General features: G+C 36.8%; 2 protein-coding genes across 13 annotated transcripts; one reads left to right on the forward strand and one right to left on the reverse strand.

The window, feature by feature from the left end:
* The first annotated feature begins 14294 nt into the window (after positions 1–14294).
* On the forward strand, positions 14295–46024 carry LOC112764865 (BEACH domain-containing protein B). Of its 12 annotated transcripts, none has more exons than XM_072223647.1 (42): positions 14295–14523; positions 14708–14787; positions 15001–15318; positions 16881–16944; positions 18091–18310; positions 19000–19176; positions 19607–19927; positions 20838–21060; positions 21559–21627; positions 22330–22791; positions 22955–23270; positions 23941–24405; positions 24538–24696; positions 24823–24972; positions 25369–25524; positions 25729–25770; positions 25906–26250; positions 27127–27300; positions 27493–27653; positions 27758–28076; positions 28536–28974; positions 29077–29407; positions 29553–29741; positions 34030–34285; positions 34501–34692; positions 34775–34990; positions 35119–35295; positions 36147–36259; positions 36385–36846; positions 36959–37172; positions 37668–37889; positions 38011–38484; positions 38576–38887; positions 38990–39436; positions 39518–39564; positions 39685–39778; positions 40538–40744; positions 41781–41906; positions 42009–42380; positions 42500–42731; positions 43027–43794; positions 45527–46024. In XM_072223647.1, the coding sequence occupies exons 3-41, from the start codon at positions 15200–15202 to the stop codon at positions 43716–43718; spliced, it is 9756 nt and encodes a 3251-aa protein (XP_072079748.1). In that variant the 5' UTR covers positions 14295–14523; positions 14708–14787; positions 15001–15199; the 3' UTR covers positions 43719–43794; positions 45527–46024. The 12 variants fall into 12 exon arrangements, with proteins under 12 accessions (XP_072079748.1, XP_072079751.1, XP_072079752.1 ...); XM_072223650.1 differs by having other exon boundaries at positions 29080–29407; XM_072223649.1 differs by having other exon boundaries at positions 14344–14523; positions 14998–15318.
* A 10235-nt stretch (positions 46025–56259) lies between these two features.
* LOC112763978 (uncharacterized) lies at positions 56260–57914 on the reverse strand. The gene is made up of 4 exons (XM_025809506.1): positions 57690–57914; positions 57167–57364; positions 56759–56860; positions 56260–56664 (listed from the first exon to the last, which is right to left on the reverse strand). The coding sequence occupies exons 1-4, from the start codon at positions 57912–57914 to the stop codon at positions 56260–56262; spliced, it is 930 nt and encodes a 309-aa protein (XP_025665291.1).
* Positions 57915–72089: the final 14175 nt, after the last annotated feature.

Genomic DNA, 72089 nt, shown 5'->3' on the forward strand with positions numbered 1-72089 from the left:
TTAATGATTTCATTTCGTGGATAAAAAAAGAAACCAGATTAGCTTCACTTCTTACGAAAATGTCCTCAACCTTAAAAAAACTCGATATTTATTTAAATTAAAAAGTCCATGTTAATATTAGAAATTGATAGTTTTTAGCAAATTTACTTTATTTTGAATAGATATTTTGACACTATAAAAATATGAAAATGTTAGAAGGTAAAATCTTTAGTAGAAAAAAATAAAAATGAATTAATATTACTTCAAATATAAAAAAAAAATACTAAACACATAATATTTTTCTTAAAGTATACTGCATTGCATTGTTAAAAAAAAGGACCTTCCTCAACTTCAACCAATGTATCTAAATTTTATTTTATTTTCCCCTAATGTATTTGTTCATACCCTGGCCCAACAATAAAGGTCCAGGACCCAAGCGAAAGGCCTAGCCCAAAGGGTTGGTCCTCACCCAGTACCAGCCTTCACCCCCAGAAGTCGGTACCGGGCACGACCTGCTCCAAGGAAGTCGGGAACGAGGGTTAGCTGGCAGATAAGCACTCACTTGAATGAGTAACTGTCCCTAGAATCTCTCTAACCACTTCCACGAGCTATATCTTAACTTCCCTAAGATAAAGGGACGGTTAACACCCTAGAAAGGTGGCACTACTTCAGCGGTGGTTATTGGTTCACCACTATAAATACCCTGACACCCCTCAGGTATCACTAAGTCCAATACATTCTAAACTTGCTTACACCCTTGCTAACTTAGGCATCGGAGTGTCTTTGCAGGTACCACCCCCCATTCTTTTACACGTACAAGTCGGACGGAGGAACACCGAGTTTCAGGCAAACGCGATAGTCTCCTCCCTCACACGTTTGGGCCTACCAACGTCATCCGGCCCACCAATCTCTGGTTACCCAACGTAACATTGGCGCCGTTGCCGGGGAACCGAGAGATTAACCAGTGATGGCGGAAAGATCCCCTGAAGAAGGCCATGTGGAGACAGATTCTGATCAAGAGAATTTGAACATTGGAAACAATGAAGCAGATCAGAACCTCCACCAGGAAGCCAATGATCAAAATAAGGAAGGCACCTCCGGAATCAAAAATCCGAAGACGAACTCCTCGGAGGGGCGCGAATCAGAAAAGGAAGGACCCCCTCCCGCTAGCGAGCTTATGGGACTAATCCATAGCCGCCTCGAGCAGCTAGAACAGGAGCGGGAATGACAAAAGGAAGCCGAAAAGAACCTAAAAGAGGAGATGGAGCGACGAAAAGAGTTAGAAAGAAAACTCTTAAAGTTAGAATCCTCCCTCAAAGGTCGGAATTCCTACGGCGATAGAGAAGATTCTCCCTTAGGAGAGAAAGATCCGTTTAGTGAGGACATAATGAGGGCAAAAGTTTCGAGAAACTTTAGAAGCCCCGATATGGACCTCTACGATGGAACCACCGATCCAAAGCATCATCTGAGCAACTTTAAAAGTCGGATGTATCTGACCGACGCTTCTGACGCTACGCGATGCAAAGCTTTTCCGACAACCTTGTCAAAAGCAGCGATGAAGTGGTTCGATAGCCTCCCTCCGAGGTCAATTACCAGTTTTGAAGACCTCTCAAGGAAGTTCTTGATGAGGTTCTCCATCCAGAAGGACAAAGTAAAGCACGCACCAAGTCTCCTGGGAATAAAACAGGAGGTCGGAGAGTCCTTACGGGCCTATATGGAAAGGTTCAACAAAGCATGTTTGGAGATTCAAGACCTGCCCACCGAAGCAGTCATCATGGGGCTAGTCAATGGTCTTAGAGAAGGTCCCTTCTCACAGTCCATATCAAAAAGACACCCCGCCTCTTTAAATGATGTACAAGAAAGAGCCGAAAAGTACATCAATATGGAAGAAAACGCTAGGCTAAGAGACCCAAGTTTGCGACTCGGGCACCCTCCCTCAACGAAAGAGAGGGAGAGGGAAGCGAAGAAGAAGGAAGAGCTCGGCCTTGATAGGCCAAGAAAATATCACTCTTATACTCCATTGAAAGTCCCTGTAGTGGATGTATACAGAGAAATTTGCAATACCGAAAGGCTGCCTCCCCCCAGACCCATTAAGAATAAAAAAGGGGGGAGCCGCGGGGATTACTGTGAGTACCATAAGATATATGGGCACTCTACAAACGACTGTTACGACCTTAAAAATGTGATAGAAAAGCTGGCCAGAGAAGGTCGGCTTGACAGATATCTCATAGAAAGGTCAGACAGTCATGGAAAAAGAAAGCGAGATGATATGGACAAAAGAGACCCACCACCACAAACTCCGGAAAGACATATCCATATGATCTCAGGAGGGTTTGCGGGAGGGGGACTCACGAAATCCTCTCGTAAGAGACACCTCAAGAGAGTGTACCAGGTTGAAGAGGGGTCCTCCGACCTCCCAACCATTTCATTCACAAAGGAAGATGGGCGAGGAATAATCCCTGGGCACGACGACCCAGTGGTAATCACCATGATCCTGGCAAATGCCCATCTACACAGAACACTAGTAGACCAAGGAAGCTCGGCGGACATCCTATTCAAGCCCGCCTTCGACAAGCTAGGTTTAGATGAGAAAGAGTTGAGAGCCTACCCCGACACCTTGTACGGATTAGGTGACACGCCAATAAAGCCACTAGGATTTTTGCCCCTCCACACCACCTTTGGAAAGGGGGAGAAATCAAAGACTCTGAGTATAGACTTCATAGTCATCGACGTAGGGTCGGCCTATAACGCTTTAATCGGCAGGACTACCCTTAATCGACTCGGAGCGGTGGTATCGACACCCCACCTTTGCATGAAATTCCCGACCCCAGCAGGGATAGCAACGGTGAGGGGAGATCAGAAGCTGGCAAGAAAGTGCTACAATGAAAGCCTAAACCTGAGAGGAAAAGGCAAAGAAGTTCACACAATAGAGCTCGGTGGAGCAAGGATTAAAGAAGAACTGCGACCCCAGCCCGGAGGAAAAACCGAGGAGATTCAGGTCGGCGAAGAGGAAGGGAAAAATACTCACATAGGAGCCAACCTAAGGGAAACCCTAAGGCAAGGGTTGACTAAACTCCTAAGAGATAACTCCGATCTCTTCGCCTGGAAGGCCTCCGACATGCCTGGGATAGATCCCAAACTCATGTCTCACAAGCTCTCGGTCTACTCAGGGTCCCGACCTGTGCAACAAAGAAGACGCAAGCTCGGCCCAGAACGAGCCCTAGTAGTAGAAGAGCAAGTGCAGGCGCTCCTAGAAGCCGGCTTCATTAGAGAAGTTAAATACCCAACATGGCTAGCCAATGTAGTGCTAGTCAAAAAACAAAATGGCAAATGGAGAATGTGCGTCGACTATACCGACTTAAATAAGGCATGTCCCAAGGACCCTTATCCACTACCAAGCATTGATGCCCTAGTAGACTCTAGCTCGGGTTATCAATACTTGTCGTTTATGGACGCCTACTCGGGATATAACCAAATCCCGATGTATGAACCAGACCAGGAAAAAACATCATTCATCACGCCCAGAGCTAACTTTTGCTACGTGGTCATGCCATTTGGATTGAAAAATGCAGGGGCCACATATCAGAGGCTGATGAACAAGGTGTTTTCCCCTCACTTAGGAAACTTAATGGAAGTATACGTCGATGATATGTTGGTAAAGACCAAGAAGGAAGTCGACCTCTTGTCTGACCTCTCACAAGTCTTTGACACCATAAGATTGCACGGGATGAGACTAAATCCCGCAAAGTGCGCCTTCGCAGTGGAGGCAGGAAAATTTCTAGGATTCATGCTAACACAAAGAGGGATTGAAGCCAATCCCGACAAGTGTAGAGCTATCCTAGAGATGAAAAGCCCGACTTGTTTGAGAGAGGTCCAACAGCTGAATGGCCGACTAGCAGCTCTCTCCAGATTTTTGGCAGGATCAGCACTAAGATCCCTTCCGCTGTTCTCTCTACTGAGAAAGGGGCATCAGTTTGAGTGGACTCCCGAATGCGAGGAGGCGTTCCAGGAGTTCAAAAAGTTTTTGAGCCAGCCTCCTATCTTGACCCGACCTATAGCCGGAAAAGACCTCATCCTATACCTCTCCGTGGCAGACAGGGCTGTCTCAGCAGCCTTGATAAGAGAAGAGGAGGTCAGGCAACACCCAATCTACTTCATCAGTAAAGTTCTACAAGGCCCTGAGCTAAGGTACCACAAATTAGAAAAGTTCGCCTACTCCTTAGTAATAGCCTCTCGAAGGCTACGACCTTACTTTCAGGCTCACACAATAAGAGTCCGCACGAACCAACCCATGAAGCAGATCCTCCAAAAAACGGATATTGCAGGAAGAATGGTACAATGGGCAATAGAGCTCTCCGAGTTCGACTTAAAGTATGAAACACGGACGGCGATTAAAGCCCAGTGCCTCGCCGACTTCGTTGCTGAATATGCAGGGGATCAAGAGGACAAACCGACTACCTGGGAACTCTATGTGGATGGATCCTCCAATAAAGCAGGAAGCGGCGCAGGCATAATATTGGTAGACGAAAGGGGAACCCAGATAGAAGTTTCCCTCAAGTTCGAATTCCCAGCTTCAAATAATCAGGCCGAATACGAAGCCTTGATCGCAGGATTGAAGCTGGCTGAAGAAGTCGGTGCTACGAAAGTGATGATATACAGCGACTCCCAAGTGGTGACCTCCCAAATAAGTGGGGAATATCAGGCAAAAGACCCAACTATGAAAAGGTACTTGGAGAAAGCTTCGGAGCTCCTGGGGCGCTTTGCAGAAACCGAGGTGAAGCACATAACTCGGGATCTAAACAGCAGAGCAGACGCCCTATCCAAGCTAGCAAGTACCAAGCCAGGAGGAAATAACAAAAGCCTGATTCAAGAGACTCTCCAGGAACCTTCAGTGGTAAAAATGGAAGACACACTAGAAGTCCTTGAAGTGGTCGGATTGAACCTCGGATGGATGAACCCCTTAGTCGAATACCTAAAATTCGACATCCTCCCTAAGGAGGAAAAAGAAGCCCGAAAAATCCGAAGGGAAGCACAACACTATACCTTGGTGAAAAATGTTCTCTATAGAAGGGGGATATCAACACCATTGCTAAAGTGTGTGCCGACCTCAAAAACCACCGAGGTGTTGGAAGAGGTACATAGTGGAATCTGCGGGAATCATCTCGGAGCCAGGTCATTGGCCAGGAAAGTGATCCGAGCAGGATTCTACTGGTCAACCTTACAGAAAGATGCCACAGAATTTGCGAAAAAGTGCCAGCCATGTCAAATGCATGCAAATTTCCACGTGGCTCCCCCAGAAGAGCTCATTAGTATCACTTCTCCATGGCCCTTTGCAAAATGGGGAATGGATTTGTTAGGTCCTTTTCCCCAGGCGCCAGGACAAGTCAAATACCTAATAGTGGGAATAGATTACTTCACAAAGTAGATAGAAGCAGAACCACTGGCCACCATCACTGCACAAAGAAGTCGGAGGTTCCTCTACAAAAATATCATCACAAGGTATGGGATACCATACTCCATCACCACAGACAATGGAACCCAGTTCACGGACTCCACCTTTAGAAGCCTGGTAGCCAGCATGAAAATAAAACACCAGTTCACCTCGGTGGAACACCCACAAGCCAATGGGCAAGCTGAAGCAGCCAACAAAGTCATACTGGCCGGACTGAAGAAAAGATTACAAGATGCGAAAGGAGCTTGGGCTGAAGAGCTCCAGCAAGTACTATGGGCTTACAGAACAACCCCCCAATCCGCCACTGGAGAAACACCCTTCCGACTAGTCTATGGCGTAGAAGCCATGATCCCAATAGAGGTCAATGAGCAAAGCCCGAGAGTGATTTTCCACGATGAGATCAGGAATATACAGGGGCACAAAGAAGAACTCGACTTGCTCCCTGAAGTCCGAGAAGAAGCTCAGATAAGAGAAGCAGCGTTGAAACAAAGGATGACTACAAGGTACAACAAAAAAGTCATTCGAAGGAGTTTCACCCCTGACGACTTAGTCTTAATCAGAAACGACATTGGAATCAACAAATCGGGGGAGGGAAAACTCGCTGCTAATTGGAAAGGACCATACAAAGTCAAGGAGGTCTTAGGAAAAGGCTATTATAAGGTGACCGACTTAGGCGGAACCGAGTTACCAAGGTCATGGCATGCTTGTAATATGAAAAGGTACTACAGCTAAAAGCGAACTCTACTCCCTGATGTACTCTTTTCCCAGCTTCATGATTTTTTCCCAGAATCAAAGGGTTTTTTCTGGAGAAGGGTTTTTAACGAGGCATCATAGTAGGGGCTAAGGGAAATAAATTATCAAAAGCCCTTAGTAGCAATAAGGTACCCCCTCAATTAATAAAGATCTTTTTCATTTTAAATATCTCTTTTAAATTCCCTTTTTATTTTCCTTCTACGAAACGCACCGATTTAAGCTCGACAAAACGTGAAAATCCCATGAACCGACCTAGATGGTCGTCAGGATAAAACGACGAGGTACAAGTCGGTGTAAAGAGGCTATAGAAGTCGATCATGATAAACTCGGAAGCAATCCGACTCATAAGTCGGAAAACGAAGCCGAGTAAAGTTAAAATGAATCGCAAAAGTAGCCTAAGTCACGAAAAGCTCAATAAAACAAAATTGAGTACTAGGAATAACAAAAAGAGATAAGGAAAAACTACGAAAAAATGGTAAGGCTGCCTTGAGAATCAAGGAAATTCAGAAAGGCAGGCAAGCCCCTAAGAAAAGGTTTTCCCTAGAAAAGATCAAAGAGTCAAAAGAACCGCGAACAGAAAAAGCATGCGCACATAAGGTAACTCAAAACCCTTATCCAAAAAGGGTACTTATTTTTTAACCTACAAAACCCTTATTAAAGGGTATTATAAAGTGTTTCGTTTACGGCCTTAAAAGGCCAAAAAATTGTTCAAAACACCAAACAAATAAATAAAGAGTTTAAAAAAGAGGGGCCCACAGGCCGGGCCCCAATAGCCAAAATCACTTTTCAAAGAGGATCACCACCAGCAGAGTCAGGGGGAACGCCAGGAGCAGGGGTTGAAGAGGAAGTCGGGAGGATGGTAGAGGAACTCGGAGCGTCCTTAGAGCGAGGAGGGGACTCTACGATCCTCTGCCCCCGAGTCTTTAAATCAGACTCAGACTCCACTATGGGGACAGGAGGATCCACGATGGCACCATCAACAACAATCTTATCAGGGTCCAAAGGAGAAAGGTCCAGGTCAGGAGCAATAACTCCGACCTGTTCCTTGAAGATCCTCCAGGCCTCATCAGCACCATCCGCAATAGAGTCCTCCAACTCGGTGTAGGCCTTCCGAGCATTCAGCAAGTCGTTCTTTACAGACACAAGATCAGCAAACAAACTGTTGTAGCTGGCTTGCGCTGCCTTCCTCAAATCCATCTCCATGTTGCATCGGGCCTGCAATTCCTTCCCTTTCTCTCTAAGACCGTCCCTTTCCTCCGTCAGTTTGGCGACTTTCCCCTCCAACTCCCTCTCATGCTCCTGATATATACGAAGCCTACCCTCCAGCTCCTCGACCCTCGAGGTCGTCCCTAAAGAGCTGATGGGAGTCTTCTCAAATATATCCAAGAGTTTGCCACAAACCCCTGCCGTCTTGAGACTCTCCTCAACCACAGTAGTGAGGTAGTGCCGAACAGAAACATCATCCATACTCATGCGAGCATGAGGATAGATGTTCTTTCGGACGAACGCAAGAGCGTCCGCCTCACCAGAAGCGCCAGACTCTAAGGTCTTGCGCTTCTTTGGCTCTGGTTCAGGAGTAGGTCGGACGGGAGGGGGCGGCAGAGAGGAAGCAGAGGAAGAAATTACAATAGGTCGAGAGGAAGTCCCGACGTTCCGAGGAGGAGGAGGGGGAGAGACAACCGTCCTAACACCTCCAGACCTGGCTCGAGACTTTGCCTTGGCTTCCTGAACCCTCTGGTAAGACTCTTGAGCATTTTTCTTTGCCATCTCTACAAAAAACAAATTGGTAGCCAAAATCAGACAAAGTCGGTAAAAGAAATTGCAAGTCGGAAACAAGCAAGAAACGCAAAAAGCTACCTAATTGTGACTGGACAAAGGACGGCGACCCCTGGAGAAATTTTTTAGTATCCAAGTATGGGGCCCTCCCCCACGCTTCTCGGAGGAACCCCACAATGGCTGCTTCTACCTCAGTTAAATCATCCAGACCATATTTCTCGCAAGGGGAGGCCTCCAGCCAATATAAAGGAAATCGGGGAGAAGAATGATCATCCAGGAAAAAGGGGTGGTGACCCTCTACAGCTTGCACTTTGAAAAAGTAGTTCTTGAAGTCATGAAAGGACTCGTCAAAAAGGGTAAAAAGTCTCCGACCTTGTATGGCTCGGAACGACACCCACTGTTGTTTATTGTTTAGCCCACTGAAGGGTTTTGTCATATGGAAAAGATGGAAGAAAATCTTTAAAGAAGTCGGGAACTCTAAAGCCTGGCTAACAAATTGATAAATTTTCAAAAAACCCCAAGAGTTGGGGTGAAGCTGGGTGGGAGCGACTCGACAGTGACGCAAAACAGATATCTCAAAATTTAAAAAAGGAAAATCACCAACACGGTCTCTAAAGGGAGGAGGATGCGAAACTAAAGTCTACAAAATAAATTTTTCTACAAAGACATATTAAAGAACTAACCTTTATCCGGAAATAAGGGTTGGAAGCAAAAAAACCTCTGAAGACGCAAGAACGCAGCACGAACGAAGGCAAGAAAAAATTTGAAAGATCGCAGAAACGAAACAACGAAAGAGAGGGAAAATATTTATAAGAACGTTAGGGGCATAACGGTAAAATCGGGGCAATCATTAATGAGGATGCACCGTTACCAAGGCTATTAAATCCCTACGCACACCCCTAACGGACACGACGCTTGATTAGACGTAACTGTCAGAACCAAAAGGTCACGAAAAATCACGTCGGTCCTTAACCATCACGTCGGTCCTCTTGCAAATCGGCTACGACCCCGAGTTGAATACTCGAACCCAAATCCTAAAAAGAAATTGGGCTCGAGTAGGGGCACTGTTCATACCCTGGCCCAACAATAAAGGTCCAGGACCCAAGCGAAAGGCCTAGCCCAAAGGGTTGGTCCTCACCCAGTACCAGCCTTCACCCCCAGAAGTCGGTACCGGGCACGACCTGCTCCAAGGAAGTCGGGAACGAGGGTTAGCTGGCAGATAAGCACTCACTTGAATGAGTAACTGTCCCTAGAATCTCTCTAACCACTTCCACGAGCCATATCTTAACTTCCCTAAGATAAAGGGACGGTTAACACCCTAGAAAGGTGGCACTACTTCAGCGGTGGTTATTGGTTCACCACTATAAATACCCTGACACCCCTCAGGTATCACTAAGTCCAATACATTCTAAACTTGCTTACACCCTTGCTAACTTAGGCATCGGAGTGTCTTTGCAGGTACCACCCCCCATTCTTTTACACGTACAAGTCGGACGGAGGAACACCGAGTTTCAGGCAAACGCGATAGTCTCCTCCCTCACACGTTTGGGCCTACCAACGTCATCCGGCCCACCAATCTCTGGTTACCCAACGTAACAGTATTAATATTATAATATACAATATTTTTTTGGTCCACAAGTAAATCCTTCTTTTTTCCCATATATAATTATATATGTATATTAAAAATATTATTTATATACTAAAATTAGCTTCTAATATATTTGTATATAAATATATGTGTGGTTTAATATATTTTTAACACATATTTTATACTGATGGCTGACTTTAGTAGTATACACGTAATATTGTTTCCCACAATATCTCCTAGTCTGACAAGTCAAAGACTAATCCGTCGTGGTACTGAGCTCTATTTAAAGTTTGTCGTTGGCTAATGGATTGCTGTATAAACGAGGCAAGATTCGATACTTGTTTAAGCGAACTAGTGAGCTAACAATTAGACTAACCTAACTTGGTTAATATATATATTGGTTAACAGAATGGACCTAAACCCATATATACGTATACGCCACTACCACACTATATCGATTTTTGTTTTTGGTACAACAACTATAACGATTTTACCACCCTAAACATTTCTTTTTTGGTCTGGCACCCAAAACATCAATCGACTTTTATTTTTAGATATAAATAACCTTATTTTTCTCAACCAAAAATAACATTCAGGTCAGCCCTTCAAACTTCAATCTACATAGGCCTACAACTCCAAGCCCGTATAAAAAAAAAAAATCCACCATAACTCCAACAAGTCCACAACAACCAAACAACCCGAAAGCAGTAACAGCTCTTCAAGTTATCCATGGCAGTTTAATGGGCGACGTGCTTATTGTACACCACCTCCTACCATAGGCACCAGCCAATCCCTCATTAGTCATTACTCATTAGCATATAGTAAAATGATTATTATATTTATCCATCATTATATTTATTGTTAAACAGCTATCATTTTATTTATAATATTTTCAAAATTAAAAACATATTCTCAAAAATATTTATATTAAAACAAGTATTTGTAATAAAACAATTCCCTACAAATTTAAAAAATAAAACAAACTTTTATAATTATCAGGTACAATAATATTAAAAATATAATTTTTTAAAATATATTTTTCAATCTTTAAACAAACGTCCTTTTATATATATATATTAAAATTGTAAACATAGTGTTTATTTATACCTTGATCCAATATTTAGTCAGACTTAAAATAAATAAAGTCTAATCAATACTTTATAGATAATGTACAAATTTACGCTATTAGAGGTGGCAAACGGGCCTAAACCCGTCGGGCCGGTCTGCGTAATCCACCAAAAAAAGTAAGTTGAGCTGGAAAATCGGGACCGCCAAATAGCAAAAATCCGCCTAACCCGCACCGCTTAAACTACGGATTTTGGCGGGGCGGGGCGGTCTTCCCCGCTGGACTTAGTATTTTTTGGCAAGGAATATTTTTACAATTTTTTTTGTCAAAACCCAACTTCCCCAACCCAACTTACAAGAGAATGAAGATGAAAATTGAGTGTTTTTTATTATGTTTATTATTTTATTTTAGAGACAATATTTATAATTATATTTTGGATTATGTTTATTTTCCTTTAGAAATAATATTTATAATTATGTTTATTAGATATTTATAATTACAAAGACTTTAATGTTTATGAATATAAAAATTATAATAGTTAAAAGTAAAAAACAGAAGAAATTTTTTTATGCCTTTATATATATTATTTAATAGTTAAAAGTAAAAAAAAAAAGAAGATATTTGGTGGGCTTAGCCCGCTGGCCCGCCAGCCCACCGTTAAGCGGGGCGGGCTGGGATTCTGGGACCGCCTCACTAGGCAGGGCGGGCTTCCCCGCTTGCCACCCCTATACGCTACCATCTATCCGACCTCGTAGAGGTTTGATACGATTGCTTACCTAAATAAGTAACTAACTCCTACAATCTTTCCAACTCATCTAAAAAAGAGATCTCAACAACCTCTCTAAAAGGGAGTAACTACCCTGACATCCTCATGTATTCTTCGAACTCTAATCTACTAAAAACCTGCCTAAAATCCTTGCTAACTTAAGCATCGGAGTCCTTGCAGGTACCACCCCCCGCCTTTGCTTACAAAGAACTCGGACAACTTCACCTCATCGAAGAAGACTTTGAACCAATCCCTCATAGGAGTCTAGACTTCATTTTCAGGCTCAAATCCATCTGTTTCAGGTAACCTTCAGAACATTGGCACCGTTGTTAGGGACATGGTAATCAATACTGCACAATGGCGGATGACATAGCAGAAGACGAACACACAACTTCTAACTCAGAAGCCCATAAAGAAGAGCAACACAACGACGATCGCGCACTTGTCATACCTCTCTGACCCAACAAGGGGAAGGGTGTTGCTGGAGATATACATCTTTTAAATCAAGGAGGATGAAGAATAAGCTCAGAAGTCCATCAATCGGGAGGATTGGGAGAAAGCGATCCTACTGAGCTCATGGGATTGGTTCATGGACATCAAAGTCGATTAGAGCAGCTTAAGAATGAGCTAGAATGATAACGTGAATCGGAATGAGCTTTATGAAGGGAGGTTTGACGATGAAAAAAATTGGAAGAAAAACTCGAAAAGCTAGAATCCGACCTCAAGGATAGGAGAGGCTGAGTTGATTGAGAAGAAACGCCTTTAGGAGGCGAAGATCCATTCATATAAGAAATCATACCTTGGCCGAAACAATATGCACAAAACACCACTTTGAGTCCAAACAAGCTTCCAAAAAGCCAAACCAACTCCAACAAGCACCAAAGCTCAAATTAACATCATATAACATACAAACATCAAGTTTAGGGTTCACAAAAACAACTAAACACAAGGGTTTAGTGAAATCTTACCTTATTCAACGAGATTAGGGGTAAAATCCAATAATTACTCGCTACTAGAGATCACCTAAACAAGCAAAACAACAAAATCTACTAAAAAACCAAACCCCAAAAATGCATAAAGTTAGGGCAGGAAACTAGGGATTGAGACACGATTTCTTACCAAGTTTGCTTAGATAGAAACGAAGAAATTGTCGAGAGCTTCGTGTGGCCGCAAACGGCTTGTCAATCAAAGTTTCGTAGCTCAAGTTATCGCTCCCGGAAGGTGGAGGTGAATAGTGACAATGGGGTTTCACCCCCCCCACCATCACCTATCCGAGTTCTCTCTCTCTCTTCTCAACAAAATGAGTTTAAAACTCATTAAACACACATATATGTTGGACCTTGGGTCCGGTTTGGGTCCGGTCCAATCCGTTAGCAGTTTTAGTCTGTTTGGCCCACTTTGGGCCAAAACCTTTAAGATTAGTGCCCGGTTTTCAATTCTAAATTATTTTTGTCTTTTTAAAATAATAAATTAACTTTTAAAATCTTATTTTTCTCAAAACACGGTATTGGACAGTCTAGAGCCGGTACTGCCAGCTTAAGCGCCAGTACACATTTTGCAGAAAAATCTATTGAAATCAAATTTCACCTTTAAATTTTTAAATTAAAACTTCTAAATTATGATTTAACTCTGGGCACTTAAAAAATTATTATTTTATTAAAACGGTTTTGCCGGTTCTTACATAAAGCAACTCCAATCCTTTACCTCATTCTTATCCCTCTTTTCACAGTTTACACGACTTCTGAGTTCTAATTACCCTGTTTATTTATTCTCTTTACTTTTTATGCAATTAAAAATAACATACCAACATCTCCTACTCTTTCATCTACCTGACTAAGACCTGCAAGATAACCATAGCTTGCTTCAAGCCACAATCCTCGTGGGATCGACCTTGACTCGCTCAGGTATTACTTGGACGACCCAGTGCACTTGCTGGTACTGCTGTACGAGAGTGTGGGGTTCGTACACACCAAGTTTTTGGCGCCATTGCCAAGGAGTACCCAGATCCAGCAAGAGAACCTTCACTAACCAGGTGCTGAAAATTAGAAGCTCATCGTCGGATCTTTTGGCAGCTGCACAACAGGTCCATCAAGCCCTAAAATAATTTATTCCCCAGCAATCAGAAGCATGCCTCAAGCCCCAATAGAATAAGAAAAAAGGGAAAGCTGACCTGGAAAACAAGGGAAGTCAATGGTTCATATTTCATAGCATGGTGGACGAAGTGAAGCCACAGGGACAACGCGACGCGAACGGAGGTACAGACAACGCGACGCGAACGGAGGTTCAAACGATGCGACGCGAACGGAGGTACTGACGACGCGACGCGAACGGAGGTCGAAGGTGCAGGAACTGGCAGACGCAGACAAGCCAACGACGAGAAGAGAGAACGGCGTTGACGACGACAATACACAACACACGCACAGGACTTTTGAAGGCGACGACACAGTGACGGAGACGAAGCAGAGGAGCCGATGATCGTGGCAGCAACCGTGCGGTGGCGGTGGTTGGTGGTTCTTTTGGGACTGTGAGATTGAGAGAGTAAGGCTGAGTGAGGTTGAGACTCAAGAGTTGAGAGGGAGATTAAGAGAGGGAGACGGTGAGGCTTGAGAGATTAGGGATTTAGGATTTTTTTTATATATAAATAAGCAAAATGAACCGGCCGATTATTTAAAACCGTCGGTTGATCAGTATTATGAAAACCGTCTAGTCCAAACTGGTTATTACTGGTTCTTTTCCTTCTTCGGTCAGACACTTCAACCGGATCGACTATCTGACCGATTTACTGATTTTTTGGTCGAACCAACCAGTCCGGTCCGATTCTTACAACTATGGTTTTGACGGAAACCAACCCCACCACTAGGGGAAAAAAATGAAATTAAACCATTTTCCAAGGTTCGCTTTTCAACACTTTCCTAGTTTCCTCTCTTATACGGATCCTTCATTTCGTCCGAGTTCTGATTCTTGGAATAATATTGAAAACAAAATAAATAATAAATAAAGATAAACAATTCTCCTAATTCCATTACCGACGCTATTAAAGAAGCTCATAGAATTATCTTAAAAATATATTAAAAAAGAAAAGAAAAATCGCTATCTCCGATCTCCATCGCAAACCCTAGAACTTCATCATCTCGTCTTTTCAGGTACACTTCAAATCGATTATTGATCTTGATCATTATCAATTAAGTGATTTTTTGTTGTTCGAAAATAGCACAATTTTGGATTATTGAAATTAAAATGTGTCGAATTCGGATACAGATGTATCTGCTATTTTGAATTTACTAGCTCTTCAGAGTTTTTTTTTTTTTTTTCTTTTGAACTTTCGAGAATCTCGAGGGATATTGATGTTAGAGCTGTTTAATGAGTGAAGGAAGAGCTTCTTTCAGCTGAGAAAGGGATGTATTGAAGTGAGTATGAGAATATTGCTTGGTCATTTACTCATTTTCTCAAGTTAGTTCGTAGTTAATATTACATGTTGTGTTTAGTTTGTTTCTCCTTAGAACACAAGTTGAAGGAAGGATCATGGCATGGTGACTACGACCAAGTAGATTTTTTATATTTGACATGATTGGCCCCTGTATTAATTTCCTGAAGCTTTACTTTTCTTACCTTGTCAGCAGGTTTGGGTGGCGGTTTTATCATTTTTAATCAGTGGTGGGCCTGGTGGCGTTGGTGGTTTTTAAGCATCTGTGTATTTTTTGTTATCTTGCAACTCAACTTGATTATTTGAGCTAGAAACTTAGTCACTCGGGAATGGTCGTTGAAACTTGTAATTGCATCACGAAGTCTTGATGCCAAGTGGGATCTCCGTGAGGGAGGATGAACATCGTTAAGGGTGTTGCTGACCTTATCCGAAGAACTTCGTCAGGCCAAATTGGTGAACCTTCAGGTTACCAGGCTCAAAAATTTTCTCCTCCTGGACCAAAGATTCGCTTCAGGTAACAACACTATATAACTAAATAATAATTAGTTAACAATCTGAAACATTTCTATATGAATATAGAAATTATGCTGATGTACAATGCATGCCATTCATCTGTAGATGCAACAAACTCAAGTTTGGTAGCTTTCCATAAGTTATGTCTATCGTTGTGCTTGAAGTATTTAACTAATGGTCTAGGTTGCTTTCTTTCAGAATTAGCTAGAAGTGTTGGAAATGGAGTTTTATGTATCTTTGAATGGAGTGATCTGTTCATAGAGGCTGAATTGTGTTAGAAACTGTCTGGCGGTTAGTAATAATATAATATCATATTAGTAATATGGAGTGTGACGAGCAGCCATGGGTGTCCAAGTGGTGAGGACATGACGCAGGTTTCGATAGAAAACAAAGTAGAAGTTACAAAAGGAACTAGGATAAGCTGCTCAAATCCATTTGGATTCAAACAATAGCTACTCCTTAGAATGACCCTGAACAGAGCGCTAGTGATACTAACAGCATAAACCTATCTCAAAGCATGTTTATGGGTGAAACAAGACCCTGAAAGATGTGTGCACTCTGCTTGAACTGTATGAACTATGAACCAAATAATAAGTAACATGTTGCCAAGCAATTTTCTCCTAGTTATTCTTGCAGTCTTGGCAAACTATGCTGAACTTTCGAACAATGTTCTAGAAGTAGCAATACAAAATCAAGAATTATCTTTTGCAAGATATTCAGCTGTTGATATAGGCAAATGAATGACTTTACATAACTTAGCAATCACAACAACAACAGATGAGAAGAGAAGAGATTTACAAAAGTGGATATAGATATAGCACATATAGCTAACCTAAAGGGATAGACCGTGTAACGATACTGGGGAGTCCCTTTGAATGTTAAACCCTCAAGAGAAAACCTTAAATAGAACATCAACTGTGCACTTAATGGATGCTAAATAGGTAATTCTTTTCCAAACAAAATCAATAGTGGAAAAGGAATCTTCAAAGATACTAGAATTCGCTTCCAATCAAGGACATCAAAGCATTAGAAAAAAATGAGGGTTTCCATATAATTTTCGCTTCTTTACACAAGCCAAAACCGTTTATTAGAATTGAGTGGCCTAACCCATCCCCGAAAGCTAGCTTAAGGGCTAAGGGTTGCCTAGCACTTATAAATGCTATCATTGCTATATTCTCAAACAATGTAAGACTTCTAATACCTCTGAACTTAGTGAAGTTGAGACTAATGTAAGTTCATGTACAATTCCAAATGGATCTCCAAAGATACCCAAAATACTGAACCAAAGCGAATTCAACACAGGGCAACATAGAACGAGATGGACCTCCATTCAGAATCTAAACCGCAGATTCTACACATAGTCGGCGACAAAGTAAGGAGTAGCCTACACATCAAGAGCTTGTCACTAGCATTAATCTAATTAGGATCTGCAAACAAAAGTTTTTTCCATAATCCGTAGTTGCGACCTTAATTAGCATGCATATATGTTAGCATGCGTATATCTTAGTAATCCATCCATTTTGCTTTCATTTGAGTTCTATTTAATTTTATACTTTTTCCCAGTGATGTTGGTGATGAGGCAATTGTAAATACTCTATGGGAGCGATATGAGAAAGTTGATGATAAGGTATGCTTGGAGTTATGCTAATTAGTTTTATAATTATTGTACATTAAATTTCTGAAGCTTGACAACCTTTTCATGAGCTATATATATATATATATATATATATATATATATATATATATTTGCATTTAAGTCATGTATGGTATCCAGGTTATTCTTTTAAATTTTCTATGATTTCTTGGTCTTGTACAGATGATAGATTCTCATATGTCGATTCTCTTCATCTCAAAAATGTTTTTTGTCTGTGCATTCTCTGTCTTCTTTTGTAATCTTGTTGTCTCACCACTTCTAATAATTTTGTTTGCGTGAACACCCAAATTAATCGCTATCAATTTTTAGTTTTGACAAATTAGTCCCTAACAGAAAGGAATTGACAATTTAGTTCTTGATCTTTTTAAATATTAGGCAAGTTAGTCACTAACAAAATATAAAGACAAGTTAGTCCGTTATCTTTTCAATTTCTAGACAGTTTAATCTTTCTATCATATTTATTTCTACAGAAAATTAGAGATTCATTAAGATGATAAGAAGGATGATACAAATTGGGGATAAGGGTTCCCCTATACAAAAGAAAAACAAAACAAAACAAAACATTTATCTATAAAGCATAGGTTTCAATCTCTCAACATCTCTGAGAGGGAAAGTCCCCTACAAAGAATATGAGCTTTACACCAAATAGATGCTAAACATCGAATCTTATTCTGTAAAATATGCTTGTCAGAAATCTGCCACTGAAAGTTCGTGCATTACACCACGGATGCAATTATCAGGTTAGGCCGTCTACATTACACCCTTTGTGTGTGGCCCTTTTTTGGACCCTGCATGAGATGGCAGAGATGCTTGCGCACTGGACTGTCCTTTTTTATTATGGACTAATATGTACGATATTTTAAAATATTATGGACTAATTTGTCAATTTTATTTCTTTGAGGACCAATTTGCTGAATTCCAAATTTATTAAGGATTAATCTCTGAGGCTTACTCATTTTATTTTGTAATCCCTTTGAATAAAGGAAGATGAGGCATATGTGCTTTCTCAGTTGTGGGTTGCTGTATTTCTTGATAATGATGGTTTCTATCTTACTCTATACAACAGTAGTTATTTATTTAGCAACTTCCCCGTATAACATAATTTTCTTAATGTTTTAGGTGGAGAAAAAGAGGTTGCTTCACGTTTTCATCAAGCAATTTGTAGTTGCCTACAAGGACTGGCAACCTGTAAATTCCGGTATATTGGTAGAGTCTGCATCTGTTGAGAACTTACAATCTGCTGATGATGTGGTTGTTGGCTGCTCAGCTGGACATCCCGTTGAAGTTATTCGAGTATTAATTGATGAGATTACTCAGCTAAGCTCATTGGTCACTGAGTGTAAGTTGCAAATCATTGTGTCATCATCGTTGTCGTCATCATCCTCTTCTTCTTCTTTTCCTTCTCCATCACCTTCTCCTTCCTCCTTTTTAAGTCTATATCTGCTAGAAATATGGCCAAAGTGAAGTGCTTTCTGAATAACTTGGATAATGCTCGTCCTCAGGCTTGCTTTAGGTGGAGTTGAGGAGATCCACTCTATACACTGTAATATTAGAGCTTATTCTACAGATTATTTTTTTGCCACTTATACATGTCTAGTCCTGTTTATGCTACAATCTAGATGTCTAGTTGTGGGCACAGGGTGTGGGTATTAAGTCAGCTTGGGAATCATTCCCCATTAAGTTAGCTTGGATTGAGTCAGACCCTGAGAATTCTACTACTAACATCGATTAAGACGTAGTCTGGCTGGGTTTAAACTTTAGTGCATTTTATAATCAATAATAAGCATTAGGCCTTTATTGTCTGTATGTAAAGTAAATGGAAATGAGAAAACAGGCTTTATAGTTATTTCCCATTCTCCTATTGGGAACAACTATTTAATTTTAATTTGCCAAGTCAAAATTGAGTCCCATTTCATTTACTTGATTTCATGATGATGTTGAATTCTTAAAAATTGTAATTTTGGTTACTGATTTTGTAACTGCTAACAGTAATTTACAATAATTTTAGTTCTCTCTTGTTCTTTTCAGTGAGCACCAGCGTGGTGCAATCCCCAGAAGAGTTATCTGGGGCCACTACCAAGTCATTTATTACATCTGAAGGATATTTTATTTTGGATGCACTAAAAATTATAACCCGTTCATTATATAATTGTCGTGTCTTTGGATACTATGGTGGGGTTCAGAAACTTACAGCACTAATGAAAGGTATGATCCATCTCACATGTCTAAGGGTTTTTCTTATAATTTATGGTTTTGGTAACTCTTTTCTATGATATTATGTCAAAATATTTCTATATTTCCACTTGTGATTTTTGGGTTTTGCATATTGTTTCTTTATAGTCCATGATGTTGTCTGTTTGTATTTTGTATTTTATTTTGCACTTTGGATGTTGTATTGCCATGCATTTTTGAGCTGGCATGGTTCCGAAAATTAGATTTACTTCCATTAGAAGTCTATATATGAACTCAATTTCTGGAATTTAATAGGATTCACTTTCTAAAATCTATCTTACTTCCCACTCTACACACTTGCATTTCAAAAGTTAACTTTCTTTGTTACAATGGATCGTTATATGCATTTTAAAAACAATTGAAGTTGATTTTTACTCTGGTTTCATTTTGTTAATTGTTACAGGGGCAGTCGTACAACTTAAAACCATAAGTGGTGCCCTTTCTGCTGATGAAAGTTTGTCCGTCTTTGTGGCAGATAAAATCAAGCTTCTCCAACAAATTCTGACATATGTTGTGTCAATCATTTATATTTTCATTGATTTAGGATATAATATAGACAAACAAGACGAGTTGTTCTGCCATCCTGTAGGCATTACTTTTCATGCTGATGCTCCAATCAGCTCTTCAAACAGTTCAAGGGATTTATCTACTGAAGCAAGGCTACATTGGCGACAGAAAGCAGTTGTTTCTGTGATGGAGGCTGGTGGTCTAAATTGGTTAGTAGGTAAGGTAGGAATCTATTGTTTTGTTACTTGGAAAAAATATGTGCTCCAAATAATTATACATGAATGAAGGGTACAAATAAATTCTTTAAAGTTGGTTAAATACATTTATAGGGCACTGGATTTTTCACACACATTAGAAGGTCTATTTCAATTTTTTCTATTTTACTTTTACATAGATTCATAACAGGCTGTGACTGGCAACTATTATCCGAAGGTCATTGTTTGTTGTTATAGGTTTTAGGAATGTTGATTGTATAGTTTTGTAAGTGGTGTCCTATAATAATTTTTTTTGTCCCAAAGTTTGAATTTATATATAAGGACCTATTAAAGATTTATATAGTTACGGAGTTAACTTATAACAAAGTATTTGGAAATTTGGTGAAATTGTAGGACTCAATGGTTAAGGGTAATTTAACTTGATGTTAATGGCTCCCCCCTCCACCTAGGGAAAAAACCTTAGGCTCGTTTGGTTGCTAGTTTGTGGAAAAAAAAGTGGGATTAAGGAATTAAAATCTTGTTGCCTGAAACAGAAAGAGAGGGGGGGGGGGGGGGGGGAGTAAAAACGAAAATATAAATTTTAACGGATTCGGTCCCTGATTCTGCTGTAATATCAGAAATCAGAGATGAGGATTAGGCAGGGCACGTGTGCCTTTGTGCACATGTGTCCTCTTATTGTGTAAGCATACAAAAAGTCTAGGTGGAGTCTTCTCGAGTAAAAATAGAAGTTAGACAGACCTATTTGCTATTTATTCCAACTTGAAGTTTGAGAAAGTCAATTTGATATTTAATTGCTCCGTGTTGATTGTATTTGATGGGATGTTCACAGACCTCTCCTAGATATCTAGACTTATTTTATATCTTCTTTTTATGATTGTCCATATTGTATTCATCAGACTTGATTTGTCACAGAGCTATTACGTGTCATCAGAAGATTCAGCTTGAAAGAGCTGTGGATGGATGATTCACTTCAGTACTTGAGCTTGAAAATCCTTTCCTTGGCCTTGGCTTTAAATCCCCGGGGTCAAAATCATTTTAAAAGTATTGGAGGGCTGGAAGTGCTTTTTGATGGTCTTGGATTTCCATCGAATTATGCTAGAGTTTACAGTAAATTTGTTTTGGCTGACGGATTGAGGTAATGTAACTTCAGTGGGTTTGTTTATTTATTTTTTGGTTTAGTAGTTTTTTTTTTGGGGGGAGTGGACAGTGAGAGGGTAATGTATCTTCACAAGAAGAAATAAAAGGAAAACACATTGGTTCTACGAGATTGGGCCAAGTAAAACTGCATGTCAATCTCTTTGCTTGTCTACCAAAGAAACCACATCTATAAAGGTCATTTGCAGAACTTTTTCCTGAAAGAAGCTAGGAAGGTAACCCCACTCCAATTACTGTCAAAAGATGAGGAAGTTTCCTTCAAAAAATCTAGGATTATGTGGGATGTCCAAAGTGTGCTTGGTGTTGGATTTGATGAGTGGTTCTTTCCCCATAACCCTCTTTTTCCTTAGGTACTCACACATTCCTTTCCAGCCAAATATGCCAGTTGCCAGAACATGATCTGCACAGTTCTTTTGCACATCTTGTAGGTTGAGTCTTTATGGATTATTAAGTGATGATGGGTGTCATGGTTTTGCAGGGATGATAAACCACTGCAGAGAACTTTCCAGCTTCATATTCTTGCTCTGGAAGTTTTGAGGGAAGCTGTGTATCCTTAGTTCGCATATGTTAATTTCTGAGGCTCTACTAATTTGCAAGCACAGTTGTTTTGATGAGTCCTTTTATGTAAATATCCCTATACTACTTAAAATCTACAATCTAAGTAGCAGAGAAATTGCATCCACACCATTACATATGAAAGTTCCAAGAAGTTACATGCATATTAATCTGAGCTGTATTTCTCTGTTTAATATTCATTCATGGTTTTCTTAGGTCCAGTTTGGGTAAACAACTTAATTAAGTTACTTTTGAAGAAATAGCTTAAACAATAAATGCTTATATTAAAAGTAACTTATAAATAAGTTATTTTGTGTTTGGTTTTTTAGTTCTAAAAGTACTTATTTTAAGAGAAAAGTGATAAAAAGCTTTTTATTATGAGAGAAGTCATTTTTTTTAACTTTTCCTTAAGCACCAAAATAACTTTTTAGAAAGTTGCAATTTTGTTTTGAAAATTGTACCAGACATTAATACTACACCTTTACATAAGTTAAAAGTTAAAAAAAGTCACTTATGAACCTATCCAAACGGGCCCTTAGTTTTTATTCTGTGGCAGATAGGATGATTATCCGTCGTGCATGTGTTCAAATTTATGGGGTAGTTGTTGCCCTATTTTTTCCTTAAAGAAGACTGCCTGGTGCTTGATTCTCTTGCTCAAATTTTATGTGACCTTGAGACCTTGACATTTAAACAGCTATGGAAATACAAACAACTTGCAATTTCTTTGTGAAATTGGTAGGGTGCATAAATTTGCAAATAGCTTTTGTTCACCAGCTTTTGTGCTTCAAGATTTGGGGCAAGAGAAGGGTCATCCTCTGCATCAGGCTGTTGGTTTGCTTGATCTTGACACTAAAAAGGAAGAGAATGGTGTTAAACCCAATCCAGCTGCGTCATCAGCTAGCCATCCAACCCATGTTTCCTTTTTTGAGTTTTGGAATGATTATGTTATTAGGTTGAGCAGGGGTCTTTGTTCATTTCTTCTAGTACCTGAAGGCTCAAAATCTCTTACAGTCCAAGTATGTTCTAGTCGGTTGTCATTGCCTATTTCTTCAGCCTATTGTGAACTGTCAATCAAATGGGTCATAAGAGTTCTATTTGCAATATTTCCTTGCATCAAAGCTTGCTTAAGTCAGAATGGGTCGCCAAGTTATTCAAGGTTGATTTCACTAATTGGCCGTGAATTTCTTTGTACATCTGCTTAAAGTTCCAGTCTGTAAAAGCAGTATTTTGGGAACTATTTCTGTTATTATGGTCGTGGAATTGGTGCTTTCATGTATTGAACTAATTATGTGGTATTGTTTTTCTCATATTTACTGCAGGGTTTTTGTCACTATTCTACAGAACACAGTTCTTAATGCATTCAGAGACATTCTCTCTTCTTCTCCTCTCTTACTTGAAATTTTCCGTGAAGAGGGAATATGGAATCTTGTCTTTTCAGAAAATTTCTTTTACTTCGAATCAGTTTCTGATGAATCTGCTAGACAGATACTTGATAACGATGAGGATTCTGAAATACTGTCTGCTCCAAGTAGTGTAAGCAACATGGCAGAAGTTAGTGGTGTCAATAATCTACAGTTAGAAATAATTTCATTTGTGGAGTTTGCTGCCACTTCAAGTGGAAATGCACACAACATGGTGGGTTCTCTCATTTGCCCCTCCTAGATTCTTTCTGTTAATAATTACTTCCATCATTTGAAAATGAGGTTTGGTAGAAGCTTCAAATCACCTTTTCTTAGATTCACCTTTGTAATATATGCTTGTGTCCAGAGCTTTTGTGACATGAACTGGATTACTGGAAGTTTCATGTGGTTTATATAGATCAGTAGATTGGAAATGACACCATTTTATCAAGAGGTGTAGTGATTTGTGAAAGATATACAATGGCAATGTAGTCTCAGCTGCATTGTTGAAACTAATTGTTATATTTAATCACCTGTACCAGATATTTGCATTAACTTAAAACTAGCAGTGTTGTTATTTGATAATGCCCATTTTTATTTTGCTAAACTATGCTGGCCTTTTTCTTTCTTTTGTGGGAGAGGGATTCCAAAAGTGAAATCAGTTATTTCGATACCACTATTCTAACTAAACTCTAACTCTGTTATCTTGTGTGCCTTTCTTGATGATTTCTATCTATTGATTATCTTAATTTGAGTAAAGATGTATAGTCTTATGGTGCTTGCATTTTTGTTCTTTGTGATGTGTAATTCTTTCTCTCTTTCTCATTGTTTCAATCTAACTCTTCTGTATCAGAAATTGTATGTGGGAATTTTCTAATGCATTTCTACATTTGGTTCAATGACAGGCTGAAATGTCTGCTATGCTGGATGCACTTGAACATTCTGCTTATAATCCTGAAATTGCTAGTGTTCTTTTGAGGAGTTTGGTTCGCATTTTGCAGCTCTCTCCAGAAAAAACAATTGCTTCCTTTAATACATTGAATGCAATTTCCCGGGTTCTAAAGGTTGCTTGTGTTCAAGGACAAGAGTCTAGAAGATCTGGTATCATGAACCCCTCCAATGAGAATAGTAGCATGGAATTATTATCACTGGTGCATGACCAATACAAATCCAATTTGTCTGAGAGTGTAAAAAGTTGGTTTAATTGTATGAAATTATGCCTGGAGTTCTTTTCCAAGTTCTCAGAAGCTGTTGAAGACACTAGGAGTTTGATCTTGCATAATTTTTCATGCGTTGATTGCTTGTTTGATTTGTTTTGGGTAGAAGGTTTGAGACAGGATGTGCTTAGACACATACTTGATCTAATGAAGGTATTGTGTTTTATGTATCCATATATCGTGATTTTTTGTGTGTTAGGATGCAACTTTGGAATCATAGTGCATGCCATAACTATTATGTAAATTTTTTGTATTATATTATGTTTAACACTGCCCTTTTTACAGATTGTACCACACTCTGAGGAAGATAAAAAAGCAATGTTACAGTTATGCTCTAAGTATTTAGAAGTGTTCACTCAAATAAAAGAACGAGAAAAAAGTTTTGTTGATCTGTCTATTGATTTGTTGGGTGGGATGAGAGATTTGCTACAGGCTAACCAAGCAGTATGTTCCAGCATTAATTTTTGTCCCAACTATATTTTGCTTACGACTTCACATGCATCTGGCAATTTAACTGATTTTCTTTTTTGTTTGTTTGTTTCGGGGTGGGTGGGATTTGTATTGTTTCAGTACTATCAAGCTCTATTTCGTGACGGGGAATGCTTCTTGCATGTTGTATCGCTGCTTAACAGCAACCTTGATGAGCCAAATAGGGAGAAATTAGTTTTGAATGTCCTCCAAACACTCACTTGTCTGCTTGCAAGTAATGATGCTTCAAAGGTACTGATTTTCTTTTTTTCTTTCTGTTTTCTTTTTAATGTGTTTCGTTTCCCTTAGTTATTGGCATCAATGTCTTTCTCTTTATTGTTTTATTTGACACAAGCACAAGTGGCATCAAATTGCTGTTTCTTAATCCAAAAGTGAATTCTTTTGTTTTCCTTTACTGTAATGTGATCATATTTGCTGTTTTAATTGCTTAATCTTTTTCAAACTAAAATAAAATATTCTTTGTTCAAATTGAATGAATGATGAATAATGAAAATTTGGTTTCCAATGTTTGCACTCATTGCCAATTTGATTTTATATATTTATTTTCCTTTTCACCTCACCCTTCACTTGAATTATATCATTGTATCTCCCTTAGAAATTCACTTCGTATTTTTTAATTGCTTCCAGGCTGCATTTAGAGCACTTGCCGGAAAGGGTTACCAGACAATGCAGAGTCTTCTGTTAGATTTTTGCCATTGGCATTCAAGTGAAAGCTTTCTAGATGAATTGCTTGATATGCTTTTTGACGGAAAATTTGACATCAATACTAGTCCAAAGATTAAGGTGATATGCTATAGCATGGCTTCCAAAAACTGTTCGGTGAATGTGCATTGTTTTGTTTTTGATTCCTATTCCTAGAGCATGGCTTCCAAAAGTGGCATTTGTTGCACAAAATGCAGCATGTTATGTATTTAGAACTATTGTAATTTATTGAAATTTTATGATAGTATTTTACTTATTGTTCTGTTTTTGCATTTTTGATTTCAGAATGAAGATGTAATAATATTATATCTATCTGTACTGCAAAAGGTTTGGAATTCATTTTCCGTTGCCTTCTCTTCGTCAATTGTTAATTTTCTTGATTACTTTTTGAGTATTTGATTAATCTCATTTTGAGAAAATAATACCATCTGTTTTATTTCTTGCTGTCTTGTGATTGGGCAGAGCAGTGAGTCTTTGCAGCATTACGGACTAGACATGTTTCAGCAACTGCTAAGAGATTCCATCTCCAACAGAGCTTCTTGTGTCAGAGCAGGAATGCTTAATTTTCTTCTTAATTGGTTTTCTCAAGAGGATAATGATAGTGTAATCTTTAAGATTTCTCATTTAATTGAAGCCATTGGTGGGCATAGCATATCCGGCAAGGACATCCGCAAAATCTTTGCTCTACTGCGAAGTGAGAAAGTTGGGAAGAGGAGACAATACTGCTCTGTTTTGTTGACAAGTCTCTTGTCAATGCTACATGAGAAGGGGCCAACTGCATTCTTTGATCTTGATGGAAGTGATTCCGTAAGTACTCAAGCTATTCTCTTTTGTGAAGGTTATGACAAATACAAATAGAACCAGGGATATGAAATCTGAATGAGCTTCTGAGAGTAATCTCACTTAAATATGGGTGAATTTGGTAAGCTTACTAGAGAGATATTTGTGCTTTTCAAAAGCAAAAGTATGTCATTTTGTGTTTGGTAAATTAAAAAATATTATGTGCTTGTACTTTTAGCTTTTAAAGGCTATGAATATTTTTGAAAGCATCTATGATTATGAAGATAGTTTTCACAATTACCTTGTGCTTTTCAATATTAAAAAAAAATCTATTATAATTTTATATATTAATAACTGTCTTCTTTTGTTCTTATTTCTTATTACGTTAATATCTATTAAAATCATTTTAATTATTTAAAAGCTATTTCACCAAACTCTTGTATTGCTTATGGAAAGCCATTTATATTTTGTTTTACAGAACATAACTGTTATAACTTTTGCTAATATTTGAAAAGCCAAGAAACATAGACAACTTTTGAAAGGTACAGACTTGACCAAACTCACCCTATATCATTCACATTTTTGTTGTAGCTTTGAATTACTTTGACTTACTGTTGTTTGTGAATCTTACTAGAAGACGTGTACTCAAAATAATTATACAGAAGGTTCTTTTTGAGCTTCAATTTTGATTCTGACATTTACGGAATTAAGACGTACTGTTTTTGTTGGCTGTTAATTGATGCTGTATGCTATTTGTGAAGTATTTGCTTTTTTCAAATGGATGTTCAACTGCATGCGTTTTTCTTTTGCAGAATTACTTTTGTATGCGCTAATGTAAAATGTAATTTTGTATCATTCTTATTGCTATGGGACCTTTATCTCATTGTTTTCAAATCCTTGTAGGGTATCATTCTTAAAACACCTCTGCAGTGGCCTATGTATAAGGGTTTTTCTTTTTCCTGCTGGCTCAGGATTGAGAACTTCCCTAAAAATGGAACAATGGGTCTTTTCAGTTTTCTTACAGAAAGTGGAAAAGGAACCTTGGCTGTGCTTGCAAGGGAGAAGCTAACTTATGAGGTAGGAAAACAAATCTTGAGATAAGCTTCTTCATTTTCTAAGATTGGGTTCTGATTATGCATTTATTTGTGTTGGTTTAGTTGGTCTGACCTTCCATTCATTCTATTTTGGGTTTTGCTAACATTATTTTAACATTGATCTTTTTTTTTCTTCTTTATCTGTCTCCCCCACCCCTCTTTTTCTATGTTGCAGTCAATTAACCTAAAGAAACAGCGTGTGGACTTGAATGTTAATCTAGTTAGGAGTAGATGGCATTTTCTTTGCATAACTCATAGCATTGGAAGAGCGTTTTCAGGGGGTAGTTTGTTGAGATGTTATATCGATGGTGATCTTGTCTCATCTGAAAGATGCAGGTTTATGCCATGTTAATTGTTCTATAATCAATTAAAAATTTATACTGTTTGACGAATTGACCTTTGTGTCACTATGACTTGAGTTACATGCTTTGTTTATTCAGGTATGCTAAAGTGAGTGAATCATTAACAAGTTGTACGGTTGGTTCAAAAATTAAGATGCCTCACTATGAAGACAATGCACTCATCTTTGAATCAATCCGAGATTCGGGCCCTTTTTTTGGCCAAATTGGCCCCGTTTATTTGTTTAATGACGCCCTTTCTGCTGAACAAGTTCAGAGTATCTACTCTCTGGGACCCAGTTATATGTATTCATTCCTTGATAATGAAGCTTTACCACTTTGTGGTGATAAGTTACCCAGTGGGATTCTTGATGTAAAAGATGGTCTTGCATCAAAAATCATCTTTGGACTCAATGCTCAGGTCCTTAATTTTTTTTTTTAATTTTTTTCCTTCTATACATTGCCTGTTGATAGAGTTTGAGAAAGGGAGAGGAGAGAAGAGTTAGAAGAGAGAAGAAGGAGTTGAGAGTGAATATTTATTATGTTATTTCATTACTGAGTCTGAGCTCAGTTCACTGCTTGTATACATAGCTGAGTAGCTTATTCAGTAAGCTAGTACAAAGGGGTAGAAGAAACTTCTCATACTTAAGTTAGTTGTAAGATCTATACAAGCTGGCACCTACTCTAACTGTATAACAGATTCTGCTTCTTCTAGACTCATAGCTCACCTTTCAAGTCACCCGATTATCTGTACATGTATATGATTTTGTTCTCTTTGTATTTATTTTATTTATTTATTTATTTATTGAATCGAAAGAGTATGTTTAAGCCATATTTGTTCTAAAGTTTAGACTCCGAATGGCTTTATTAATTTTTTCAGGCAAGTGTTGGCAAAATGCTGTTTAATGTTTCACCAATAATGAGTCAGGCATTGGAGAAGAATTCCTTTGAGGCGGCTGTAATTGGTGGAACTCAGTTATGTTCACGACGCTTGCTGCAGCAAATAATATATTGTGTCGGTGGCGTATCTGTGCTTTTCCCGCTTATCGCCCAGACACAGTGTAGTAAATTTGAAATTGAAAAGGTGGGAGAATATGAAAAGACATTAGTAGCACAGACAATGAGGGAGTATATGATGACTGAGGTTATTGAGCTGATTGCTTCTCTTATAGATGAGAACTTAGCAAATCAACAACAGATGTATCTTGTGTCTGGATTTTCTGTCCTGGGATTCTTGTTACAATCAGTTCCTCCACGAGAACTTAATATGGAGACTCTTTCTGCATTGAAGCATCTTTTTAATGTTGTTTCTAACTCTGGTATGTTATCTTTTTAAACTTATGTTACATCCAACTTTGGTAATATTTTCTGTCGGCACACAACTTTGGTCTATGCTCCTTTCTGATTCTTCTCATGATTAGCAGGGTTGCTTGTGAAGGAGGCTATTTCTAGCATATTTCTTAATCCTCTTATCTGGGTCTACGCAATTTACAAGGTGCAACGAGAACTATACATGTTTCTGATTCAACAATTTGATAGCGATCCTCGATTACTGAGGAGTTTGTGCCGGCTTCCACGTGTTCTCGACATAATTCACCAATTCTATTGTGATAATGTCAAGCCTCGATTCCTTCCTGGAAGTAACCCTGATCAACATCCTGTTAGCAAAGGAAATACTGAGCAGAGACCTGGTGTAGAAGAAATACATAAGATCCGTCTTCTTTTGTTAAGTCTTGGTGAAATGAGTCTCAGGTATAGTTTCTTTTGATTGATTAATTTTCATATTCATACCTTATAATTTGCTCTCATCTTTCTCCTCTATAATAATTCACCATAGTATTAATTCCACTTATTCCTTGATTTATAATTATAAATTTCATTTTCTTGATATATGCAGGCAGAACATTACTGCAGGCGACATAAAAGCTCTTATAGCTTTTTTTGAGACAAGTCAAGATATGACTTGTATTGAAGATGTCTTGCACATGGTTATTCGTGCTGTTTCCCAGAAACCATTGCTTGCTTCTTTTCTCGAGCAGGTTAATATCATTGGTGGTAGTCAGGTTTTTGTCAATCTTCTCCAGCGGTATGTCACACTTACAATTTTTTCCATGAAATTCCTAATAGATTGTGAATTTTCATGAATCAAATTACATTATACATCACTGTCAGTGTTAAAAAGGTAGTAAATTGTTCTAGGATAAATTTTCAGAAAAAATGTTTTTGGTTTGTATTAGAGAAAGAGTCAAATTTCCCCCAATTCTAAAGGTAAGTTTTGCCCACGTTATTATAGTGGTTACTTCTTTCTTTTTTTTTTCCTTTTCTTTGTCTTATCTCCTAACTTTCTCACTTCCTATCTCTCTCTATCACACACACACATTGTAATCTACCTCACTTTTCTCTCTTGTGCCTTGAGCTTTCTCTCTCTTCCATTGATGCACACCAATAGTATAATTATCGTTATATGTCATGACTCTGATGATTTTTCTTCCACTGTGTGTATTTGTGTTTTATCACACTGCCACTAGACGGGCTATGTTATATGGAACAGAGTGTTGGGCAGCGAAAGGTGAGCATGAACATAAGTTAAGTGTGGCAAAGATGAGGATGTTGAGATGGATAAGCGATCACACCTGGTGGGATAAGGCTTTGTAGTTGTTATTGTTGTTGTTTGTTGTTGAATGAATATGTTTTTGACGGAAGCAAGTAATTGGGATTTTAATCTAGGTCATGGATTTATTATGATTTTTGATGGAGTGGAAATTGCTTTGGCTGATGTGGCTTGAGCGCATTCCACATCAGAACTGTAGGGTTTTTCTTGGGGATTTAATACCAAACAGAGCAAGCTAGGAATAATGCAAGGATAATTGCCTGTTGTAGTAGCAGGAACAAACTTAGGTCTTGAAATACCTATTGTACCCCTGGGATAGCTTGCTGCACAAGTTACTGCCTTTGTATATAAGCACAAAAATGTGCGTCACTTCATTTAGATCAATATTTTTGGTCTGTGTTGGAGGGTAGAGTCTGGCTTTTCTTTGTGCACTTTGGTCTTCTGTCCTTTCTAATGATTAGAAAAAGAAAAAAAATAAATAAAAGGTAAAGAGGTTGATCAAAAATTGTTTTACTACTATAACAACAACAAAGCGTTGTTTCACTAGGTGAGGTCGGCTACATAAATCAAACGACGTCATTGAGTTCTATTATGTATCATATCTACAGAGAGACCATTTATATATAGATCTTGTTTGACCACCTTATGGATGGTCTTCCTTAGGTTTTTTTCTATTTTTTACTCCTTATCCATCTTTCATGTCATCCAAACCACTTGAGACGTAATTCTACAATTTTTTTTACAATAGGTACTATTCCAGCTCTATCTTATTCAATTGTATATGACCACTCATTCATCTCAACATTTTTATTTCTGCCACATTCAACTTATGTCCGTGCTCTCCTTTGGCCATTCAACACTCTGTACTATAAAGCATAGCCGGTTTGATAGCAGTGCGATAGAGTTTACCTTTAAGTTTTAAAGGTACTTTTTTGTCACATAAAACCAGACGCACTCCGTTATTTTAACCAACCTGTTTGAATCCTACGATTTACATCCTGTTCAATATCTCCAATCTTTATCTCTGTATTAGGATTTTTCCTTCGGCGGCCGAATTTACATTCCATATATTCCATCTTGCTACGGCTTATGCGCATATCATACACTTCTATAACTTCTCTTCATAAATCCAACTTCTTATTTAGTTCTTCCTTTGACTTTCCCATAAGGACGACATCATCGGCAAAAAGAATGCACTATGACACATGCTCTTGGATATACTCTGGGAGTACTTCCAAGACTAATGTGAAAATGTATGGACTTAAGAATGATCATTGGTGTAATTCTATACCAATAGGTAATTTTTTTGTCACACCACCTTGAGTCTTCACACTAGTTGTAGCCCTATTATACATGTCTTTAATTACACAAATATATGTGATCCTTACTCTTTTTTTTTTTCCAAAACCTTCCATAAGACCTCTCTTGGCATCCTATCCCACGCTTTTTCCAAATCAATAAATACCATATGTAGATCCGTTTTATTACTATGATATTTCTCCATCATCCTTGTTAACATGTGTGTAGCTTAAGGGATTTGTCTGGCATAAAACCAAATTGGTTATCTGTTACTTATGTCTCTTGTCTCGGCTTCCGTTCCATCACCTTTCCCATAACTTCTTGGTATGACTCATGAGCTTGATTTCTCTATAGTTTTCGCAACTCTGTATATCCCCTTATTTTTGTAGATAAGTACTAAGGTGTTCTTTCTCCACTTATCTGACATCTTTTTTTACCTTAAAATTTCATTAAAAAGTTTGATTAACCAACTGATATTTTTCTCTCCAACGCTCTTCCAAACTTCAATCAGAATATTATCGGGTCCTACTGTCCTGCCATTTTTTATCCGCTTTAGAGTTTCTTTTACCTCGAAGTCTCGAATCCTTCGATAGTAATTGAAGTTTTGATTCTTCTTCTTTGGGCATAACTGACCAAGGATCAAGGCTCGGAAGAGTCTTCTATTTTTCTTTAAATAATTCATAGAAGTAGCTCTTCCACCTTTTTTTATCTTCTCATCTTAAGCCAAAACCTCTCCGTCTTTATTCTTTATACACTTAACTTGATCTAAGTCTCTCCTTCTTTTATGGCTCTTTGCGATTTTATATATACTTTTTTCTTCTTTCTTCGTACCTAAAGACTGGTAGAGACCTTCATATACTCTTGTTCTTACTTCACTTACAGCTACTTTTGTCTCTTTCTTAGCCGTCTTATATTTTTCCCAATTATCTCCCTCCACATCTTCTCCGCGCTTCCATTCCCTTCCCATTTTGCCTCTTCTTCTGCCTGTCTTAGGAAATTTCCTTGTTCCTCATCTTTTATCCGCCAGCTTCTTTGTATGACGTCTTTTCCACAACTTTTGTTCAACGTGAAAATTCATGACGAGCATTCTATGTTGTGTTGTTAAACTCTTGCCCGAAATACTTTTACAATTAATGCAAAATTTTCGGTCGACTCTCTTCAACAAGAAGTCAATTTGAGAGCTTGTCATGCCACTCCTATAGGTTATAAGATATTTATCTCTCTTTTTAAAACATGTATTTGTGATGAGAAGGTCAAAGGTCGAAGAAAAATCAAAAATAGTTTTACTCTCGGTATTGACCACCCCGAAACCATGGCCTCCGTGAATATTTCCATACTTCATCACTTTTTTTCTAACATGGCCATTTAAATCTCCTCCTAAGAAAATCTTATCTCCCGAAGATATGTCTTGGACCAAGCTCTCTAGATCTTCCCAAAATCTTATCTTGTGTTGCTCGTCTGAATCTATTTGCGGTGCATAGATGCTAATCACATGAAAACTACCTCCTTCCGCCACAAGTTTGATAGAGATGATACGATCATCCACCCTCTTGGCATCCACTACGTCCTTCTTCCATTGCTTATCCACGATAATACCTACCCTATTACTATTCTTCATCTTTCCTGTATACCAAAGTTTGAACTTGGAGGTATCCAACTCCCTAGCTTTTGCGCCGACCATTTTGTTTCTTATAGGCACATGATGTTAATCTTCCTTCTTGTCATGGTATTTACTACCTCTATAGATTTTTTTATTAGAGTGCCTATGTTTCATGTCCCAAATCTCAATTTTCTGTTACTCCGACCTTTGCCTTTATCTTTTTATTTGTGAACTAACTTATTTACCCTCGTCCGTTCACAAAAACGTGAGAAGCTTTGCTCATTTAACACTACACCCGGGCACCGATGCAGCGGCTCTTGCTCATTGACATTGTACGCGAGCCATACAATGCGTTGCTTCTGGGCAACAACTTAGCTTTAGCACAATAACATCTTTGTTCAATGTCATGAAGATTCGACTAAGTTTTTATGTTGGCTGTCGAAGGTCTAACACCACCCTCCTCTTTTATCCGGGTTTGGGACTGACTATATACCGCAGGTGTAGCGTAGGCGGAGTTATCAAAAATTGTTTTACTACTAACAGAAAAACTTATGCCGAGAGGGGAGGATAAGTAATCCTCCTTAATTAACAACGGTAAAAATAACAATGAAAAGGGAGGATAGTGTCTGAATTTCTAATTCTTAGGCAACAACCATTTTACACTTTCCAACAGTATCATATCAATTTGCAGCCATTTGGTAGTTTTGGGTAATATTACTGGGCTCATTGATATATCTTCTTTTTTGATAATAAAAAAAGGTTCAACTAGTTTATGGATTTGAGTTTTACATATATAGTTGTAAAAAAGTAGGCATTATAAATATCAGGTTCTTATATTTTCTCATTTTTTTTTGGTTATCATAGAGAATCTGAATCCATCAGGTTACTGAGCTTACAGTTCATAGGAAGGCTTTTAGTTGGCCTACCATCTGAGAAGAAGGGAACAAGATTTTTCAACCTCCCAATGGGAAGACCTAGATCTCTTTCTGAAGGCCAAAGGAAAAACAGAATGCAACCAATTTTCCTAGCTATATCTGATAGACTGTTCTACTTTCCACAGACTGATAATCTCTGTGCCACGTTATTTGATGTTCTTCTTGGTGGTGCTAGCCCCAAGCAGGTAATGTGGAATATAGACCCCCTCATGTTTCTTTTCTCTAATTTGGTATATTCTGACAATAATCATATGTGGAATGGCACTGCTTCCTTTTGCAAGCCTTAGGTCGTGTACTTAAAAATGAATTCAAGTACAGTAATATTGCAAACTACGGAATTTGGCTATTTATTATTTGTTGTCATGTTCTGTTAATCATGGAAGGAACTAATGGCTTACAGGTTTTACAAAGGAACAACCAATTTGAGAGGGTCAGAAGCAAGGGCATTACTACCCATTTTTTACTTCCTCAAATGTTGCCACTGATTTTCAGATATCTGTCTGGCTGCGAAGATGGACTTGCAAAAATTAAAATTATCAGAGATCTACTTGATCTTCTTGATTCAAATCCTTCCAATATTGAAGCTTTTATGGTATGACCGTTGTTAGTTCATGTTTATTTATATATTTGTTGATACAGTTGACAACCTGTTTCATTGATAATATTGTTAATAGGAATATGGGTGGAATGCATGGCTTTCATGTTCTCTAAAGCTTGATATTTTAAAAGACCACAATGTCCAGTCACTTGATCAAAGTGAAAATAGCATGGATCAGCTGCTATTGGTGAGGAACTTGTTTTCTCTAGTTCTCTGTCACTATTTGCATTCTGTAAAAGGTGGTTGGCAACAATTGGAAGAGACAGTCAATTTCCTTATCATGCACTCTGAAGTAAGCCTGAATCTGACTACACCTTGACATTGTAGATTTTAGTAATGTATGTTATTCTAGTCTGGTTATTATAGTCAGCGCCATATACTAATTCAAGTCATGGCCTTGTTTAAATATTCTCTTTGTAGGATGGCAATTCTTGTCCAAATTTTCTTCGTGATATGTATGATGATATTATTCAGAATATGGTGGAGCTTTCAGCTGTGGATAATATTTTCATTTCACAACCCTGTCGAGATAATACGTTGTATTTGCTGAGACTAATTGATGACATGCTGATATCTGAGATTGACAAAGAACTCCCGGTATTGGGTTTATCTGCATCCTTTATGTATGAGGCTATGTTTGGTATATAGTTAAATTTCTATAGAAAAAATTTCATTAATTAATTACTAGGGATCATAATTTCTCCTTCCTTAAAAGTTAAACATGTTTGATAAAGAATAAACCATCCAAATTAGAGAGAGGAATGTTGCACTGGGAGAATGGTTACACGAAAAATCTGAAAATCATCAATTGTAACTGAAATTCAATTCCCTAATTTTCTAGTTTTGTTAACTTTCAAACATGTTTTATCATAGAATTCACGTACTCAAATTTACTCTTGTTTGTACATAGCCTGACTTTCCTACTAAGTTGGGCATTAATGCAACTCCAATATCATTGAAACAACTGTTTTTTAGGTGTGCAAAATCCATACATCAACTAGATTGCTTAGATGCTAGGTAGACTTGGGTCATCAGCATGAGTTCAAGCCATTTAATTCTTCTGAGCCATATGTAAAGCCAAAAGTGCAGCACTCTATTGCGACATAAATTCTTGTCTTCCTTCCCTTTATGATTTGACAATAGTTAACTTTATTCCAACAATGGGCAATTGCAAAGATTAACAGTAACAAAGCACCCTACCTGAAATGTTCAAGCTGAGAATAATTTTAGAAACTAGATGTCTCCAGACTGACTTATGGTGTTCATGATGGCTCAAAGAGATACTACTTTATAAGGCTTTTGAGTCTTTATTAGATTGTGTTTGTCTATTTTTTGGCAGAGATATCCAAATGTTGCATCATGCTCCGATTCTATAAATGAGAATGGCTTTAGAACTTCTGTTCAAGATTTGCTTTTTTTCCCCCCCTTAAAAAGAAAATTTCTTGCAGTTCTTTGGAAGTGACTCTGAATTTCACCTTAACTTGGAAATGGAATCTCACAAAGAGTACAACTCCGCTTTAAAAGAAGTGCTAATAGGAGAGGCTGACGAACAAACATCAAGGTATTGAAATGATGAATCTTGCTGTCCTTCTTGTTTGCACTATCAACACTTGTGAAGAGAAAAGAAAGTGTTTTTTTATGGTTTAGATCACATTATTTACAGTTTGGTCTTTTGTAATCTTTCAGAAAATCAAAGAATTTCAAGCCGCCAATGACAAATGATGATTCGATTGCAGAGAAATGGTGGAATCTATATGACAAATTGTGGGTTGTTATTAGCAAGATGAATAATAAAGGACCTAGCAACATGTTACCCAAAGCTTCATCGTTTGCAGGACCATCCCTTAGTCAAAGGGCACGTGGATTAGTTGAGTCATTAAACATTCCGGCTGCTGAAGTGGCTGCTGTTGTTGTATCAGGAGGAATTGGCAGTGCTTTGAGTGTAAAACCTAACAAAAATGTTGATAAAGCTATGGTTTTACGGGCAGAAAGGTGCCCTAGAATTATTTATCGCCTTGTTATCCTGTACCTTTGTAGAGCTTCCCTAGAAAGGGCATCCCGGTGTGTCCAACAGTTCACCTCACTTTTACCTTCCCTTTTAACTGCTGATGATGAACAAAGCAAGAGTAGGCTTCAACTTGTTATTTGGTAAGATTTTTCTTCTATATACACAGCCTGATCTTGAATGTTTAATTTTAATCATAATGGATTGTATTTTCTAGTTATTGTAGAAACTAAGCTTTGGTTTGGATGTTGCTAGGTCACTGCTTGCAGTTAGGGCACAGTATGGAATGTTGGATGATGGTGCTCGTATTCATCTCCTATCTCATCTGATACGAGAGACTGTCAATATTGGAAAATCGATGCTTGCTACTAGCATTGTGAGCAGGGATGACACCATGGATTCAAGCCATAACTCAAAAGATGCAGGATCCATACAAAATTTGATTCAAAAGGATCGTGTTCTTGCAGCAGTATGGCCAAAATGCTATATTGATCAAAATAGTGTCTTCTGGTTTTTTTGTTCCCTATTTCTTTTGTTGTTGTTGTTGTTGTTGTGCGTGTGTGTGTGTTGCTATAGTGGTGGTAGGTATGGGTTCCAGTGAAACTTAGGAAATTTTGAGATAGGTAAAACTGATATAGGTGATTTCAAGTATCAAAGATGTTGCACTTGTTCTTGTGGTCAAAATGATTTTTGCTAGTACTAGAGAATTCATAATGTCAAAACATATTTAGATGATTTCAGCTAGCAAAGATGACTACAAATAGGAGATACTAGTCACTAGTTGATTGGTCAAATTGGTTATTTCAGTCTCTGCTACACTGAGATACTTCAGTGATTATAATTATATAACTGTTATTATAATGTATTTTGTTTTTATTATATGACACATTGCCTTTGCTGTATTCCTTTTTCTCTACAATAACCATCGTTATTTTTCAAATTTTACTGATTTCTTCGGTTTCAGGTCAGTGATGAAGCTAAATACATGAAGACATCAAAGACTGACCGCGACCAGCAGATACAGGAACTCCATTCTAGACTAGATGAAAACTCATTGGCTGAATCTAGTAACAAGAAAGTTATTGAAGATGAGATACAAAATAGCTTGAACACTGTTCTAGCTTCGGATGAAAGCAGAAGAACGGAATTCCAGCTTACTTATGAGGAGGAGCAGCAGAATGTAGCTGTATACATAACATCCTTCTTTGTTCTTTTACTTATTCATAATAGCGCTGCTTTTCTCCTCCTCCAATTCTTTTTGGTAAATGCAAAGTAAATTTGTGATAAAACTTGGATTGTTTTTACAGGAAAAATGGATACACATGTTTCGTTCATTGATTGATGAGAGAGGCCCTTGGTCTACCAACCCCTTTCCAAACCATGCTGTCAAACGCTGGAAACTGGACAAGACGGAAGATACATGGCGTCGTAGGCCCAAACTTCGACAAAATTACCATTTTGATGAAAATCTGTGTAATCCTCTTTCAATCACTTCTGCCGAGGTTGCTACTCCAGTCAATGATAGTAATCCTGGTGTTATGGCAAACATATCGGAGCAAATGAAGGAACTATTGCTGAAAGGGATAAGGAAAATAACTGATGAGGGGTCCTTGGATGGTAATGAAACCAATACTGAAATAGGTGGACAGAAGACACTGATTCTCTCTGATAATCCAGATTGTCAACAATCCTCCGACATACTTAAGGAGAGCAGTGACAGAAAGGATACTGGCCAAGATCGTAAAGACATTTCCTCTTCGTCTGATACAGAAGCTAGTGAGGTATGTGGGGGTACAGGGGAATATGATGCTATTATACTTTGAGGGAGTCTCAAGATGCATTGCTGATGTGATGTCTAATTTCCATTTTCAGGTGCTGGTGTCAGTTCCATGTGTTCTTGTGACCCCAAAGAGGAAATTAGCTGGTCATTTGGCTATCATGAAAAATGTTTTGCATTTTTCTTCTCAGTTCTTGGTTGAAGGTACCGGTGGGTCATCTGTTTTCAGAAACTTTGATGCATCAACTAGTTCTGATGGGACCAAGTCTGATCAAAAGAAGTGGCCTGCTTCTGATATGGAACTCCAGAAGGGAATTACAGTTGGCAATGTAGAGGTTATAAATGGGAATGGTTCTTCTAAACTTATGAGATGTGTTAAACGCCATCGAAGATGGAGCATGGCCAAGGTTGATTTTATTGGTTTACATTATTTTCTTTAGTTTTTTTTTTTTAATAAGTTTGTATATTCTTTCTTTTTTGTGTGATTTTTGGTCTGAAATCTTTTTTAGATAAAAGCTGTTCATTGGACTCGGTATTTGCTAAGATATACTGCCATAGAGATCTTCTTCAGCAATTCAGCTGCCCCAGTTTTTCTAAATTTTGCATCTTTGAAGGACGCAAAAGATATTGGGAACTTGATTGTTAATTCAAGAAATGACTATTTATTTCCCAAAGGAAATGGAAAGAGTGGTTCTATTAATTTTGTTGATCGCCGAATGGCACAGGAGATGGCAGAAACTGCCAGAGAGAGCTGGAGGAGAAGGGAAATAACAAACTTTGAATATTTAATGATTCTCAACACACTAGCTGGAAGATCTTATAATGATTTAACCCAGTATCCTGTTTTCCCTTGGGTCTTGGCTGATTACTCGTCTGAGCTTCTTGATTATAACAAGTCATCTACATTTCGGGATCTCTCAAAGCCTGTTGGAGCACTCGATAATAAACGATTTGAGGTTATTTACTAAAGCATTGATGGAATGCTCTTAAAACTTTTTTAAGTATCATTCTTAGCATGTGCTTCTTCTTGCATTCAGGTGTTTGAAGACAGATACCGTAACTTCTGTGATCCTGATATACCCAGGTAATTATCCAGCATGACTGTAGAATTTACAATGGTCTTTTGTAGGCTGAAACCCAACATAAACACACATCACTTTTATGAATTTTGCTCACATGTTTTGGTGCATGTCTGTGGATGCAGTTTCTACTATGGATCTCATTACTCAAGTATGGGCATAGTGCTTTATTACCTTCTTAGATTAGAACCCTTCACATCTCTTCACCGTAATCTACAGGTATCCTACTCTGCTTCATTGCATGTCTTGATGCTTAATGTGGGTTGTTGACTTCTGGGAACTTTCATTAACTATACAAAAATGGACTTTCATTAATTATCAACCCAATGCTTAGCTGGGAAATTTGCATGAAACATTAAGGTTCCAGCAATCTCAACAAGGTGTCTATTCTTTCTCTTTGCTATCCCAGTCTGCTAGGGAGTATGTGGACAAATTGACTGATGCAAAAAATTGCAATGGTACATAAAAAGAAAGATCAAAAGAAAAATATTCTTTTGCATCGTCACTAATAGAGTGAGTTAGGGAAGTGTCTAGAAGAGTATCAAAGCCAGAAGTGGTTACTGATCTGTTAAGACAGTGCCAGCAAGGACAATTCCATCTAGCCAACTTGGATTTTCTTAACTGGCTTAAGCGTGACCCTCCTGCCCCTCTTCATTATATACAGACTTTACTTAGGTTTTAATCTCGAATTTGGTCAGTACATGATCTATTATTCGCTTAAGCTTATGTGGGAATTCGTATTTTGACACGATATTGAGGCCTTTGTTTCCAATGTAGTCATGTGTTTTCCACATATTTTTTATAATTATATTGAGAGCAAACATGCATTCTGATACTTGAAAGATTTCTCTGGCATACTTTAGTTCTTTATAGTTCTTAATACTTACACTGATTTTCTCATTCCCTCGGTTTTGGCTATGTTCTTCCCCGTTACTTACATTGTATCATGATTCATATTGCTACTGTTCTTTTGCACAGGGTGGTAAATTTGATCATGCTGACCGTCTTTTTCAAAGCATTGAGGGCACATACAGAAATTGCCTTACAAATACTAGTGACGTGAAGGAGTTAATACCTGAGTTCTTCTACATGCCTGAGTTTCTTGTCAATTCAAACTCGTATCATCTAGGAGTTAAACAGGATGGTGAACCCATAGGGGATATTTGCCTCCCTCCCTGGGCAAAGGTAGCCATTCAGTTTTCTTCAATACTGAGACATGTTTATATATGATGAGATCTGACAAATCTGTCCTAGCTGACTTGCCATTTTCTATCTCCATCTTTCTTGGCATCAAACATTTATTGGATTGCGTCTTTGCAGTGCAAAAAAATGAACAGCTATCATAAAATGATTTGTTTCAGTTTCACAAAATACAAAAGCTTCCTCTTTTTTTTAAAGATCCACAATAGCATACCACTAGGCCCTTCATCATAAACTGTAATCTAGTTTTCATTGAAGAAGCATAAAAAAGGTAAATAATCCTTGTTCTATCCCATTCCCGTGACAATAAAATTTGTGATAACCAAGATAGGTGTTTTGAACTTAGGCATTTAATGATTCTGGAAACCCTATTACCCTAAGAGGTCAAATTAATAGAATGCACATCTTATGTGTCCCAAGAAAAGAGTTATTGTTAAGCTCTATCCTAAACACCAGACCTCTCTAACTGAATATTTATAAGGTAAAGCAATGTGCATTACGTAATCCAAGCCATAGAATTGTGCTAGAATAGATTCTTATGGACCTTACAACCAATATAGAACATATGATAATATGGAGGACAAGTTTTTTGAAGCTGTTACAGAGGAAGTTGGTATGTTCTAAAGATATAGCATTCTTGTGCGCGGTTTTACTTCAGATGATAACTACAATTTTTGCACATCAATTAAGGATGAAGTGATGTAATATGGGGAATCAAAAGTGTAGCATATTCCCAGTCTTAATGACATTTTTCATTTTTCCTCCCCCCCCCCCCCCCCCCCAAAAAAAAAAGAAAAAAAAATCATTGTCTAAGGTCTATGTTTCAACCATTTAATTATTTACTCTTTAGTTTCCAATGATTATATCCTATTCTCTTTTCCCACCACAAGATGCTTAGTTTCATGCATGCTTCCTTGTGATGGGATCTTTCCAATTTTGAAATTGTTCCGACCCAGATCTCCTTTCACCATTTAATTATAAGTTATGAGCAAAAGGCCTTAGTTTTATATTATTTGCATAGGGTTCACCTGAAGAATTCATTAGGAGAAACCGGGAGGCACTTGAAAGTGAATATGTTAGTTCAAATCTCCATCAATGGATAGATTTAGTATTTGGTTACAAGCAACGAGGAAAACCTGCTGTGGAGGTATGTCTCAATCAAAATTCATGTAAATTAGAGTTGGCTAAAACTTTAGCAGTCTTCAGGAATCAGGTTAGTGAAGCTAACATTTTATCATGCGGGTTATAGGCAGCAAACATCTTCTACTACTTAACTTATGAAGGTGCTGTTGATTTGGAAACAATGGAAGATGATCTGCAAAGAGCAGCCATAGAAGACCAGATAGCCAACTTTGGTCAGACTCCCATCCAGATATTTCGGAAGAAACACCCAAGAAGAGGGCCACCTATTCCGATTGCACACCCTTTACGATTTGCACCTGATTCTATCAGTTTGACTTCCATCGTTTCTAATACTAGTCACCCGGCATCTGCTGTATTGTATGTTGGTCTTATGGAATCCAATATCGTTCTTGTAAATGACGGCCTCATCTTGTCTGTTAAGATGTGGTTGACAACACAGCTGCAATCTGGTGGAAATTTTACATTCTCTGGTTCCCAGGTTGGCTTTGGTTTTTTACTATAGACTGAATTACAAGGTTTTGTAACTTAAATTTGTTTACATTTTAGTAAAATTATGTCTGGTTTCATGACTAGTGGAACAACCTCAAACCACTGCAGGATCCATTCTTTGGAGTTGGATACGACATACTTTCTCCACGAAAAATCGGGATTCCCGTGCCTGAAAATGTTGAACTTGGAGCACAATGCTTTGTGACAATGCAGACATCCTCCGAGAACTTTTTAGTATCATGTGGCAATTGGGAAAATAGTTTTCAGGTCATATCATTAAGTGATGGCAGAATGGTACAGAGCATTCGACAGCATAAAGATGTGGTGAGCTGTGTTGCAGGTGTGTCCCATAGTGCTTAATGCCTTCACAACCTGGTGACTTTAATATATCACTTAAACCTGATTTGTGACTGCATGATCGATGAAGGTTTTTGTTGTTACTTCGGCCTCACAAGCCATAAGTTTCCATCCATTGTGATAACTTTATTCTAATATGTTTTCGTAGGTTCAATAACTGGCACTTCCCTAATTTCTATTGAGCCTTTTGGTGTTTATCTATTTATTTATATTTGCTGTTTATGGTGTTCAATCTCCTCTTGTATGCTTGTGCCTCACAAGATAATGGTATGCTGCAGTGACATCTGATGGAAGTATCCTTGCAACTGGAAGCTATGATACAACAGTGATGGTTTGGGAAGTTTTTCGTGGTAAAGCCACAGAAAAGAGGATTCGTAACAATCAGCCTGAATTGCCTCGTAAAAACTATGTAATAGTTGAAACTCCATGTCATATTCTTTGTGGACATGATGATATTATAACTTGCTTACATGTTAGTCATGAGCTTGATATTGTAATTAGTGGGTCAAAAGATGGAACTTGCATATTCCATACTCTGCGAGAAGGTAGATATATAAGATCCTTACGGCATCCATCGGGCAGTCCAATATCAAAGCTAGTTGTTTCTCAGCGCGGTCATATTGTGATTTATGCTGATGATGATCTTAGTCTGCATCTGTATTCAATTAATGGGAAACATCTTGCTGCCACGGAATCTAATGGACGCCTGAATGCTATTCAATTGAGCAGATGTGGTGAGTTTTTGGTAGGTGCAGGTGATCAAGGACAGATTGTTGTTCGCTCTATGGACACCCTTGAAATTGTGAAGAAATATCAGGGAATTGGAAGGGTCATAACATCTCTAGCAGTAACGCCAGAAGAATGCTTCTTGGCTGGCACAAAAGATGGAAGCCTCCTTGTGTATTCAATAGAAAATCCTCAACTTCGGAAAACTAACCAAAACAGAAATGTGAGATCAAAGCTTACTTAACAGGAAGGATAACTACAGCATGCAGATGATGCATGGAATTTTAACAGTCAGAGCTGACCTGTGATGACTGTTCCAGGTACAGCACTGTCATTTATATCATATATATACAAAACTATTTGTCCCCTTATATCACTTATTATCATATATATACAAGATTCCCAGGTGAGTCTTGGCCATGTTGTATAAGGAGAAATAGATACAAATCAGTCATTACTCATACCTTTCAAATGTTACCTAAGGTAGCGTTTGTTTTGAGGTATTAAGACAGAGACTGGGAGACTGAGACTCAATATCGTGTTTGTTGGTTTAGAGACTGGTATTAAAATTTCTCTCTCTGTCCCCAAAATTTCAGTATTTCAATACCTCCAAAAAATGAGGACACATGAGACTCAAATTTTTAGAGATGGAGACTGAAACTTTAACAACATTTTATACCTAAAATACCTTCATTTCAATTAATTAATTCGAATTTTATCCTTTATACAAATTAAATTAGAATTTCATTCTTGTTTCAATTTCTGTCTCCCACTTTACACCAAACAAAATACTAAGATTTATTTCAATCTCTGTCTCTTAGTCCCAGTCTCTCAGTCTCAGTCTTTCTGTTTCTGTCTCTCCACCAAACGCTACCTAATGGTCGGTATAAGTTTTCCGTGAAGCAAATTGGTGGGGTGAATTTTTTTTTTATGGTAACAAAGTTCCATTTTGGTAGTATTGTTGACATCTTGGGATGCTATTTTCAAACATGCACACTTAGCCCTAATTTCTCTATAGGCTTGGTAATTAATTTCTTGATAGAAAACAAATTTGAATGAGAAAGAGAAGGGTAAACACAGAGTAGGTAAGGTATCCTCACTGGAAGAAAGGATAGGAAAAATTATGCCTGTTGCATTACTTTTGTAGCAATGCTTGTCAATTTGTCTGCATATTTGCAATTGAACTACTGTAAGAAAACCATTTGCCGAACATAGTATTGAATTTAGAATTTAAAATATTGAGTGAAGGCATTTCTCAGGAATTCCTGTTAATATTTGCTCAAATTTGTCTTGCAATGGTATTTCTTTTATGTCTGTTCTACTGTAAAATTGTAATTCTGCTGGCAAATATTTTATTTGCTGAAAAGAGAATGAGCTTAATTAATCAGGTATCTGTTCCAGCAACTATCTAAAATTTAACCTTTTATCAATTTGAGTTATCCATTTTTGGGTCCACTTAACCATCTTATTGCTTTAATCACTCATCATAAGTTGTTAATAGGTACTCAAATTTTGTTAATTGAACTTTGCAAAATCAGAGGTGACACACTTAACACTTGAAATGCAAGTTATCATAGAATTTTCCTGGTAATTGTTTGCAAGACATTTGCCACGAAACTAGTTGTAAGCCCATTTTGCTGTAATTGAAAGATCCTCCTGAGATGTATCCTGTACTTGGTTCTCTAGGTTCATTTTATTGTCTTGTAATTTGATGCAATTCAGATTAGGAGCTGTTTTGTGACCATACTCTACTGCTAAGTGTAGTAGCAACTAAGTAGCTAACAAATGGACTAAGCACACTTGATGTCTTGAAAATTTTAATGTATTGAGTTTCAGAAACTTCGAAAATTTGTGGTTTCAATGAATTTGCCCCTTTTGCTTCCTAACAATGGTTTGTAGTGCATCGTTAGAAACATCCTTTATGTATCTGCCTGTGTATTAATTTGTTATTCTATATGGTTTGAATAATCCACGGTATTTGAGTAATATAATTGCTGACATGCAAGTATAAATTTCCTAAGCATTCGTGAATATCCCACTGTTGTTTCACAGGTGCACCCACTGGCCAGTGATCGCAAGTTTGAGGTTATGCCATGTTGCTTCCTTGCTGACCTTGTCATTTTCTTCCCTTCGGGGTTTTTGATCTCATCCCCTTCAAGTACTTAGCCTCTGTATAATGTGAGATAAAAGTGAGACCGCATGGTGGAATATAGCTAAAGCATATTTTGAATTCTTGCATGGAGTTGAAGAACTGAGTTGATTATCTACTCTCAGAAACACCATGATGGGACAGTAATTAGATTCCCTGAATCAGTTTTCTCGTGCCTGGAGTTGTTGAGAGGTGAAGACATGAGGTTTTGTTCATAAATGTACATTATATATATATTCGTCAATTCTGAAATAGGATTACTAGGTCTCTTGTGCGCTAAAATTGTAGCTATGAGCAATTATTTTAGTGTTTATCATCTGTTTACATAACACATAATATTGTACAGACAGGCTTGAATGCCATATCTTACAGCTGAATGCAAAAGGAGGACTGTTCGGCAATGTGTCATATCTGCTCTTGTGCTAACAAGTAACAACTGACTTAGCTCTTTATGATAATGATTCTAAGAACAACTTAGGGTCTTGAGATTTTGGAGGGAATGCGGGGAAATTAAAATGCTCATAGTGTAGTGGGCTCTCACTCCAATTTACTCTTGAAACCACTTTCTTGAGCGACGACAAGCGCAGGAGAAGGCGCACGACTGGGTTCCGTGTGGTTCTGTCTGGTTCTGCCGCCCGCGAAGGGAGCCCAGGAAGGCAGTGACTGAGCTTGAGACGGTGAGGACATAGAGTGCGACGAGCATGATTCCAAAACGGTGAGTGCTATACCGAGAGAGAAGTGACACACCAGAGACGAGTGGCGTGAGAGAGGTGTGAGAGCTTGAGGGAGAGAGTGGCAAGAAAGAGACCCCAGAGGAGAGACGTTGAGGCTTGAGGGCAGGGGATCAGATTAGGGCATTTGGGGTTGGGGGTGGGGGCCTCAGGTATTTGAAAAAAAAAAAAAAAAAAAAAAAAAAAAAAACAACAACAACAACCAACCAACCAACCAATCCGGACCGAGTTAAATTAACCTGCCGGGTCACTGGATTTAATGAAAACCCGTCGGGTCTCACCGAGTCTGACGTAAAGCCGATTCAACGAGTGGCTCGGCTCGGCTAGGTGACCGGATTTTCGGTCGAACTGGCCGGATCGAGCTGGGTTTGATAATTATGCTTTCTTCTCTTCATTTCAACAAAAGATTTCAGCTTGCAAATGCCCCTTTAGTGTCTAAGCACCAACAGTGAATTATCATTCCTAAACTAAGAGTGTATTATGACAATATGACCCCTTGATTATGATTTTTGCGCATGGCGTTGTAGGCTTCTACTCTTTTCAGAGTGAACAAATGGGTGGGTCCTTATCGACAAAGCGGTGGAACTTGTCTTTGAATTTGAGCGACCTAAATTGAAGATCGTTTGCAGTTTGCGCTTTGCATTGCCCAACCAGCTCCGTATCTTAATCGTATATGGGATGTTATTAAGGAAAGTAAAAGAAGACGAGTCAACTGTTCAATGCAAAACCATTTCATGTTTTAAACTCAATCGTACAGTTGACCCCCAAAAAAAAAAAAAAAAAAACTCTTAATCGTATATGGTGTTTGTTTTTTTTGGACTAATTTTGTAGCGCATTTGTAAACTATGACTTATTTATTCAGTTAACAAAGCAAAGAACCTTTAGCTTTGGTTGTTGAATAAGGAAAAACCCCTGAACCGGTAGAAACTGGTAAAGGGGTAGTATCAACGAAAGGTTTAGGTGGTTTTTTAGGAGACCTTTTTACAACATTGACATTTGAATCATGTACTTTACCACATTTGACCACATCAGCAATAGCAATAGAATCGTTAGATTTTTTCTTTGAAGAAGGTGGATGTTTGTAATACTTAGCTTTCAAGTTTACAAAACACCAGCAAAAAAGATACAACAGTCAAACACACAAAGCACAAAAGAAAAAGAAAAAACAAAAACAAAAATTAACAAAGAACAAATATTACTTATAATAGTTGAAAGAGAGAGATTACCATTCATAAAATATGGATCCTTGATCAAAACAGAAACAAATGATTTGACATCTAGAGCGGGGATACCCACATATAATCTAATATGCTTCTTCATACGCATAAGGTAATCCACACATTCAATTGTAACTTGTAACGACCTAACTTCTACCCATGGTCATACTAAAAGTTAAGGTCATACTAAAAGTTAAATGTTACTAACTTGCTTTCTTTAACTTTAGCTATTATTTAACATATGAGTTTGATTCGTTTTATAACGTAGTTATTTTGCGGGGTAATTTTTTTTTGAAAACGTTTGGGGGGATAAGCAAAGACATTCATAATCAAATCACAAATAATAATAGGTAAAACAGTTATAAATAACTACACTAATGTGCATCTCAAGCAGTTAACAATATCCAGTTATCCACCCTTTATCATAGTATAGATCTTATTTTAGTGAGACTAGAAATAGCTAGATAATAACTATATACACATGTATACATACAACATTTCAGACCCTGACCTATTCAAGAAGTCCCTAAGTTGGCGTCCAAACTAGCCTAGACTCTATACTCGTACTCACTTAGTCCCTTTGGACTACAAAAGCGAAGGAAGTACATTCTAGGTCTTCAAAACTCGGATCAAGCTAGATGTTGTCAAAAAAATGGAATGCTACTCATTTGCACGATCATACGTCATTGTTGGGTAACTCATTGGTATTTCATCAAGTAGCCAAGTAATAGAGGCCTCGTACGAAGGATCTAGATTAAAGCCCGTTAATAAACAGGGTGTATATAGAGGTTGATCTTGCAATATATATATACAGAAACCGCTCTAGAATCAGAAGGCTACCCATAGCGGGATTCCTCGTGCGGAACGGTCGCTAGCATATCATGGAAGAGCCTTCCTGTCTCCATTTGAAAGGAAGGATAAGGGGGTAAGAACTGGAAGTTCTTAATAAGGTCGGAGTTGTTAGTTAAATTCATTAATCCTTTGTTATTACCAGACAACAGAGCATAGCAGAGAGTACAAGACAATAGCATATAGAGAATACTGTAAACATAATATAAACAGAAAAAATATACCTTCATGTAAGAAAACATAACAGAGGAAGATATTCAACCAAGTATGAAGTATGATTCATGTCTGTCCTATGCAAGCCATGACGTGATGGTTTACACCCTGCAGCCCGGCATTACTCGGGCACGAGTCCTAGATATGGCTTTCCAAATGCATACAGTTGCATATAAGCCTTATGGCCGAAACCATTACAGTTGACTTTAAATTGTATTTACCCCTACAGCATAGCCGTTGCAGTTGACTTTTAATTGTATTAAGCCCTACGTCATAGCCGTTGTAATTGACTATTAATTATATTGATTATGCCTTATATCTGGCAAACAGTTTTTAGTATGTGGGCGTCCGCACTGTACAACGGCCTGAGTTGGTCCAGCCCAAGGGCTTACTTAAGAATTATCTCAGCCCGAAAGTTTTCTTAGCAATTACTTTTACCATATCCTTTCTCTGTTTTCACTGGACATGTATTCTTTCTTTGATTCTTTTCGAATCCTAATCAATCATGATACTCTCCTCATACCTCTTCTTAGGTATTTTATGAAGGAAATTATAAGATTTTGGACTTAAAATTGTCTTTTTAAGCTTTTAGGAGAAATGATCATTTTGCTTTTCTATTATTATATTATTATTAATGTTATAATATTATTTAATATTTTAATATTTAGAGCAATATTATTTAATATTTTATTATTAATCTCACCATTATTCTTTCTGTTTTCGTTTCCGTTCTCACTCCCAAATGCTCAACGACCCTAGTAGCAGCTGCTACCTCTCGCACAGCCTCAGCCACGGTGTTCATCGTGGCAATAAAGGCATCCTCATTTCTCGCCTAGTTATTGTTAGGAGTTGCTCCCCGAGCGTTTCGTCTCCGTGAACTCATCGTGGTCCTATATACACTAAACAATCATTATTAAGGTGATCAGTTTTAATACTTCAAGTCAAGTGTGAACATTTTCAGAATGAATACACAAAGACGATTAAGCTACACATATCACAGGGATATTCTATTAGCATGAGACACACAAGTAGAGCATACAGTGAAGCATTGTTCAATCTATTCTCCAGACTCTACTGAGAACGAACTGCTCTGTTACTAAATTGTAACGATCCAACTTCTAGCACGCCATGGTCATACTAGAAGTTAAATGTTACTAACTTGCTTTCCTTAACTTTAACTATTATTTAATATATGAGCATGATTCGTTGTTATAACGTAGTTATTTTGCAGGGTAATTTTTTTTTGAAAATGTTTGGGGTGATAAGCAGAAACATTCATAATCAAATGACAAATAATAATAGGTAAAATAATTATAAGTAACCATACTAATGTGCATCTCAAGCAATTAACAATATCCAGTTATCCAGCCTTTATCGAAGTATAGATCTCAGTTAGAACATCCCTAAAAATAGCTAGATAATAACTATGTACATATATATACATATAACATTTCAGGTCCTGACCTATTTAAAAAGAGTTAGAGATAACGTCCTTAAAGCTCCTACAAAATAATGCAGGATCACTCCAATGTCCTGAACTTGTAACATGACATAAAGAAAAAAATAATATTTAAATGAAAATCACAATGACACAAAAAAATTGAAAAATAAATATAACTATTTTAAAAATTGAAAGCAGTACGTGAGATCAACTAAAAGATAGTATATAACTATATTAGGATTAATTTTCAGAAAGAAAGGAGCCTTGAAAATAGTTCTCATACATCCTTGGCAGATATAAAAAGACAAAAATCAACATATGGAAAGAAAAGATGACAGTTTTAAGGAATAATAAAATTATAGGAAGAAAGATAATATTAATTGAAATCACGCATGTGGCAAAATAGAGGATTGGACTCAAGTGAAAAAGGCAGGCTATATATCAAAAAGTGGTAGATCCATGTAGCAATGATTACAAATTACATAGTAAATGACCTTTAAGCTCAGACGGAACAACACAAATAAAAACTGATCAGAAGACAAATAGAATTAAACATGAAATGAATGAATGGTGTGAATGAGGGAGTACAAATGAGGTATGTAGAATAGAGAACACCATAAAGAATCCAACCCACATGCCCTGTACTTGAAGACAAGTCAGCATTCTACTAACTCACATCCTTTCTTTAAAGATTTTGCATTAGATGAATCATTTAGTATGTTGTCTTTTTATTTATTAAATACTTTAATAATTATTTTAATTATAATTAATATTGTTCAACTTAGAAGTATAATTAAAATATATTAAAACATTAAAAATAAAATTGAAACTAAATATTAAGGATAAAATTAAAATAAAATATAAACATTGAAGACAAAAATAACATTTACTATACAATAATTTTTTTCTAAATAAAAATCACATTAATAATACTCTTACAACATGTCACTTTAATATGATAATATTTTTTTTAAATAAAAATTATGGTAAATATCACATATACTTGTTAATAAATTATATAAAATGTTTTTCTAAGCGTATTACTTTTATTATAGAGTAAAGTATCATTTTTGTCCCCAACGTTTGGGGTAAGTCCCAAAGTTGTCCCTTACGTTTAACGTTTCAAAATTGACTCAATGTTGTCCTGCCGTTAGAGAACCGTTAACAGAATTGATGGCGGGACAAAATTGAGACGATTTTGAAACGTTAAGGACTTAAATAGGACGAAAATATTGGGGAAAAAAACGATACATAGAAATAAATTTTAATTTTATTCTTTAATAATATCAATTTTTTCTGTACATAGTATTCAATTATTTTTTAATCACATCTAAGTAAATTACACTTAATCACATTACTTTCATTCTAAATAAATTTAATTTTTAATAGTTTTATACTTAAAGAAATGTAATTTTTTTATAAATAAATAAATTTTATACTTTCATCCTAAATAAATAATGTAATGTGATTAGAATGAAAGTATAAAATTATAAAAAAATTATAAGTAATGTGATTAAGTAATGAAAGTAAAATTACATTATGTAGAATGAAAGTATAAAATTATAAAAAAATTAATTTATTTAGAATGAAAGTATAAAGTTATAAAAAAATATATAAGTAATGTGATTAAGTAGTGAAAGTAAAATTACATTATTTAGAATGAAAGTGTAAAAGTTATTTATTTATAAAAAAATTACATTACTTTAAGTGTAAAATTATAAAAAAAATAATTTAATAGAATAAAAGTGTAAAATTATAAAAAAAATTATAAGTAATGTGATTAAGTAATGAAAGTAAAATTATATTATTTAAAATAAAATTATAAAATTTATTTATAAAAAAATTACATTACTTTAAACGTAAATTTATAAAAAAATTATTTATTTAAAATGAAAGTATAAAATTATAAAAAAAATAAATAATGTGATTAAGTAATGAAAGTAAAATTACATTATTTAGAATGAAAGTGTAAACGTTATTTATTTATAAAAAAATTACATTACTTTAAGTGTAAAATTATAAAAAAATTAATTTATTTAGAATAAAAGTGTAAAATTATAAAAAAAATTATAAGTAATATGATTAAGTAATGAAAGTAAAATTACATTGTTTAGAATGAAAATATAAAATTTATTTATTTATAAAAAATTACATTACTTTACGTGTAAAATTATAAAAAAAAATTTATTTAGAATGAAAGTAATATGATTAAGTGTAATTTACTTAAATGTGATTAAAAAAATAATTGAATACTATGTACAAAAAAATTTGATATTATTGAAGGATAAAATTAAAATTTATTTCTATGTATCGTTTTTGTCCCTAACATTTTCGTCCTATTTAAGTTCCTAACGTTTTAAAATCGTCTCAATTTTGTCCCGCCGTCAATTCTGTTAACAGATCTCTAACGGTAGGACAACATTGAGTCAATTTTAAAACGATAGGGACAACTTTGGGACTTACCCCAAACGTTGGGGACAAAAACGATACTTTACTCTTTATTATATGAAACATAACTTTGATGCATTTAAAATTATCTTTAATAAAATATTTAATAATTTACTAACAAAAAAATGTGATTATTTCAAGTAACTAAATATTATAAATTTTTATTAGGTAATACTTTTAATAACTTACCTTTAATAATATATTTAATAATTTGACAATTTTTCGTAGGTATAAAATTTTTAATTATAGTAAAAACTCAGGACACGGGTAAAAAAAAAAAAAAAAAAAGCTAAAGTGACCGATAAACTTTTTATTTAAAGGAGTAAAAATAATGTATTTTCCTATTCATCTTTATTTTTTCCTTTTGCACGTGTGTTTAATTTAGGCTCTTTATATGTTAATTATACAGGGAACAAATTAAGTGATGTAAAATCTTAATCTTAAAAGAAAAAGACAGATAAATAGAGAAACACCGATAAAAAAACACATACGTCTAATATTAAACTGAATAATTACATTGAAGGTCGGTTACACATAACAGCAACATAAATAATCTCATAAAAGAAATATTATACTCCAATGAGTTATAACTCAAATGACATAGTTTTCTCATACTCAATTAAGAGGTTGTGGGTTCGAATCTCCTGATCTTTAGTAAAAAAAAAAAAAAAAATTACACAACTAACGATAGCTAATAAATTAAAGAGGTTATCTCATTATGGATTTGAATTATTATTGGCAACAAGGCGGATCTACTTATTAATTTGTAGGGACAAATGTCCCACTAACATTTTAAAAAAATATATGAAAATATATGTATAAATATATATATATGCTCCCATTGAAAATTTGTATTTGTCCCGACATCAAAAAAAAATTTACTCATCAAATTTTGTATCAAAATATTTCAAGAATTTCATTAACATATACCATATGGGTATATTTTAAAAATACCATAAAAAAAGGTTGACAAAAATATTAAAAGATTATTTTTGTTTTTACATTTTCAACGTATTAACTACATTAAAAATTTAAAAGCTTTTTGTTATTAGACTCTTAACATGTCCCGTAGACGTAGAGTACAAGTTAGCGAATTCCTTTATTTTATATATATTTTTTAATTTTTAGAATTAAATTTTGATAAATTGTTAGTGTAAAATAAATTTTCATGTGTATCCAATTATATATGTAATGTCATGTCATAAAAAATGACTACTATTTATATTGATCATGTAAATGATCATCCAAAAAAATAGATATAATTGAACAATTTTATAAAATATTTTACACCATTAGTACATTAAAATTAAATTCTAATTTGTATCTAAAAGTATAAGATAAAAATATATATTAAACGAAATTAATAAAAAAATAAAACAAAACATTATTGTAACATTATAAATTAATGAATTTATTTAGTTGAAATTTATATCTTTGAGTTTTTTTACTCAACTTTTTTTTTTTTTTTTATTATTATTATTATTATTATTATTATTATTATTATTCAATTTATAAAAAAATGAATTAATAAGTACGTTATTACTTATTAATATATCAATATTGATAATGAATAAATAAAATTATTTAATATTCAATATTTTCATGTTATTTATTTTCATATGCTTTGCTATGTTTATATGAATTTTTTTGTTATTTTATGTTATATTTTGCCTTTACAACTTAAAATTTTGGGATCCGTCACTGGTTGGCAACCGTTTCTTTCAAATGGTCGAATGCAACATGAATGCCTTCTAAAGATACCACATTATTCTCATCTACTACCTCTACATACATTAGAAGGGATTTTGGGTACATTCTCATTGGCTAAATCTCCAAAAAAGGAGTTTATGAGATGATTAGAAAATCCTAAAGTCTGCATGATACACAAATAATTCTGATCAATGAAAGGAACTTAGTTGCACAATGTTAAAGATATCAATAGATGATTTTCAGATGAAAATTGAACTAAGGATACAATCATATCATGTGGAAGGTGCTTTCAAAATACACGTGCTACACTAATTGAAGGAACGTATAAGCCTCCATCAATTAATCCTGATGCATGAGTAGTTGAGTCCACATTGATGTCATCGACAAAAAGTTTCTTCTTATCCAATAAAGACTTGATTGGGACTATATAATTAGAAACTACATACATGTTGTGGTCATTGCTTGAACAATAAGGAATTTGTCACGACTAATGTATTTTTCCTTCAGCCAACCACCATGGTCAAGATGATATCTCTCCAATAGTTGCTTATAACCTTAAACTATGATGGTAGTACGATCTCCTTTTTGAAATGTTATGTCAATTCCATCACCATTAGCATCGATGAACAACAAAGAGTTAGAGATAACGTCCTTAAAGCTCCTACAGAACAATGTAGAGATCTCTCCGACGTCCTGAACTTGTAACATGACATAAAGAAAGAAATGATATATAAATGAGAATCACGGTGACACAAAAATAAAACTGAAAAATAAATACAACTATTTTAAAAATTAAAAGTATGTAGTATCTGAGATCAACTAAAGGATAGAATATATCCATCCATATCAGGATTAATTTTTAGAAAGAAAGAAGGAGCCTGAAAGTAATTTTCATACATCCTTGGCAGATATGGAAAGACGAAAATTAATAACAAATGGGAAGAAAAGATGACAATTTTAAGGAATAATGTATACATATTTATTCAACTATAGTAAGAATAAGCAAACTATGTTATAATAATAAAGACATTTCATGGCATTAAAGTGAAAAATGGAGGCCCGATATCTTGAAGTAGATGCCACCCCAATAAGTTGAAACTCAAAAGGCACGGAACATAATGAAATTACGATTATCGAAGGAGATAAAAGTGGTACATATTGAAAGAATTCAAAAGAAAATTATAGGAAGAAAAGAAATACTAATTAAATCATGCATGTGGCAAAATAAAGGATTGAATTCAAGTGAAAAAGGCAGGCTATATATATATTATCAGAAGGTGGTAAATCCATGTAGCAATTATTACAAATACATTGTAAATGATCATTTCACGAAACTCGTAAATGCAATAGGGAAAAACAAGGATCCTTTAAGCAGAAGGAACAAAACAAACAAAAGCTGATTAGAAGACAAATAAAATTAAACATGAAATGAATAAAAGATCTAAATGAGGGAGCACAAATGAAGTCTGTAAAATAGAGAACACCTTAAACACTACAACAAAATCGGCATTTATCGGCGGTTCCTGGAGCTGTTTAGCGGCGATTTTGAACCGCCGCAAAATATTTTGCGGCGGTTTCATGGAACGTTGGAAGATGGGGCGCGACAAAATGGATAGCGGCAATTTTAGTCAACCGCTGGAATAACCGCCGCAAAATGAAACTTGGGTTGGTAACCGCCGCAGTATGCTGATGAGAAATGTTAGTTCCCTATTTGCGGCGGTTAAAAACCACCGCCAAATGCAAATTTCCATTAAAATTTTATATTTTCTATTATTTTACCTATTTTGACAAAGTATTTTTATTAAACTTTAATGTTTTCACTTTTCAATTAATTTAAAAAAATTTCAACCAAGTAAAACAGCTCAATTAACATAACCAACCAAATTAAACATATGAGAAAATAACATATATAATAAAATTGTCATAACATCATCCAAAATAAAGTAAGAATGCTTAAGTTGAATAAAATAAGCATAAAGCACTAGTGTTACTTAAATGTAAAAGTATCTAAGACCATTAATTGAAATTCAAAATTTTTGTTGCGGGTCGTGATTGCCAGATGAAGATGGCCCTCCGCATGACGAGTCCGGTGTACTGCCCGAAAAAGCCAGCTCTGCAGCAATCTCAACTGGCAAATTACCTCCTAGCTGTTGGACTACATATCCCAAGACCTTATGTATTGACTGTCTCTTCGCCCGCTCTTCTTCTAGCTTAGCCGTCAATTCTGTAATCATCCTCTTGTCCTCTGCATTGGACTCTGCAGAACCCGACGGTTGTCCAGCAGCGTTACCAAAGACTTGGGTGGGACATGGTCCAGCACCTAGGACACGAACTCGTCCTGGGTGCTCCTTTCCGAGAACTTGTGCTAGCGAGTCATTTTGTGAAAGGTGCTTAGAGGATCCATCCTGCCTCTCAACATTTGCAATTGCTTCCTACAAATATACAACACATTGGAAGGGAAGAAGTTAACAGTAGCACGATATATATAGTAAGCTATGTTGCTTCAAAATTTCAAGCATGACTTACACTAACAACACGCGCTTCGGGATGGATATACGAGCCATCTTTTTTCTTATGAGTCATGATAAACAACTCTCCTCTACCAACGGGCCTTCCTTGCTCTCTCTCCTATATCATTGATATCGATACAATTTAGTAAACAACAACAACATATTTAGGAAGATTAATCAAAATCTTAATGCAAATAATGACTTATTACCACTTCATCTTTTTTTCTTGCCAATGTTTTGGAGCCCCTAGTATGTGTGTAAAGTTGCTTGCTCCGATTTACAACGTTCTATTTACACTTTTTCTATGAACAAATAACATAAGCAAATGTAAATGAGAAATAGATGTTGAATATAAAATGTAAAGGGAGTAATATGTATACACATGTATGTTTTTGTGGAAATAATAAAATATACCAAGGCTTACCTTTGTATCTTCCCTCTGGCGATAGTCAACGAACTTTTTCCATTCATTTTTGTCTATTCCTTTTGGGTGATGCCTAAGATTTTCCTCATAAGTCCTTGTTTCTTTGTAACACCTATGATCCTTCCAGTTCTTTCCTATCCTCTTCAAAATATCGTGTTTTATTTTCCCTCTGGCATCGTCCTCATAGTAAAAGACCCGCTGCAATTAGTTGACATTGTCATTAACCAAGACCAACGAACAAGTATAAGACTGATAATTTGAAGAAATGCCACAACCATTACATGCTAATATAAATTGTTAAAGAATGACACTCAAATCCAGTACAAGCAGTCGTAATTACGTATAAATGAGAAGTGCTTAAATAATGATGTGAAAAACACAATATGATAGATTTTACTAACCATATAATTTACCCATGCAAAAGAGATTAAAAAAAAGCAAATACTAAAAATGCTTAAATTGTAGAAGCTTAAAGCTGTACCTTAAGCATGTCGTACGCATGTTCCTTCTTAGCTTTGCTCACCTGCTTCCAACTGTCTAAGTGTATGGGGAACTGGGAATAATCCGCACCCAAACTCCCTATGAAACCACTCAATAATCCTGCCGCCTGACCAATCGGTTGCAGCTCTTTGTTAAATGGGAGTACTATCTTTGTATTGGATGAGAGTGCTATAGCCTCCTTCACAAACAGCTTAGAAACTTTTCTCACGCCGTCCTCTAAGAAGTGTATGGGAAACAAAATTACCATATAATCATTGCACAAGAGGAAAATAGAAGTAAAGGATTATAAAGATAACTGTTTATGAAAATAGGAGGAAAAAAAAGTTTACCGATAATAGTAACTTCCCAGAAATCTGTATCTTTTCCTTTCTGGTTGTTATGCTGACCTTCGCCTTCTTAGGCAGCAAACAAGTCGTCGATGTGGTCATCAAACGACGAAACTTCATCCGCCTCTGGGTCGTAATCCTCATCCTCTAATTCATGATCAGTCATTTCCGCGCGATGCCGAGTCTCTATGTGTTCTGTTGGAGTTTGAGGGTCATCAACAATATTCGACTATGCAAGCCTATGATTGATGCGTGGTGCATGAAACGGTTCATTCATACGGGTTGCCGGAGCTCTATTAGCTGAGAATGAAATTGGAGGAGCCTTATCACGTGGTTGCTCACGTGATGTCTGAGCTCCTCTAGTCGTGGACCCAACCTTAAGGCAATATGAAAGCATTTAGAATTATATTTTAGAGAACGAATTAATATTGAGAATTAATTTAATTCATAAACTAATCATTTTGTCGGGAGAAAAATTAATGAGGTTCGATGATACAATTGAAGGACATACAATTTTCACATAAGGTTACGTCAAGAAAAGTTAACCACAAACACTAACCGTTGTCTCTTCAGTTCCGGCATCTTTCGGGGGTTCCCGTATAATGTTGTACCTTGGTTTCCTAGGCATCTTTAAAAACCTGGACAAAAAACAATATTACAAGACACATGACAAGCACAGCTGATAAACCACTATTTCATGGTTTATATTGTGCTCAATTGAGTGGTTTTTATCAATCTTTATCCACTTATTCATACTATTTGCATGTTTTATATTTTCTTTCCCGATTTTGTGCTATGATTGAAAACATGCTCCTTTGACCTTAATTTCATTAATATTAATTCTCTCTTATTACCATTAGATGCCTTGATATGTGTGTTAAGTGATTTCAGAGATTACAGGGCAGGAATGGCTCAGAGGATGGAAAGGAAGCATGCAAAAGTGGAAGGAATACAAGAAGTTGGAGAAACTGCTAAGCTGTCCAGCCTGACCTCTTTGCACTCAAACAGCTATAACTTTAGCTACAGAGGTCCAAACGACGCGGTTCCAGTTGTGTTGGAAAGCTAACGTCCGGGGCTTCGATTTGATATATAATTTGCCATATCTGCCCCGAAGTTAGGCGACGCGAACGCGTGAATGACGCGCCCGCGTCGCATCTGCGAACTTCAATCCGCGCGGACGCGTGGACAATGCCTCCGTGTCACTTGCCCGCAACCTGAACGTAACAGAAATCGCAGGAGGCGATTTCTAAGCTGTTTTTGACCCAGTTTTCAGCCCAGAACGCACAGATTAGAGGCTATAAAGTGGGGGAATGCATCCATTCATAAACAAGCTCTCATAATTCACAATTTTAGTTTTAGATGTAGTTTTTAGAGAGAGAGGTTCTCTCCTCTCTCTTAGGATTAGGATTAGAATTAGGATTTCAACTTTATTATTTCAACTTACAACTTCAATTACAGGTTCAATGTTCCTTTTATATTCATGTTAGATTTGATTTCTTTTATTAATGCAATTCGAGGTATTTTCAGATTTAATTTTGCTTTGCTTTATTTACATGAATGCTTTGAATTTAATTTAGAATTCTTTCTTTTGGCTTTGGTTAAGTAATTGGTAACGCTTGAGCTGTCAAATAAAGCAGTGGTTAAAATTGGGAGTTGCTCCAATAACTCTAGTCTTTCCATAGGAATTGACTAGGACCTGAGGATTAAGCTAATTAATCCACTTGATTTACCTTCATAGTTAGAGGTTAACAAAGTGGGATTAAAATCCAATTCTCATCACAATTGATAAGGATAGGACTTCCAGTTCTTATACCTTACCAAGAGTTTTATTATCTATTTAATTTAATACAATTTACTTTCTTGCCATTTACTATTCTCGTTTTTTATCTTATACATTAAAAACCCCAATTTACAAACTCATAACCAATAATAAGAACACCTCCCTGCAATTCCTTGAGAAGACGACCCGGGGTTTAAATACTCGGTTATCAATTTTAAAAGGGGTTTGTTACTTGTGACAACCAAAACGTTTGTAAGAACGGTTGATTGCTTGGTTTAGTAACTATACTTGCAACGAGAGTTTACTATAACTTCTAAACCATCAATCTTCGGTTCTTCAAAATGGCGCCGTTGCCGGGGAATTACAAACGTGTGCCTTATTATTGGTTATTGTAAATATTTAAAAAAAAATTTCAGAATTTTTATTTTAAAATTTTTTATCTTGTCTTATCTTAGTTTTAATTTTCAAAATTCAAATCTTTTTCAAAAATCAAATTTCAAATTTCAATATTTAAATTTCAAAATTCAAATTTCAAATTCCAAAATCAAATTTCAAAATTTAAAAATTCAAAATTCAAAATTTGAAATTTGAATTTCAAATTTCAAATTTCAAATTTCAAAAACCTTTTATTTACTTTATTTTATTTTATTTTATTTTGCTTGTTTATTTGTTTTTATTTTTGTTTTTAATTTTTATTATTTACTATGAGTTCTCACCCCTATTGCTTTGAGTTTGGTTCCAATGCTGTTGCAAGGAATGAAAATTATAACAGGAACATGCATCAAGGTCAAAACAATTAGAGATGGAAGGAGCCAAGAGGATCTGATCAACCCTTTAGGCAACAACACCTTCTAGGATACCATGGACAAAGACCACCCTACAATTCATGCCAAGACAATAGATATGGTGGACCCCCTTGTAGTTACCAACAAGGCCCACCTTATGATTATGAATCGCCTCCTCAACACAACTCTGGACCACCATACTCACAAGTCCCCTACTACCAGACATCATCACATGATTCTAACCCTCATCCACCATACCAACCACCTTATGAGCCATATGAACCATATATAGAACCACCCCAATTCCAACCCAATTACTCCCAATAACCACCACCTCAATATTTGCCATCTCCATATCCATCAATCCAAGAGCACTATGATCCTACTTATGATAGCCGAGCGCAACAAGAATCAAGGGATCGTCTCACGGAAACATGTGCAAAACTTCAAGCAACCCTTCGCCAACTGGATCAAGCGATAAATCGATTACCTTCCCGACGTTCGGACACTCAAGGAATCCCTATGACCTCATGTGGGCAATCTAATGAAGAACGTAGCATGAAGGAGATATTAGAAACTTCGGTGGACAGTGAGCAGCACGATTTTATATTGAAACAATTGGAAGAAGCTACGCCTGCCATTGAGGAGGAAGAAGTGGTTGAAGACTTAGGAGATGTGGAACCTCCATGGGAAACTCAAGTTATAGAGCCTCCTTCAAAGACGTTTGAAATTGATGTTGAGGAGGGTGTACAACCTCCAAGGCATATCATGGTTGAAAATGTAACATCCTCACTATCAGAAGTCACGTTTCCGGCTGCGCTACTCTGATAGCAAGAAGTATTACGACTACTTTACATACTAAATATTAAAGTAGGAGCCTGTGACTCGACATTGTATTGCTGATTTTTTTTAAAAACCGGAAATAAATACTTTATCTTAAAAAAAATACAAGCAAGCATACATTCATATACAAAACTCCTTACATAATATCTCATAATATAATATACATATAAAACATACAACTCCTATCCCTCTTACAAACTTGTAATAACAAAGACGAGGGAAGAAAATAATATAATTAACACAACAGCATATAAACCAAACGCAGTATAACTTTTCTTAATGCCTCTTCATCTGGTTCCTGAAAAGGTAAAGCTGTAGGGGGGTGAGAACCTAACCACACGGTCTCACCACGGAGTTTCAAAGTTGTCATAAGAAGATATCTAATAAGAAAATTGTTCTCCAAGCTTAGTGATTATCTTTGCCTTATGAATCTTTTAAAAATCAATAGGTAATCGTTCAAAACCTTTTCGAAGAGACAATGTTTAATCTTTCAGAAATCCGAAACATTTCCTTTCTTATAAGAAAATCTCAATCAGAAACCAACCACGCAATTAAACAACACAATCATTAATTTAACACCAAAATTCATTCTCAAATGTAGCACGCCAGGACAAACACAGGCAAGACAGACAAGGAAAGCACAAGTAGGTAGCAGTTACAGCAAATAGTTCAAGTAGCAGTTAAGAACAGTTTAACAATTAGGCAAACCAAAACAAGTTCAAACCCAAGCAAAGCATACAAATGCATATGATGCATGCCTGTCCTATGGCTGATGAGGCTCATCTGTCGGTTATCCAACCAACCCGACAAGTCTGAATTGTCCTTAGACTGTCCCCCGACGTGCATCCCCAAGAGTCTATGCATAGATTTTTCTCAAATAATCAATATTGCTCAATGGGGGTAACATTCCCGGGAATTTATATAGTGCCCGGTCACACTTACGTCGTAGGGTCAACAGAGTATCGAGTTTTCAACCTGGTACACGTGGTGGCAAGCCACGGTACTTTATCCAGGGAACCTCGTATCTCAGATAATTCAATTTCATAAGCCATATAAATAATTCATTCAACATTCATCACTGTTTAAGTCATTCTCAACATCATCATCATTCATCAATACATATCTTATCTTCAAATTCATTCAAAATCATGTTTCAAAGAAAATCCTCATCATCCTTTTTTCCATTCCGTTCACTAACAATTCCCAATCCAAAACATAACTCTTCCTTTGATAATTGAAGTAATCTTAAATCATATAATAATAATGCTTAAAATTAACCCTTTTTAAAATAACTACTTCAAATGAAACTTCTAATTTTATAAAATTTCGGCAGCACCTCTTCTAAAACTCGGATACTGCCACCCTTTTCGGGTCCCATCCAAACATTTCTCAAACCTTTTCTCAACCATTTCCAAATCTCAACCATTTTCCAAAATTCAACCAATTCCAATATCAAATTATTTTCAAAGCGAATTAATGCCAATAATAAATCTCTTTTTAAAATCAATCCAGCTCAGATACTAAATCATTTATAAAGTCAGACTAATTCAAAATTAACCCGTTTCCAAGATTAATTCAGTTTCATATTCCAAATCATTTCCAAAGCCGATTCGTTTCCATTATCAAAAATAGCTTCAAAACCAAGAAAGCCATTTTTCATAATAATCAACTAAATAACCTTTCAAACTAATTTCTTTTCAGCAATCACAAACTACTCAAGCAATCAGTCATTCAGTCCAGCAAACAACCACATTTATAAGACAATCATAATCACAGACATGTTTCTCACATTAATATCTATTTATAACAACTCTATAAGGTAAAATAGATTTTAAGAAAAACCCCTACCTCGATGTCGCAATCGCATAATTTAACACAACAGTCCCACTTAGTTTAAACTCACACCAGCAGTGGCGATTCCAACACAACAGGGACGATGGCAGCATCGCCAACTCCGATTTCGCTCACAGCAACAATAGATTCGAATTTGATGGAATCGAACGCAGAAACAACTCTGAAAATTCAAAGCGACACCGAAACTAGAATGGAATTAAAACCATAACAAAAAGATAAACGAGACCAAGGCAGTTCAGAGTATAAAAGTGAAACAGAGTCAAGAGAAATGCTAAAACTAAGGCAGTGACACTAAACTTGAATTGGGGCAAGTCAACAGCAGCGATAGCAATACAAATTTGAACCAGAGCAATAACGGTAATACCTCCGGCAGCGAGGAAATAACTGGGTTCGCCTCTAATGGTGGTGGTGGCAACGAATTTCAACGACGACAACTGTAACAAACATGCAACGACAATAAAGCTTCCGGAATCTCAAGAGAAACAAAACCCAAAGCTTAAAACCTTACCGACAGTGCTTTTTCCGGCGACGGCAGTGGGTTTCGGGCGGCGGAAGCTCAGTCCAGAAGCTTCGGTGACTTAGCAGCAGCGGCGGTGGCTCCCTGCCTTCTCTTCTGTTCACATCTCCTCTCTCTCGGACCAAATCGGTGGCAGCTGAGTCGTCAACGACGGTGGAGGATCTCAACGGTGACGGTGCATGCAGATCGGCATCGGCAGCAGCTTCTGACGACGATTGGAGCTTCGGCGACAAATATGGTTCTCCCCGGTGGCTCTGCTCGATGGTGATGGACCCAAAGGCGGCGACTATCACCCGCACAGCAGCAGCAGCCCGCGATGATGACGGTGGCGGCGGCTCTGCACGGTGACGATAGAAGCTTCGAGGACAGTGACCCGCGGCCTCATCTCCTTCGCGTCTCTGTTTTCGGCGGTGACGCAGTGTGATGGCGGCGCGACGGACGGTGGTGATGCCGCAGGTGAGACGACGGTGGTGGCGCGATAGCTCCTCCTCCCCTGGCGCTCTCCCTCTCTCACGGTCTCCCTCTTCTCTTCCCTCTCATTTCCCCTTTCCGTTTTCCCCCTTTTCTTTTCTTGTTGAGGTTTCTGTGAGTGAGGGGTGAGGGTGAGTGAGTGGCGGTGAGGAGTGGGTGTGGGTAGGGATTAGGTAAAATTAGGATTAGAGTTAAATTTTGGGATATTAGGGTAGTTTAGGTAATTTTAATAAAATTAGGAGTATAGGGTATTAATTAAAAATCTAATTTAATCCTTTAAGTTTATTTTTAAAATATTATTTAATTATCAATTTGTTAATTAACTTCCAGTTAAGTATTTTAATTTAAAATTAGAGATAATATAATTAATTTTCTTTATCTGTAAAAATTGAAAATATTAAATTTCAAAATCTAAATTATTTAAACCAAATCATATAAAATTCTTATTATTTTACAATTACTAAACTTTATAAATTAAATATAGAAAATACCTCAATAATTATAAAATTTGAATAAGAATCTTAATTTATTCCAAACTCAATTAATCAAAACTTACTTTAATTATCTTTGGTAAAGAAATTTCTGAAATTAAAGCTATAAATAAATAATTAAACTTGAAATTAATTTATAATAAAATTTCCGAAAATTCTGGGACTTACAGAAAACTTTGAAGGAGATGATCAAGAGATGGATTCAATCATTGATGAAGTCTTATCTACATTTGAATCATCTCCCGTTGGACTAGACATGGAGATTAAAGAAGAAGAAGCACAACCTCCCATACCCTTGGTAAACAATGAAGAAGAGATTGAATTGGAAGAAAGCTACCAAGAGGAAGAGGTTGATATTGAAGAAGCTTGCAAAGAGGTGGAAGTTGTCAAAGAGCACAAGGGAGTGGAGCTTGAAATCACCTTGCCGAAGTTATTTGAGACCCCTCCCCCTAAGTTGCCATCATCCTTCACAACATTCAAGTGGGTAAAATTCACATCCCTTAGCTTTCTAATTCCACTTGAATATGGGCTACTGGAGACGGATGGTCAACTTAGAGCTCTTTGTGGCATTAAGAGTAAGATGAAGATGGTCAGTGGTAAGAATTGTCCTGCAAGGTTCATTATGGTTGGAAGCTTTAAGTTTAAATGCAAAGGTTGGCTTAGAGCTCAACTGAATGGGTCTAGGAAGTTGTTTGGCCGCTCTAGTGAGAATTCAGATTGCTTGCTACCCGGATGGAATCATAATGATCAACAAGAAGACGGGTGCAAAAGCAAAGTTTGGGATCCTGGAGTCTGTTCTGACATTCAGAACAATGGAAGTCTGAGAACCTGTTTAAAACTGCTCAAGGGCTTTACGTGCCTTGTTTGGGATCCCGGAGGCCATTGGAATTACAAACATTGGTGGAGATTCCTGGATGTGTTCAAGCACAAGCCACCATAACAGGGAGCTCACCAAATGTCCAACTTAAGGACTTTAACTAAAAGTGCTAGGTGGGAGACAACCCACCATGGTATGATCGTCCCTTTTTTCAGTTTTAATTCTAGTCTGTTTTGTTTGTTTTCGAGTTTTATTTTATTTTATTTCATTGAACTTGGCATTACTCATAACATCCATATCATTTTGCACTCTGCATACTGCATAAAAAAAAAAGCACGCACGCGATGTGGCAGCGTCGCTGACGCGTCCGCGTCAGGTGGGAACATTGGCCTCCCACGCGACCGCGTCACCCACGCGGCCGCGTGACCTGAATATCGACGTGAAAAGGGTGCTTGACCGAAAGTTGTGCTGGAGTGGTGATGGACTGGTGCTGATCGCACACGCCTTACCACGCGGACGCATGGCTCACGCGTCCGCGTCATATCCCCATGATGGCCACTCACGCGATCGCGTCACCCTGGATTTTGGCAATACCAAGTTTCGAACAGAGAGTTGTGCGACCGCGAGGCTACACTCGGGCCAATCGCACAAATCAGGTCACGCGATCGCGTGACCCACGCGTCCGCGTCGCCTAACCTTATTGCGCACCACGCGACCGCGTCACCCACGCGACCGCGTCGCCAGCACAACCTATCCAGATTAGTGCCAATTTTCTTATCTTTTCTTCTCTAATCCTAATTTTTCTATCTTTTCTTATTCTTTCTTCGTCCTTTTCTTACTTTCTTCTTCTTCATCCCTCTTCACTTCCATTCTATTTCACTTAATTTATTTGCATATTTCATTCATTGCATCTTAATTTTGTGCATATTTTTATTTTCTTTTCTAAATTAATTATTTTTCCTTTGGTGTTAAAATTTTCTTATTTCACTGTTGCATCTTCTCTTGAATTATTTTAGGTGCTTAGAGACTTGTTTTATTCTGGTTAGGTAATATTATTCAAAACAATGCCAATCTTTTATACTTGCATCAATTTTGCATTGACATGAATTTACATTACCTCTCCTTACCCACACTCCCTCATTGTTGCAAAATTTTGCACCACTGGTATGCCATGTGCTTCTATTGTTTTCTCACTTGCATGTTGTAGCTACCATGTAATTGAGACCCTCATTATTTGGCATTAACCAACCCATGTTTTAATTGTTTTTTATCTTTGTTTTGGGTTACTTTTCTTCCCTTTTTCTTTCAGGATGGCCACCAGGAAGAGAACCGGAAGACGTTTACATGGGAGAGACAAACAAGTTCCTACGCACATTCCTTGATGAGAAAAGCGTCAGTTGAAGCAACACATCCACTTGCACATCTTAGCATGCACCGAGGACGGTGCAATCTTTAAGTGTGGGGAGCTCGATACCGATCTCCATGGGTTAGCTATTTTCCTCTTTTCAACACCATTGTTTTATTTTCCTTGTTAGTTATTGCATTTACATGTTTGATTGCATATCTGTTTGATTTTTTGCATATTTTACCACTTGGTTGAAGTAATATTTTCTTTTTCAAGAAACCTTTTAGAGTATTTCACTAATTTGAATAAAATTTAATGTTACACTTGTTTGAAGAAATATTATACTGGAACATAGTTTAGAGCTTGAACACACAAAACCTGTGAGATTTTGAGCCTACTTGATTGGTTGCATTTTACCAACCAATATTTTAATTTTGGTGTGTGTTGTTCTCTCTAAAATTGTGATCTTTGTCTTGCTTAATTCTATATTTCCATGGTTTAATGTATGCATGCACTTATATGATTGAGGCCTTTGTTTCACTGAGCTTACATACCCATATGGCCTTACCCTTTCATTATTCTTTGCAAACCAATGTTGAGCCTATTATACCCCTTTGTTCTTTACTTTAGCACATCATTAACTCTAAGCGGAAAACAACAATGTCCTTAATTTGAATCCTTGGTTAGCTTAGACTAGTGAAAGTGCTCATGAATTAAGTGTGGGGAAAGTTGAATTTGGAAACATTTTGGTTTGAGAATTGAGTATGTTAGAATTTTCTGAAAATGTGAAAAAAATGTTTAGGACATGATTCATGCATCCAATAATTTAATCATATGCATTGAGAAAATATATATATATATATATATATATAGTGAGAAAAAGAAAAGAAAAAAAAAGAGCAAATAATAAAAAGGGGACAAAATGCCCAAAAGTAAATGGTGAAAGCAATGCATATGTACTGTACTTGAAATTAGAATGCATGAATATGTGGAAAACATGGTTAATGGACAGTTAGGTTTTGTACTTTGATTACATGGATTGTCTTAAGTTAGGTGGGAAAAGTTTAAGTTAATTAAGGATTCAGATTTTAGTCCACTTGACCAAATACAATCCTACCTTGACCTAACCCCATTACAACCCTTAAAAGACCTCTTGATTTGTGTATTTGTGCATTAAATTTTTGTTGATTGGTAGAAGAAGAGCAAGCCTTAGAAAACAAGGTTAGTAGAGAATTGAGAGAATCGAACCTTAAACACTTGAGTGATTAGAGTGTATACACTACCAGTGAGGGTTCGATGCTCAATTCCTTGTTCCCTGCTTTCATGAGCTATTTTCTTCTTACAAGTCTATTTGTACTTCATTTTCATGATTTGAATTAGTGAAATCCAGTTCATATTTCTTCTTGAAGGATTTGTTTACTTTTAACTAAGTAGGTAGAAACATTTTGCATGTAGTTGCATTCATATAGATAGGTTGCATTTCATACTTTCTTACTTTCCCCATTCACCCCTTTATAGTTTCTCTTGAGCTTAGCATGAGGACATGCTAATGTTTAAGTGTAGGGAGGTTGATAAACCACTATTTTATGGTTTATCTTGTGCTCAATTGAGTGGTTTTTATCAATCTTTACCCACTTATTCATACTATTTGCATGTTTTATATTTTCCTTCCCGATTTTGTGCTATGATTGAAAACATGCTTTTTTTACCTTAATTTCATTAATATTAATCCTCTCTTATTACTATTAGATGCCTTGATATGTGTGTTAAGTGATTTCAGAGATTACAGGGCAGGAATGGCTCATAGGATGGAAAGGAAGCATGCAAAAGTGGAAGGAATACAAGAAGTTGGAGAAACTGCTAAGTTGTCCAGCCTGACCTCTTCGCACTCAAATAGCTATAACTTTAGCTACAGAGGTCCAAACGACGCAGTTCCAGTTGCGTTGGAAAGCTAACGTCCGGGGCTTCGATTTAATATATAATTTGTCATAGCTGCTTCGAAGTTAGGTGATGCGAACGCGTGAATAACGCGCCTGTGTCGCATCTGCGAACTTCAATCCGCGCGGATGCGTGGACGACGCCTCCGCGTCACTTGTTTGCAACCTGAACGTAACAGAAATCGCAGGAGGCAATTTCTGGGCTGTTTTTGACCCAGTTTTCAGCCCAGAACACACAGATTAGAGGCTATAAAGTGGGAGAATGCATCCATTCATAAACAAGCTCTCATAATTCACAATTTTAGTTTTAGATGTAGTTTTTAGAGAGAGATGTTCTCTCCTCTCTCTTAGGATTAGGATTAGAATTAGGATTTCAACTTTATTATTTCAACTTACAACTTCAATCACAGGTTCAATGTTCCTTTTATATTCATGTTAGATTTGATTTCTTTTATTAATGCAATTCGAGGTATTTTCATATTTAATTTTGCTTTGCTTTATTTACATGAATGCTTTGAATTTAATTTAGAATTCTTTCTTTTGGCTTTGGTTAAGTAATTGATAACGCTTGAGCTGTCAAATAAAGCAGTGGTTGAAATTGGGAGTTGCTCCAATAACTCTAGTCTTTCCATAGGAATTGACTAGGACCTGAGGATTAAGCTAATTAATCCACTTGATTTACCTTCATAGTTAGAGGTTAATAAAGTGGGATTAAAATCTAATTCTCATCACAATTGATAAGGATAGGACTTCCAGTTCTTATACCTTGCCAAGAGTTTTATTATCTATTTAATTTAATACAATTTACTTTCTTGCCATTTACTATTCTCGCTTTTTATCTTATACATTAAAAACCCCCAATTTACAAACTCATAACCAATAATAAGAACACCTCCCTGCAATTTCTTGAGAAGACGACCCGAGGTTTAAATACTCAGTTATCAATTTTAAAAGGGGTTTGTTACTTGTGACAACCAAAACGTTTGTAAGAAAGGTTGATTGCTTGGTTTAGTAACTATAGTTGCAACGAGAGTTTACTATAACTTCTAAACCATCAATCTTCGGTTCTTCAACAGCATAAAGAGTCCCTTAAAGCAAATAGTGAATACAAACTATACCCCAAAAATAGGTACTAAAAAATTATGAAATCTATATGGAACACTATAAGGCACATTACATGATACGGCATATGTGGATAGAATATTAGAATTACTTTTTGATAAAATAATCTAACTTTTTAATCAATTAAGTCTAATTAAATTAGTTTATCATAAAAACATTAATTAGTTTTAATATTAGTTGAAGTCTTATTATTTAATAGGATTAATGACTATTTACAAACAAATTTGAATATGTCATAAATCAGGGACACAAATACAGAATAGACCGGAATAGATTTGACGGGCAGGTCGAAGGTAGAGATCTGCCAAAGAAGTTATCCGGAACAGATGTATTGAGGCAACAGTCTAATGTGCACGTTTCATTTGGGAAGAGTTCAACTATGACATCCAAAAAAAGACGCAATGGTCAGGATGCAGATGAAGATGACTCGCATTGGAAGAAGAAGATTGTTTTCTTTGACCTCCCGTACTGGGAGGATCAGATGTTGCGTCATAACCTCGATGTGATGCATATAGAAAAAAACGTGTGTGACAATGTGGTCTTTACTATCTTAAGTGATAGCGGCAAATCAAAAGACAATCTTAAAGCTCGCAGAGATTTACAATGCATGGGTATAAGGCCTAAATTATGGCCAGGGGAAGGTGGTAAATATCCTTCTGCAATATTTGCGATGTCGTATTCACAGAGAGATGTATTCCTGAAGACTTTGCAGAATGTGGTCTTTCCAGATGGTTACTCTAGCAATGTTGCTCATTGTGTTGATTTGCGACAACGCAAGTTATTTGGGTTGAAAAGTCATGACTGTCATATTCTGATGGAACAATTACTCCCAATTTTGGTGAAGAATACACTTCCGAGTCCAGTGTCCAATGTGATTGCAAATTTGTCATCATTTTTTCGAGAACTTTGTGGGAAAGTCATAAACCCTATGCAGCTTGCTGAGCTTCAGAATCATGTTGTGCAAATCTTGTGTCAGATGGAAATGATTTTTCCTCCATCCTTCTTCACCGTCATGGTTCACCTCACCGTGCATCTCATTGATGAGGTTACTCTTGGTGGACCAGTACATTATAGGTGAATGTATCCAATAGAAAGGTTAGCTTGCTGATAAACCCCTTTAGTACATTCAGTTCAATTAATTGTGTATATACTGAGCATTTTATTGTATTTATATAAAAGGTATATAAGACGTCTGAAGCAATATGTTCGTAATAAGGCACAACCGGAAGGCTCAATTGTAGAAGGCTATTTATCTGAGGAAATCCTTATTTTCTGTTCTAGGTATTTGGATAATATTGAGACTAGAATCAACCGACCAGGGCAAGTTGATGATGAGCCCGTTGACGTTCTTCATAATTCAGGGGAAAGTATGTTCCCAGCTATTGGAAAAGCATTAGGGGCTGTTTCGCATTTCGAACTCACTCCAATGGAAAAATATCAAGCTCATCGTCATGTGCTAGTCAACTGTGATGCCGTGGTTCCGTTCCTTGAGTAAGTATACGCATGTATTTCTAAAACACCAATATAACTCTTTTCTCCCAGTGACTAGTTGGACTAATTTTCTTCTCTCCAATAAAGTACATTTAGGGAAAAGACAAAGCGAAGCTTGTGTCATCAGAGAAGGTCGCAAGCTAAGATAGATAGTGTTGTCCATGCAGAATTTCCTCGGTGGTTCAAGCATAAGGTTGACAGAATACTAACCTGACCAATGTTTTTTTTAGCATGGAATTAGTACTATATGAAAACCGATTTTAATATAAAGCATGAATGTTATGTGGTTCCAGGTTCTTATAGAAAGTACGCTTCAATCGAAAGACCTGAAGTTGCTTGCGTGCGGTCCCATGATTCAGGCCAGACATTTTGGGGCGTACAATGTTAACGGGTACAAGTTTAGAACTATCACAAAGGAAAACGGGATGAAAACACAAAATAGTGGAGTATATGTATCATCTAATACAAGAAGTTATGTAAGCATGCGTGATAATAGAGTGGCTGTTGGTGGTGTTCCGTATTACGAAAAAATTGTAGACATAATTGAATTGAATTACAGTTGTTCCTTCACAGTGGTATTGTTCAAATATGTTTGGGCTGATACCACTACCAGTAGAGGCATCAAACAAGACCATTTGGGGCT

This window comes from Arachis hypogaea, chromosome 17 (assembly GCF_003086295.3).
Source record: "Arachis hypogaea cultivar Tifrunner chromosome 17, arahy.Tifrunner.gnm2.J5K5, whole genome shotgun sequence".
Lineage (NCBI taxonomy): Eukaryota > Viridiplantae > Streptophyta > Magnoliopsida > Fabales > Fabaceae > Arachis > Arachis hypogaea.

Coding starts and splice junctions, on each gene's coding strand:
- LOC112764865 (XM_072223647.1), top strand. CDS start 15,200: ATGAACATCGTTAAGGGTGTTGCTGACCTTATCCGAAGAACTTCGTCA. Junction 24,697..24,822: donor TGCTACAGGCTAACCAAGCA/GTATGTTCCAGC, acceptor GTATTGTTTCAG/TACTATCAAGCTCTATTTCG. Junction 39,779..40,537: donor CTCTTCACCGTAATCTACAG/GTATCCTACTCT, acceptor TCTTTTGCACAG/GGTGGTAAATTTGATCATGC.
- LOC112763978 (XM_025809506.1), bottom strand. CDS start 57,914: ATGGTAATTTTGTTTCCCATACACTTCTTAGAGGACGGCGTGAGAAAA. Junction 56,861..57,166: donor GCCAGAGGGAAGATACAAAG/GTAAGCCTTGGT, acceptor TCAATGATATAG/GAGAGAGAGCAAGGAAGGCC. Junction 56,665..56,758: donor CCGAAGCGCGTGTTGTTAGT/GTAAGTCATGCT, acceptor GTATATTTGTAG/GAAGCAATTGCAAATGTTGA.